This window comes from Cinclus cinclus, chromosome 6, assembly GCF_963662255.1.
Source record: "Cinclus cinclus chromosome 6, bCinCin1.1, whole genome shotgun sequence".
Taxonomy (NCBI): domain Eukaryota; kingdom Metazoa; phylum Chordata; class Aves; order Passeriformes; family Cinclidae; genus Cinclus; species Cinclus cinclus.
In genome coordinates, this window is record NC_085051.1 from 16,407,861 (window position 1) to 16,468,119 (window position 60,259).

The window sequence follows — 60,259 nt, forward strand, 5'->3', positions numbered from 1 at the left end:
TGGGCGTCTTCCACCACCCTGACCCATCACACTTGCCAATGCCTGGATGGGGCCAGCAGGAGCTTGGTCACCACCTTGGGCGAGAGGGAATTAGCTGAGTCAAGGGTGGTGGGGACAGGCCCACGTGAGCCACTGCAGTGTGTGGGGTGCTGAGGCAGAGGGAAAGTGCCACATGCCTTCGTCCAGCACTGTCAGCACAGCGGGGGATGACAGGGCAAAACGTGCCCAAAATAGGAAAAACGGAAGGAAACTTGGGGCTTGTGGGGTTGCATCATATAGGGTCATACAGCTGCTTTAGGCCGTAGTTCAATCTTGTAGCATCAAAACTGCCCTCATTGCCCTGGTCCAATGATATGCCCCCCTCTGTCAAGGACTGCCGCAGCTTCATGCCCTGCTGCAAGGACAAACTTGCTATTTCTGTCTTGGAGGCATCAGTAATAAGTTAATTTCTGCTAGGGATGCTCCTCAGGTTTTGGCTTTCTGAGGCATCTTAAGCTCCCTCCTTCAAGGCATTGCTGATGCCCCAGGGTCTTGTGCCACTGTTGCAAACTGAAGAGGGTTTTGCTGCTGGGACAGGTCACGGCATGCTTCTCTGATAACCATTTCAGGTTTTGCTGGCGAGGGCAAGGCAGGAACAGACCACACTACGGTGTCACCACCACAGATAGGCTCCCCTTGAGCCCTGCTGGGTTTTGTGCCTTTCCACTCCAGGAAAAGAAGTGCAAAGGGGGCTCTGAGGACCTGCACTTGATCCTGACCATTGCTTTCCAACAACCACCCATGCTGCCTGGTGTCTGGATTCCCCTCTGAGACACCCTTCTGGTCAAGAAAAGGAAGTGGGCCCCTACTCTTCTCAGCCACAGGCAGGCTAGCTGCCTCCTCTGCAGGGCCCAGTTCTGCCAGCGATGCCAAACAAGTGGCCCTTGTTTCAGGGTGGGGCGCGTGACCCCAGGGATCAGAGGCTGCAGCTGGTTGGCCCCGAGGAGTTGTGGGAGACCTTTGCCCAGGACCATGCCCTTAATCCCTCGCTCACTGCACCACACAATTTAGGGTTGCAATGCTAAAAACAAAACAACTCGGTGCTAAGCAAGAGCAAGGTTTTTATGAAATGGTGGTACTGCAGGGAGGGAAGATTGGTGGGTATTTATCTGCTAATAGAGATCTGCAGTGGCAGTGTCCGAGCTGTTCAGCTTCATTGACTCCTGGCTGCAGAGGGAGCGGATGCTGGAGGCTGCAGGACCTGGGCGCAGCTGCAGTGTCTGCCAAGGATTCTCCCACTCCTCCCTAACCTACAAGCACCTTGGGTCATGAGCACTGAGAAAGGCATCTTTACATTTTTTACCATAACCCTAACCCTAAGTCACCCTGGTGGCAGTGTACCTTGAGAAACACTCAGGATTTCTCAGCCAGAGAGGACGAGATGCCACGTCCCACACTGCAAAAAATTATTGCAGGCTGTTCTGCATGTAGAAGGTCAGAGAGAGGGTATGCAAAGCCACAGACTGTGCAAACACAGACTGTGTTTGCCGATGTGCTTAAAACTGGTTTCAAGATCTTAACCAGGCAGTCACACATAAAATAGTGGCTGTGGTGGCAAGTAAAGATGGAGCTTAGCAAAAAGGTGCCAGTAAATTAGAATTCAGAGCCTTTGTGGAAATATTGACACAGCAGAAACTTCCCCAGGAGGTCCAGACTGACTCACCAAATCACCAGTGAGAGCTGGTTGCTCCCATTCCAAGAAAACACATTGCAACTTTTAAGTTGATCCTTGGGTGTTGACCCTCATATTTCTGAGGCCACACTCCTCTCAGGATCAGAAGTGTCAATTGCTTCAGTGTTTTGTTATGTGAAAGAAACATGATTGTATAAATGATGGTCGTCTTAAGGCAGTTTCTGCTGGAAACTAAAGGAAATAATTAAATGACATCTAGTGCTGGCAAAGGAAATTAAATGTGTGCTTGGACGTGGGTGGACGCACTTGTCTGCACCATGATGGAAACCCCACCAGCATGCCAATACCCCCATCCCAAGCCAGGCTCACATGGGGGGCAGTAGCAGGAATTGCTTAAGGTGGTGACAAGGTGAATTGGGTCCCTGTGTTCCCCATCACATCCTGGCGTGGGTGGGGATGAATCAATACCATCATTGCCACTTACCACCCCATCCCGTCAGCCGCAGGTCATGCTGCCTTGCTGCCAGCTTCTGCCAGGATTGTTGTTGCCTGTCCCTGGCAATTTCAGCCTGCTGCAAAATAACTCGGGTGAGGCAAACAACACGAGATCCCTGCCCTGAGGAGCAGACAGGGCCAGCAGCCAGGGAGAGGCAGGACCCCTCCTCCCCAAGGTGGGTGCCAGGTGTGTCGCTAGCCATGGGGGAGGATGGGCCAGATGATGACGAAGAACATCCAACACTGAGCAGGGTCAGGAACGGTCAGGTGGTGTGGGGGCGGCAAGGATTTGGGCAGGGCCACGAAATGCGTGGGACACAGGGACAGGCGATGTCAAGCTTGGCAGCAGCCCACTGAGGCAAGGTAGTGTGTAAGCAAATCCTAATGAAGAGCAGCTTCCAGAGCAGCTCAGAATCTTAAAAGACCATAAGTATATTTCACTTATGAAATCCTTTCTGGGTTTTGTTTTCAAATAGCTACGGAAAAGATGGAAGAGCAAGATGTGATGAAAACACTCTGTTTGAAGGCTGCTGCAAATGGCCTTCATGAGGACAGAGACATGCTCAGGGCTCCTGCCTGTTATGACATCCAGTTGTGTCACACGGCCACCAGTGAGACACCTTCACCCGCTGGCAGGATCACAGTTTGCAGCATGAAGGACACCAAGGGGAAAAATATCACCCAGCACTGGCTTTTTGCAGCTCCACTTGGCATTTCCCCAAGGTCACTGCAGTCCGTGGTGGCAGCCAGAACATGTTTAAGCAGGCTGCTGGCCAGCTGTGCCTCCACACCAGCCCCAGCCAGCCACCCAGGCATGAATGGACTGGAGATTGCCATCACTCATGATACCAAGGACATCTTCCCCAGTGCCCACAGTGCTGGGAAACAATGGCCAAGGGCCTGCATGAGTCACTTTGTTGTGCTTAGTGCAACCCCTCCTCTGCTCCCAGGTTTCCCACCACCCAGAGCTGCTAATAAACCACCTTTTAGTCTTGCTTTTGTGGGTGTTGCCCTGAAAAAGGGTGTAGTTTGGGATGTGCCAGTGTCACTGCAAAACGCACCCTCACCTTGTGAATTGTACATCAGTTTAGGAAACGGTGTAGGGAGTGGGCGAATTCCTGGCACTGTTCCGGGAAAAAGTTAGCACTGCTTCACTCAGGATCTCAGGCATGGTGAATCAGGCTGTGCTAATGAGCTGCATCCAGCACCTTCACACCAGCACCAGCACCAGTGGAGGCAGGGTGTTTGAAACCAGACTTGCCCAGGCTTGCGCACCTGTAGGCTCTGCTCAGCTCAGATGGGAGAATAATTTTCTTTTAGCAACAAGCTTCAAAATCAGAAATGCATTTTCTTGAATTTGTAGATGCCCTCTAAAATTCCCACCCATAGTTGAGGAAAAAAAATAATAAGCTGCATTTCTGAACTGAAGTTTTCCTTGCCCTGTAGGTCATTGTAGTTCACGACATTGGTACTATTGTGATAAATAAATTTAGGAAAAAAAACTGAGGAAAAGATGAAGGCAAACACACAGCCATGTGTAAGGACAAAGAGGCCACTGTAGCAACCCTGGAAGAGGTCTGCCAAACTGCAAATGGGAGACCTGCTACAGCCCCCCAAAAATAATGAATTTGAAACTGAACATGAGCCAGTGTGCCCTGTTGGCCAAGGAAACCAGTGGCATCTTGGCCTGTATCAAAAATAGTGTTGCCAGCAGGGCTAGGGCAGTGATTGTCCCTCTGTACTGGATGCTGGTGAGGCTGCACCTCAAGTCCTGTGCCCAATTCTGGGCCCCTCACTACAAGAAGGTCACTGAGGTGCTAGAGCATGTCCAAAGAAGGGCAACAGAGCTGGGGAAGGGTCTGGAGCACAAGTCCTATGAGGAGAGGCTGAGGGAGCTGGGGGTGTTTACCTGGAGAAAAGGAGGCTCAGGAGAGTGGAAATCATCGCTCTCTACAACTGTCTGAAAGGGGGCTGCAGTGAGGTGGGAGCTTGTTTTCCCAGGTAACAGGTGACAGGATGAGAGAAAATGGCCTCAAGTTGTCCCTGGGGAGCTTTAGACTGGATATTGGAAAAATTTATTCCCTGAAAAGGTGGTCAGACATTGGAACAGATTGGCCAGGAAAATGGCTGAAATCATCATTGCCAAAGTCATTTAAAAGCCATGCAAATGTGGCACTTAGGGACATGGTTTAGTGGTGGACTTGGCAGTGCTGGGCTAATGGTTGGACTCAATGATCTTGCAGGTCTTTTCCAACCTAAAGTATTCTGTACTTGTAAACTAAGCTGCATCAGGTCCCTACCTGTGTGGCAAAGGCAGATGGGACAGCCAAGTGTCACTTGCAGAGGAGACCCCAATCTCTCAGAGCTGGGGTACTCTTCTGAACTGGAGCTATTGGAGCTGAGTCATTTGACCCCACCTTGGGAATCCTCTCAAGGAGGGACCCAGGTTGCGAAAGCATGGCTGGGCCCCAGGGGCGTGTCACCCCACACCCACAGTTGTGGCTGCAGGGGACCATGTGCTGGTTCACCCCTTGGAGCCACAGGGGATGCAGGGGGCTAGGGAGACAGAGCAGCAAGGAGAGAGGTTCATGCACTGACAAAAATAGGACTGAGGAGGGACAGATCCCTCCATTGTGTCTCACGTTCTCTAGATGCCTCAGCCATGGCACTCCCTGTTTGCTCCACAAACAAGGAAAAATGTGTAAAAAACCCTAAGCCTGGGCTTGTGCCACTCAATCTTTTTAAGATAAGGACCATGCAAATCTCACAGTCCCAGCCTATAAATACCCAGACATGCTCCCAGCTCCTGGTTAAACATACCCACTGTACCTCTCAAGGCTTTAACATGAGGGCAAACATTCCACAGAGGTGCTGAGGGAACCTGAATGCAGAAATCCTGTCTCCTTGCTGAAGCCACTGGCCCCCCAGCATGCAGTGTCAGCTCCAAAACTACTGGTGCCAAGGGACAGAGGCATTCAAAACTTGGGGTCTAAGACCCCCAGTCCCTTCCCATCCTGCAAGCACGCAGGAGAAGATCACTATTGTAACGTTCTCTAACACAACCCCATTCTCCCTTTTTCCCAATAAACCATTGGAAACATGGGACATGTGAACCACTTAGAATAGCTCTAAAAGCAGTGACCCTGTTGCACTGGTATGAGAGCAGTCTCAGAAGAGGACTCAAGCCTTGATACCATGAAGCTCAAGCAAATGCTCATTCATAAGAGCAACGCATGCCTTTAATCCTTTGGAATAAAAAAAATACCAGACACAGCCTGGGTCCAGAGTCCTTTACTCTGCTGAAGCACTTTGCTGGGCACTGTGTGATGGTACATGACTAGTACGGCATGTTGTACTCACCGGCCCATCCCTGCACATGAGACCCCACTCCATAGCCACGGGATTCTAACAGAGACTGGACAGACTGGAAATGCTCGAGGAGGAACCACCATAGGCACCCCAGCCTGGGGGCCAAGGTGCAGGTTTGCCTGGCCAGCTACAGTTTCCCAGCCACTTCAAAGACAAGGGAGGAGGGCTGGTACTTCACTTGCTCTGCAACAGGCTCCAGAAAAGCCTGCAAGGGATGTAAGGGAGGCCGGGGCCTGGCATCAGTACTGCCCTTTTTGTCTGCAAAGCACATTTATAAAGGGATTTAGAGCTCTTCGGGAGGGCGGGTTTGCTTGGATGGACCACGGTCAGGCTGGTTTATGTCTGACCCACTCCTGCCTGTGAGCATCCAGGGGGATGAGAGGAGGAGACCCATGAACTGGAGCCCACAGCAGCAGCAGCAGCAGTAGCAGCAGTAGCAGCAGCAGCAGCAGAAGCAGTGATGCCTCTGGGGTCAGGCTACCGGTGCTTCGGACCTACTATGCCTTGGCCCTTTGCCCAAATGAGCCACACGGGATTTTGCTGAGTCACACAGTGCCGCGGGGCCGGGAGGGCAACGGGTTTTGCTGACTCATGGCCAGTGGCACTCAGCTTGACCACACACCCGCAGGGGCAGGAGGGAAGCAGGTGCTGGCCGAAATAACGGGACCCACCAGGTTCAACCAATGCCTCCGGCGATCGCTCCGGAAAACCTCATGCCAATGGCAGCTGGGTCCCACACTGAGGCAGCAGGTTTACTGAAGCCCATCAGCTTGACCAACATGTGGCGATTTGGAGAGCTCATGGGACAAGACACAACCCAGGGCAGAAATGCCCTCTGAAAATACTTGGGATGAATTCAGAGTTGGATGGGTAACATGCATGGACCCAGGGCAGCAGGACGCTTTGTGAGGGCATGGGAGGATGGAAGAGGCTTAGGGATGGAGTGTGGGAAGGAGATGGTGCAAGTGAGGTGCCAGTGACATGACCCAGCAATTTTACAGAAGTTGAATTAACACGAATGTGACAGGAGAGGGACAGGAACACCATTGCAAAGCTAGGGGTCCCCCAGTCCAGCAGTGCCCAGCTCATCCCACAGGCTGCTGCTTTCCCATCCCCAGGACTGGGCAAAAGCAGGAGCAGAAAACAATGCCCCCCAGCCCTCAGGACTTGGAAGGGAAAATGTCTGTAAATCCGATTTAATTTTTACTGGTTTTCCTGCAAATCTCGTGGCTTTGTAGGAGCTCTGTTGGGGCAAACTGGGCAGAGATTAGCTGTGGCTTCCTGAGTTGGTGGGGTGACACCCCTGAACCCTGTTATTCCGGTGGTGGTGAAGAGCCCATACCAGTACTCCTCGATGCTCAGTCTGCATTTTGAGGAAGGGGCAGACCTCAGGGACTACTGGTGGCCGATGGCCCCCGGGGCTCTGCCCAGCACCAGCATCATTCTCGATGGCTGCAGGTGACCCAGTACCACCACAGTGCCTTCTGAGGGGTGGCAGATACGGCTTGGCATCCCCCCCAGCCCCACACAACGCCTCCTAAAAAAGCTGTCGCCTAAGATATGCCCATCTTCCCCCGAAACACCCAGGGATGAGCTCCCAAACGGGAGATATCCTGGGAGAAACACGAGGCCGGGGTGCACCATGTCACCCCATGGGGACAGCGGGTGGATGGCCGAGGTCCGTGAGCAGACGGGCCCTGCCGGGAACTCGGGCTCTGCTGCCTGGGGCTGGGCGTGCGTGTCTTGTGTCCCCCCAGATAACTCCGCTCCCCAGATAACCTGGAAAGAACAACAACAACAACAACAACAAAAAACAACAACAAAAAAAAACCACCAGGCGAGCAGAAGGAAGTTAAAGGCGGTCCAGAGGGAGCACGCGCGGCCGGACAGGCATCTCGTGACTGATTTCAGGGTGTTTATTCCCCTTTCCCGGGAGCTGAGTCACGACCCGAGGCGCCGGGGGTCAGTCCGGAGGGGGGGGGCCGTGAGGCGGCGCCCCCGGCCCGGGGCCGCTCCCCGCCCCGGCCCGCCCTCACGTGACGCCGCCGGTTGCAATTTTAGACCGTCAGCTGACTCCAGAAATCCGCGGAGAGGGGCCGCTCTGCCTACAAAAACAGCGACGGCAAGCGGGAGCGGCGTCTCGGCCTCCTCAGCGTCGGGACCTCCAGCCTCTGACCCTTCGCCGCCACCGCCAGCAGCGCCATCGCCGCCATGGGGCCCCGCGGCCTCCTCCTGCTGCTCGCCCTGGCCGGGTCCTGCGCCTCCCTCATCAGGTGAGGGGGGGGTTCCTCAGGGTTGCTGAGCCGCCCGGGTTGGGGGACGTAGGAAAAGCACCCCCGGGGCTGCTGCAGCGGTGGCCTCTGAGCTCATCTCACAGCCCTCCATAGGGGGTGGATCCCCCTCCATCAAAGCAAGGAGGGGAAGGTTCGGAGCACCCCCCGCATCCTGTGCATGGAGAGGCCTCGCCCCGGCTTCCCCCACACCTGGTGACCTCTGGCAGCCCCCCGGCCTTTCCCCCTATCCTCTAGCTTTGGGAAAAATACTGAGTGCAGCACGGCGAGGGGGGGGGGGGGGGGTCTAGGGTGCTGGCAGAAGCCCAGACTTCACCCTCCTCGTGGTGGCGCGTCCCCTGTTCTGAGTGGAGCCCTACTGCCCCCCTTCCCTAGGTACCCCTCCCCTACACACACCCTTTAACAGGTGTGTATTTGCCGTCCCCACACAGGATCCCCCTGACCAAGTTCCCTTCCATGCGGCGCATCTTGAGAGAGGCGGGCAGTGAGATCCCAGATATGAATTCCATCACCGAGGCCATCAAGTACAAGCTGGGCTTTGCCGGGGAGGGCAAGCCCACTCCAGAGATTTTGAAGAACTACATGGATGTGAGTAACAACCCCCCTGCAAACCACCCCCTGCGCTGCAGCGGATGCACCCAGCACAGTGTTGGGCAAGTGGCTGTCACTTGTAGGGGTACCCATCCCAGGGAGTAGGTCAGACATGCCAGCCTCCCACCAGTCAGGCAGGCAAAGGAGAGAAAGATGTTGATCCCATAGGACAGATTCATGCACCCCCATGGCTTAGTGAGTGGGTGCCAAAAGGTGCTTCCTATCATTACTAAACTAAAAATATTAATACTAGTAATTATAACAACAAACAACCCACTGCCACCCAAGCAGGAGCTTTTCAGTTTGTGACCTATTTCCTTTCCCCTTTGTTGCTAATTAACAATCATAAATAGGGGCCTGCTCATTTACAATCCTTCCTAGCATCTTCTGGCCCTTTGGACTCTACTTCTGGCAAAACAGGGTTATAAAAATCATGCTCCACTCCTTGAGGGGTTGGGGCATAAAAGAGTGAGCGCACAATATTGGAAGACTCAGATTGGGTAGTAGCTTACCATGGGACTGGGAATGCAGGACCTTTCACTACCCTTCATCTTCTGCACTGCTTTGGGAAAAGCCACCCTGTACCTCCACTTCCTTCTCAGCAACTTAGGGAGCAAAGGGACCTGTGTGGTGGCAGGAAGAGAAGCCAGATAAAGGACATGAAGTTTGCCCTTGCCCTGCTGCCAGACACGTGTGGGGTTTACTATTTCAAAGTTCCTTACCGGGCGGTGTAGGATATGAGCATTAGCTGGCAGAATAAAGCCAGGCCCAGATATTTAGGCATTAATTCAGGATATATTCCCCCTGTTGTCCCTCCCCAGGGGCTCTTGTCACCCAACCAGCGCTTTCCAGTCCTGGGAAGGGCCACCGGTGTTTCAGTTGGCAGTGTTGAAAGCCAGGGCAAGCGGTTGTGTCACAGTGTTCTCTCTTGCAGCCACAGCTCAGACTGCTGCTCAGGGCAGCACTGTTTTCCCTTGTCACAGGGGCACCAACCCAACCTGTGGTGGCAGATAAGGGACCACTGGGTTCCTCCTAGTCTGGCTGAAAACACTTTTGCTGCCAAAGAAATTCTTGGTACGAGCCTCCACTAGCCTGTCTTGTATGCTACCTGCCAGCCCCTGGGACCCTTCATGGGTCTATGCATGTGACAAACAGAGCCCCTGGGCTGGGGGTTAATTCTCAAGCCCCAGCAATAATTACAGAACCCCTGGAAGCAAGTGCTGCCTCCCCATTATGGCTAATTGAAGTGTCGCAATGGATTGTTAATTACTTAGTGAGCAAGCCTTGCAAAGTAAGAAAAGCTTTGATAATCCTGTTTTCTTCCTCCCCCCCCCCGCCCCCCTCAGTTAAGTTCATGGGGGGTTTGGAAAGACTACTGGCTCACTTCCCTTGCTAGCAGCCTTCTCTCCAGAACCCTGAACCAGCTGCTCACCAGGCAGGACGCAGCTCCCTGCCTTTTTGGGAGGACTGGGGAAAAATGAGTCTATGTAGCACTTGCCTAGCATTCTCCATTCATCCTCTCCTCTGAGGAGAGAGGGATACGTTGCCAGCAACTTAGAGGTTCGGGTTTCTCCCAGTCCCTGCAGAAATGTCATCTCAGAGCAAAGCGGTATCCATCAGATACCTGTGCTATAGGGACTTCTCCCAGTCTTTCACCCTGGAGGCCTAAATCCATCTCTGGTGCTGCTGCTTATGCTCTTTGCTCCCACCACTCCTCCAGTCTTCCAGCTCTTGAGACTGAGCATTTGTTTATTCCCCTCCCATTCCCAGAGCTCACCAGCAAGCGCCAAAACCCCCAGCAGCTGTACCTCCACCTACAGTGGGCAGTGCTGCTGCTCGCTGCAACCCACGGTTTCTCTGTGAACCCACGAGCAAAGCAGCTTCCCAGCCAGTTTCAGCTTTTCAGTAATGCAGGTGTTTTGCTTGGCTTCCTTCCATCGCTTTTTCTCATCCCTATAGTGAGCTGCATGCTACCTTGCAGACCTTACCCCTGCTTTTCTTCCCTGTCTCCCTGCCCCAAATGTCCTCCCCGCAAACACCCATCCCACTTGTCCTTGATTTATCCTTTTCACACCCACTGTAATGAGTTGTGAACACTGAAGGGGAACCTCCCTTCCAGAGGACAAAGGCTGGGAATCCATCAGTGCCAAAAACAAGAGGAGGTCAGTGTCTAGATAAGATCCTCTATTCAGCCCTAAGAGATTTTTTGATCTTTAATCCCTGCTTTTAGCCAGATGCCTCTTCTCATGGCTCCCTTCTTTTGCTCTGCAGGCCCAGTATTTTGGGGTGATCGGTATTGGAACACCGCCCCAGAATTTCACCGTGATCTTTGACACTGGCTCCTCCAACCTCTGGGTGCCATCTGTGCACTGTTCCATGTTGGACATTGCCTGCAGTAAGTATCATGGGTGCCAGAAACTGCTAAACAGCTTCTCCTTCCCTGCAAAACGCAGAGTCTTGCATTGCAAGAGGAGAAACTCAAGCAGCAGCGTGAAAGGACTTCCCAGGGGCTGTTGGCCCTTTTAGGGTCAGAGCTGGAAATTCAATCCCAGCTTCCTGCATCCATCCATCATTAGTCCTTTCCTTGTTTTTTTTCTTTTCCACGTAACCCACATACAAGGCCAAATCTACTCCAACAGCTTCAGCCCTGTAGCAGGAGAGCAGCATCATCAGGTTGTGATGTTTCTCCCCATATTATAGATTAATGCTGCTGTTATCCCATTGCGCAAGGCTGACTTTTTTTAAGTCAGCCTCTTGCCAGATCTGATACAAACTGTCCTAGTTTCTGGTTTATTGCTGCACCAAGCATGTGTGTGCGTGTTTATGGAGTTATAATTAACCAGGGCCAGGTAGGCACAATGAAATGAGAATGTCTTAGGGAATACAGGTATTTTTTTTTAATTCTGTGGTGTTCCTGTGCAATAAACTTCCACAGCTAAAGATGTCAAAACTGGCTATGGCAAAATGCCATTTAAAAGCCACTGGTTGTGCTTCTTAAGCAAAGTGCAGAAACCTGTGGAGTCAACAAATGCAACCATGAAAGGCATTCCACAGTGCTCATTGTGAGTAGGGTGGAAATTTGGACTTTCTTTTTGCATATGTGAAAGGAGATTTAGGACACTGACAGGGTGGTGAGACCAGACCTCTTATGCCTAGGGGGTTCCTGATTTGTAGCAGGGAGATGGTTTCCCAAGGCAGTGCCTCGGGAGGTGCTGGGACCAAAGGGCTCATTTTGTGAATATACAAGGATCTTAAACTCCTGCCAAACTGGAATCCAAACTGGGACCCAGACAGCCTAGCCGGGAAGCTCCTTGTGTAGCACTGTCACTTTGTGTAGAGCTCGGCTGGTTCATCCTCAGCTGCTGTCTGCACCACTCAGCAAGCAGCCATGGGACTGTGCTGGCCAGCTCGTGACTTGGGAGGAGTCCTGGGGAGGAGGAATCTGCCTGCCCATAAAACCAGGGATATCCTACAGCTCCCAACCCAGCCAAGGGGAAAAGCAGATTAGACTAGGGGAAAGCCTTTCTCCTCTGCAAATAAAGGAATATTTTAAATTCTTTCTCTACTAAAAAAAAATATGAAAAATTTCCAGCTACTCCTATTTAAAGAAACATTATAAGTCCATGAGGTGTAAACATTCATGCCTAGAGCAGACTATATTTAAAGCCACCCTGGTTCTTGATGGCGTGCGGAGGGATACATTTTGCTCAGCTGACTAACACACCACACCAGCCACATAACCTCTAGGCTTTTAATACCCAGTGGCCAAATCGGATTTAACAGCCTGAATTGGATCTGCCCACCTAATTCCCCAGACACTGGAAATGCTTTGTTAAGTAGCGTGGGCTTGGCAAACCCTAGGTTCAGGCCCACCTTCACATCATTGAGTGTCCATTTGTCCAGATAAGCTGGATGGTGTGGGGTTAGGTATTGGGGAATGGTAGGTATAAAGGAGCGCTAATGCTGTGTGTCCCCTTGTGTCCCCCTTCCCGACTGCAGTGGTGCACCACAAGTATGACTCTGCTAAATCCAGCACCTACGTGAAGAACGGCACCAAGTTTGCCATCCGCTATGGGACAGGGAGCCTTTCTGGGTTCCTCAGCCAAGATGTAGTCACGGTGAGTTACAACTGGCCCTGCCCTGTGCTGCCCTAGACTGCTTCCAGTAGAGTGCTTGGAGCTGTTGGATTTCAATGGGTCTCCTTTCTTGAGTGTCCTACTGTTACAGAATATCCTTCAGTGCTGTGTTTCCAAGTCCTTTGAAATGACACGGTAATGATGACTGTTAAGGTAACAATAACCATGGCAGGCTGTGAAGGGAAGAGGTATTAATCTGCAGGTCAGCAGGCTGGAAATGGGGACTGCTCACATGGTGCCCCTGCAAACATGGTCTCTTCTCTGGCTATCCCTCCAGCACTTTCCCCGCTGACCCCAAAAACTTAACAGCCCAAGCACATGCCAACATCACTGCATAGGCTGTTGATGGTGCCCAGCTTGTTCTTGGCCAATATCCACTCAAGAACTGGTACTTATGCTTGTAAAGGCTGGGTAACACCCTGGTGGGAGGTTCCCCAGTAGTGTTCAGGTGCAGCTGGAGTTAGCTGGGTGATGGTTGCTTCACAGTTTGCTTTTCAGCAAGCAAAGGTTGAGCTTTTTGTCCTGTGAAGGACAAGTGCCTTTCATGACTTCCTCCCAGGTACAGATGCTTGGGAGAGTTTGCCAGCTGCCAAACGTCAGGGGTGCATGTGTTCTCAGATTACTCGCTCTCCTGGCAGGGATATGAGCATATGTTTGCTTTGCAGGGGGGGAGAAACAAAGCAGAAGGTTTGAAAAAGCACGTTAAGTCTGGGTATTTGGAGGTTTCTGTTTTGGTTAAGCTGAAAAGTATTGGCTTACCAACTTGATCAGAATCAAAAAGTATCCAGGAGAAGCTTAAAGTGCGTGACTGTTCCAAGATAGGTATTCTTTAGCCCATCCTTGTAACATGAAGATTTTAGGCTAGCCTGGAAGCATCAGCTGTTTGCCTTTATGCTGCATCCAAAGATGCAGCAAGGCAAACAGCAAACTTCATTGTCCTTAGAAAATGTGGGCTTAATGCAAGGGCTGAAATGAGTCGGAAAGAAAATTGCCATTTTTTCTCTTTTTATTTGATTTGTAATTGTCACCCTAGTGCCTGTTTGCTAATTAGCTCTCCACTTCGTGGCGGCTCAGAGAAAGGACTTTGTGCCTCAGTTTGTTTGGGAAGTGGGGATGGTTCTTGTGAGACCAGCACAGCTTGTAGCATTTGGTTTCTGTCTGCACAGAAGCAAGAGAAACCTCTTGCGTGTGGAGCTGAGCAGTGTCCCACTTGGAGTAGGCAGGAGCAGGGGTGACTGAGGGTCAGGGACCTTTAGCTTGGACACCAGGATGCATCCTCTGATGCACAACATGTTGTAGGCAAGCTCCCAGTCAGGTAGTCTTGAAAGAAAGACATTGAAATGACCTTCAGGGTGACCCTCTTGGCTCCAGCCATTCTGGTGGGTGGAAACAGCCACATCAACCTCTGATAGCACTGACATCTGACCAAAAGATGCTTGTTGGCAGGTACTCCAGCGTCCCTCAGCCCTATATTTTTTTTTTGAGAGCGTGATGAGCTCATGTCAAATATCCTCTCTCATTCTGTGGAGGAGCAATGCCCTGTAGCGCCACACTCCGCAGTGCTGCTTGCTCTGCAAAGAGCAGCGGGTTCAGCCAGCCCTCTGCTGCTCAGACACCTTATTTCTTTATCACAGCCCAACCTTGGGATGTCCTTCAAGGACAGCAGAGGAAACTTAGCTGGCCATGGGGCACAAAGTCTCTCCCATGACTGCAGTACAGATACACTCCACAGGAAATTGTTTCCCTTGCCTCTGCCTTTTGCCTCTGCACCCCAAGCCCTAGTGCCAAGCTGTGCCACAGAGGCCCTCACCTCTTGGTCTGCCTTTGCCATCCAGTACTTAACTGCTGGCTGAGGCCACTAATAAGGAGGCCAGGTGAGCTGTGGAGTGCTGATGCCCATCTGCAGAGTGCTGGAGGCTGGCCACCACACGGCCATCCATTGGTTGTGATTTTTGGTTGTTCAGTGTCAGGGCAAGAGCCAGCCAAGAAACAGAGACAAAGGATCTGTCACGTGGCAGGAGCACTCTGCTAAAGATGGTTTTGGGTTTCAGCCCTGCTGAGGACCAAGTGCGGGCAGGATCTGCTGAGAATACATGACTGGGCAGAAATCTGCCTCCCTCTTGGGGTGTGCAAGCAGAGCAATATTCAAACAAACCTGTCACTCATTGTTATCAGTCCATTGCATTTTGCTTTTTTTTTAAGTAGAACTTCATTGAACTTTGAGAGCTGCTGAGGACCAGCGGTGCCAAGGGGTGGCTTTTGTAAACCTGGAGTGTACAACTGGGGCAGGCACTGGGGAGCGGATGTGTTGCCGTGTGCTCTTTCCCCCCACATCCTGCCCTGTGGCTTTTAGCTTTTGCAAGTCTCGATTGCCCTTTCCTAGTGCAATCCTCCAATACCATTAAAGGCAGCGCTGCTGTCCCAGCCTTGCACTGTCTAACCCTGGGGGGATATTAGTAATTTACAGGGATCGTTATCTGCCATCAGGTAGGAGAAGCCAGCTTGTCAGTCCAGCCTGGTTCACTACAGGCCTGCTAGCTGCAGGCTGAGAGGCTGAAATTGTCCTAGCCTGGATGCTAAAATTGCCTGTGGTTAGCCAGAAGCTCACAAGCCTCCTGAACTGCTAGAGCCAGAAGCCTGCAGATGCATCCTGCTCCCCATAAGCAGAGTATCCTCCATTCTCTGATCATCTTCTTTCTGGGGATCTGCCCTTGGAAGGTGTTTCAGCTTTCCATTGGGGAATGCTAGTCCTTTTCATGGCTGGCAAGGGAGGTGACCTTTGAATTCTCAGTACTCTGCTTGCTATATTTGTGCTTCAGGCTCAACCTCACTTTCTTGGCTGGATCTTCTCCCCTTTCATGGGAGGTCTCTGGAGGCTGGTGGTTCTTCCAAGAGATACAGCACTATCCCAGGGATGTTTCTTACGTAGGGAAGATCGTAGGGGTTGTTGGCAGAGATGAGAGGGATTTGTGCTACCAACCGAGGATGGGTACAGCACCCAAGGAGGTAGGATACACAGATGACTTAGAAGATGTCCAGAGTGGGGAAGAGGATTAAAGGCACAGCAGAAGAGCTTTTCAGACTCGGAGGAAATGATGAAGTTGGTGTTACAGGAGCTGATGTAGGAGGGACAAATGAATAGAGGAGGGGCTGCAGAACAGCAAGGCCAGTGCTGGGACACTGCAAAAGGCTAAAGGGATTCTCCTGCCCTTAGAAGTATGCTGGGCTTTGCAGGGATTCGAGAGGTTCCACTGAGCCGGAGTTGCTGGAGTTCCCTGACAAGAGTGGCACCAGGGTATCTGGTTTCTGCAGCTGCCTGCAAATACAGTGGTGAAAGCAGGCAGGAGTGTGGCAGCAGACTGGGGGACATGCTACAGCCTGTATTCAGCAAGGTTCCTTTACTACCCAGGTCCCCTGAGTCAGTTTTCCTTACAATCTGCTTTTCCCTTCCCTCCCTATCTCCCCACAGCTTGGTGACTTGAAAATCCAGGATCAGATCTTTGGGGAGGCCACGAAGCAGCCAGGCATGACATTCATCGCTGCCAAGTTTGATGGCATCCTGGGCCTGGCATTCCCACGGATCTCTGTGGAGGGTGCTGAGCCTTTCTTCGATAACGTCATGAAGCAGAAGCTGGTCGACAAAAATATGTTCTCTTTCTACCTAAACAGGTAGTGTTGGATTTGGTGGCACACCTCTGGTTGTGAGGGCAAGCCCAGTGGGCTTTTTCTTTCCCAGTAGCACCTCTTGTCATCCACTGTTCTACACTCTGGACAGCACTTCCCAGTTGGAGAAGTCACAGCAAATTCCTCTTGCAGGAGCAATCAGGCCAAAGTCTCTTATGTTTGCTGCTCTGAAGTAAGGAGAAGGGAAGTAGAAATGCAGTTCTTTTGCTGATAAAAAGCCAGGTGGAACTGTGACCAGATTTCTTAACTGATGAATAGACAGAGGATGTTTCCAGAGGAAAGAGAAATAAAAATAAACAGTGCTGTGATCATGAGCTTGCTGCTAGTGCAGTCCCCTTTAGAGAACTAAACATCCCCAGTCTGCTGCCAAAATCCTTAAGCCATGTGGCCACCACCATGTTGCCTCCTAGGCAAGGTTGCCACCCATCAGTCATCACCCATCATAATGAGAGGGCTAATGCTGTCATTCCACCCTGGGAAATCCTCCTCTGCAGGTGTCAGCACCTTCCCACCCACTGCTGCTCTCTGCAGGATACCCCATCACTTTTCAGGCATTGCAGCAGCAGCTCTGAATTACTTCAACCCAAAAAGTAGCATGCCAAGAGCAGAGAGGGCAGTTGCTGGCCATTCTAGCACCAGCCCTCCCCCATCACCATATTTCTTCCCATCTGCTCAGCAGTGAGTTCTTACCTGTTGGCAACCTTGAGGATTCACTCCAAGGCTGCTGGTTGACAGAGTTGAGTGCAGATAACCTAACCCTGCATCAGCTGTGTCCTGCCCGGCACAGACACTTTTTACAAGCTGGTTTGGGAAGTCCCTGTGTCAGTGCTCAGCTTCCCTTTGCCATCCCTCTTTCCTGCCACGAGTTTCTTCAGGTTTCTCTGAGAAGGTACCAGGTGGAAACCTGCAGGATGCTTTGGCTGAGCCAAAATATTCTCATTTCCCTATCCCAGCCTATATCACAGTATCTGTCCTTATATTGACATAACATAGCATAATATAAATTATCTGTCTCAAATACTGTTAATGTTATGCTTCACCTCCAAACACCCCAGCAGGTATTTTGGGGGGCACTTGAAGCACGTTGTTCTTGCCCTGCCCTTGATGTTCACAGGTTTGGGTATTGTTTTTCAGAGATCCATCTGGTGTCCCTGGCGGTGAGATGGTCCTGGGAGGAACTGACCCCAAGTATTACAAGGGCGAGTTCAGCTGGTTTAACGTCACACGCAAGGCCTACTGGCAGATCCACATGGACTCGTAAGTTCCCCATCCTTGACTACATGTGTGGGGTCACATGTGCAGACAGCACATGCCTGAGACCCTCCTCAGAAAGGAATCATCCCTCCAAGACATCCACACCAAAAAAAGTAGATTAAATCCCACCCTAGGGCTGAGCTGTTTGTTGCTGGCAGGAGACAAAAGGCAGAAGCCATGAGGAGATGTTCTGCAAAATCCTTTCCTCTATGGCTTGACCCTTGAAAGGATGCCTGCTGCATCCTTGTGAGGCAGAGAAAAATGCCAGCGTGTCCTCTTTGCAGTCAGGGTGAGCCCCATAGAATAAACCCCATTTTTGCTCAGCTCCCAGCAAGGCCTGAGGTACATGGCTGTTGTGCACACAGCTCTGGAGGAGCAGGAAGAGGCCTCAGGAAGCCAGCCCTTGACTGAAGGGCATGGCGCAGCAATCAGTGCGCATTGTTGGAGGCAGAGGGAGGAGAGAAGGCTGAGCTGACAGCCGCCAGCCCCACGGTCTATTCTGAGCTCTCCCACGTGATGGGAACTTAAAAGTGGCCTGTGATCAGAGTGTGTCCTTTTCTTGGGAATTGCATCCCTCCCCAGCGCGGTGTTTTAGTTCTCACTTTCCCCCAGAGCTGCAGCATTGGCAAAGTGTGGCAGACCCTTGTCTAGAAGGCTTTGTCTTTCTGCACTGCTGTGAAATGCGATGCGGGTGAGGAAGCCAGTCTGCTCCTTGCTTGCCTTTTTTCTGTACAGGAACCCTTCCCTTGCCCATGACTGTCACACCACCCCTTTAACCCTTTGTTTTTCTGCTGTAGCATAGGCCATAGAAGTCCATAATTCATTGTCCTTAGCTCTCTCCCATGTTTATTAGCTGTGGCACTAGCTCTGGAGTGCAGGCAGCAGGCAGGGTATGCAGGCAGCATCCAGGCTCTCTGCAGAAATGCAGTTACACTTCAAGGCACCTGCTCAGTCATGAGCAGACAACAGGGAGCCAAAGGGTCTGTGCATTGAGTTGGTGCTGCATCAGTGTTTCTGAGCATCTGTTCTTCCTGGTTGTCTGTCTCAGCCCACCCTTGCCTGCCTGTGTACTGCTTCCTGCAGCCTTCACTGGGAACTCTTTAAGGCTTGTGTAATGTCTGGGTATCTCTCCCCAGGGTGGACGTTGCCAACGGGCCGACCCTGTGTGAGGGGGGCTGTGAGGCCATTGTAGACACGGGAACCTCACTCATCACTGGCCCCACCAAAGAAGTGAAGAAGATACAACAGGCCATTGGTGCTAAACCACTCATAAAAGGCGAGGTGAGGCTGGGCTGGAAATGTGGGGGTCTATAGCCATCCCAGCACCTATGCTTACACCTTACTTTGTACCCAGATGCTTGTTGAGACCCTAATCTTCTGGTCCCTCAGATCTTTGTTCCCAGCCTGTGCTCCTGGAAAAGCCACTGGCACAGCAAGGACCCCTTCATCCTTTTGACCCTGGGTAGTATTCACTACCCTGCTCATTCTCATGGTAGAAGGCTCAGGTCCCATGAACTTTGGGAAGCTTTGAGTCACCTCTGCCACCCATCTCTGGGAGGTGGAAGAGAAGGGATCTCAGTTGCAGCTGAGACGAAGGATTCACATTAATGTGAGTCCAGAGACGCTTTAATAAAAGTATATTTCATGCAAATGGCAACCCTTTGCATGAAAGTTTTCAACCATCAATGCTAATCGCACAAGACTCTCTCCCCTCCCTAAAATTGTGGAAGAATATGGATTATAAAGACCCTGTAGAAAAAAATGGCCTGCTCTGAAAGCCCTCCCAAATCAGAGCCATGGGCATTTGCCAGGCATTTCTGCAGTGTCAGAGACCCCATGCTGCAGCAGCAGTTGGCTTAGATTTGCCATTATCCCCAAGACTTGTTAATGAAACTGTCTTTGTCTGTGTACTGAGCCACAGCTGCCTCTCCCCTGGTAAAAGCCCCCAACTGTGCCACATCAGCTGTGGCACCCTGAGACTCAGCAGAGCCAAAAGCTGAATCCAGCATCCTTTGTGTCCATGCCTATCCATAAAGCCCTCTTGCCCCTCACTTTGGAGCCCTAGGCAGGGAGCAGCCTACTTACCCCAGCTTGAGCTCCTGCACCCTGAGGTGAGCTGGTTTTAGGGAAAACCAGCAGCAAACCTGTGACTGTGCTTGAGGAAGACTGAGTGTGGGAGGTCCAATCTAAAGCCTTTACTGTTGCAATTGCAGTACATGGTCCCCTGTGAAAAAGTGCCAACACTGCCTAACATCACAATGACAATAGGAGGGAAGCCCTTCGTCCTCACAGGAGAGCAGTATATCCTCAAGGTAAGTCCAGGCAGATTTTCCAGCCTTATGCTTCTTCCCCAAGGCCTGGCTTCTGCTGCACCGAAACACAAGAGCAGCCAAAGCAGTGCTGGAGCTGGTGCTCAGGAAGAAGTCAGAAAGGTTGGGTTGTCAGGGTGGTGGCAATGTAGATGGATCCACTTAACCTCAAATCAAAATCAGAACCTCACAGGAATAAGACCCCCTGCATAATGCGCATGAGGGATATCAGGATGGTTAAGGAAGGGGAGGCAAGCTGCTGCATCACTTTTTACAAGCATTTAGCTATTTTCTGCTGCATTCTGGTGCAATGAGGCCAGCCTTATTATAGCAGAGGCCACCAGCCTGTCATTTAAGCCATCAGAATCAACTTGCAAGGACCGTCTTGTGCAGACGTTCATCAATGGCTCTAATTCAGAGCTGTGTGGGCTGGGAGGTTTATGGTCATGTGCAGCTTTGCTTGATGCTTTAGTGCTTAAGGGAGGGGGAGCTGGGTTTGGAGTGGTAGAAGTGGTGGATTGGGACTCGTTTTTGCAACCTGTGGATCTCAGTCTGGGAGAGGCTGAAGCAAAGGCAGCCTTGCAGGTGTTCTTGCCAAGCGTGCAAGGTTGAGGGAAGGGAACGACCTGCTTAAATTGAACCTCTCTTCTTTCTAGATTGGTGCATCAGGAGAGACTATATGCATGAGTGGCTTTTCAGGCCTGGACATCCCACCCCCTGGGGGCCCACTCTGGATCCTGGGAGATGTCTTTATTGGACCCTACTACTCCGCCTTTGACCGTGATAACAACCGTGTTGGCTTTGCCATAAGTGCCTAAACACCTGACCCCCACTGCCTCTGCCACACACACACTGAAACACACACACACACGGGAGCCATAGAGAAAGGTTACCAGTATTAGAAACCCAGTGAGTGGAAAGGAGAAAAAAAAAAAGAAAAAGAAATTGAACTAGATTTAAAATTACATGGAAAATAGTCATTAGTGCCCTGCTAGCTACTTTTTCCACTCTGTTGAGTAAGTGGTGCTGGGAGGTCTCTAGCTGACAACTCCAGCTGGAGTAGTCCCTTGCTTTACTGCTCGGTCTTCCAGTAGTTCTTTTTGAGAATGATTCTCAGAGCTGAACAAGGCCCTCTCACATCTCCCAGTGCTGGTGTCCTTCCTGGGGGTGGGAGGGGCAGCTGGCTGAAGCCAGCCCCTGATACATCTGTTCATGCAGAGAGGCTGTGCTACTGCTCTTGGGTTTGGTTTTCTGTGCTGGGGAAGAAGGACAAGGGAAGGTTGTCTTGCACATTAGTTCTTACCACTTTTTCACTTGTGAAGTGGGGGAGTGGATGGCCTGGGAGAATCTGTCATTATGACCCCTCCTTGGCAGGTTGAGGCAGTGACCAGTAGGTCATTTCTCAAGGAGTTTCTGCTGGCTTGGTCCTAGGAGAGCATGTGCTGGGCTGCAGCAATGGGGAAGCACAGTAGTGTGCCCAAGGGATGTTTCAGAGCCTGAGGGCTGTGGTGGTATTCTGTTTAGTGATGGCACTAGTGAGAGAACTGGGAGGTATGATGTCCACATGCCTGACATAATGGGACAAGGGTTTGTGGGGGTGCTCTAGCCAGTCCAGGGGGACTTTCAATCAGTATGAATATTAAGGGAGTCAAGATAGGTTATAATAGAGGTTACTTGAATGAAGGGCCATGAAGGTCCAGCCTTCTTGCTGAGCAAAGTCATGTGGCACGAGTTCTCTCTTTAGTCTAGTGACCTTCTCCCAGGTTCCCCAAACAGCAAATCTTCCCAGTTTCAATCACACCCAGTGAGTTGAGAATAATGTTTCCTGAAGCAACTAAGTGATCTACAAGCTGAAATCATACTGGTAAAATCCATGTTTGTCAGACTAATAAGAGCTTTTGGAAACATGATTCACGGCATTTTGAACTGCCCAAAACTCAAGAGACAAGTTGGCAGAGCCAGCAAACCTGGGCATGAGGATACCATGGCAGTTGCTGGACTTGCATGCACTTTCCCTGCTGCCCTGTCCCAAAATCCAACTGCCTTTAACACCCTCTACACCTGCTTTCCACTTTACTAACACTGGTGAACTCTGTTCATGCCAGCTGTGTTACAGAGAGTGAGGCACAGTCCTGCTTCGGATTTAGCTGTGCACACAGATGTTCCCAGAGAGCCAGGATCTGCACATGTGGAGCCACTTGCTGGGCTGGCACTGGTAGGCAAACACTGGTGGAGCTGGGAGGATAATAAAATGAGTTTTAAGCAGTACTGGAAAGCAGAAGAGAGCTTGCCAAGAATCCCAGCCTCTGTGCTGGGAGTAAAAGACTCTCTTCGTTTTCCCAGTGTGCTGGACCAAGTCCTGAAGTTAAGGGAGTGGCAGCAGATAAGGAGCAAAGCTGCAAGTGGCAAAAGGATAAGATTAGTGGAGGCCATGACCCCGGACCAGGCTAAACAGATGGCAAAATCCTGGCTACCCAAATTTCACTGATAATCCTGCCAGCAGTAGTAGTGGGGCCAAGAAATTTTTTGAGGAAGGTCTTTGGGCAGTGAGTGAATAAACAGTTTTGCCCAGTGAAATCAGTTTGGCATTATAACCACATTTCACCTTGGAGGGGTCTGGCATAGACAGTGGGAACAGGTGTAGGCACATGTGGGACACGTGCATTATCCTCTACAACCCTAGATGTGACAAACGCTGCTCCCCAAAGCTTGCTTCTGCCTCCTTGTAATCTTCACCTAGAACTCTGCATCTGGACACCAAAGTACAACTCTTTTAGACTGGCCAGAGAACAGTAACATGTTACCAAAAAAAAAAAAAAATCTTCAGTAGCTGCTCCAAAATTAGCAAATATTCAGCACCTCTCGAGAGATCTTCAGTTTCACAGCAGTTAAGTGCCCAGGGCTCCTCCAAGTTCTGCTACGTCATTTCCCAGCTGCAGGATTTCTTCAGCATGGGGAGACAGATTTGGCCTCTTGGGTACCTGCTGAACAGACCTGACGTGAGGGGGAAGCTTGACATGGACCTGGCAGCGGCTTTTGAACATCTTCAGCATCAGATTTAAGTGGGATGTGCAGCACAGCCCCAGATGGAGCCCTTAGGCCATGGCTGTGCTGGACGTGCGCTGCCTCCTGCTGCCTGCGTGGTCCTGGCACAGAAACTCCAGGTGGGCTGATGCCTGCCAGCAGGCAGGAGGCAGCTGCCTGAGGAAAGCATGGCCCAGAGTGATGCCCTGAGTGACACACTGTAGCATAGGCTGGAGGACCAGTTCTCTGCAGTCTTCCGTGAATGGGTCTCCTCCCCTTGTTCTCTTATTTGCATTTTTAAACCCATCTCTAATCGTGACTGGTTTTAAAATTATTTTGCTGTCAGAATTAATTGTCTCTTCATAGAAAATTGAAAAGAAAATACAGTATTTTCCCCTTTAACTCTGAGTGATCTTTTCATTTAGAGATGCCAAACTCTTTGTGGGTGTGCAGAGACTGTGTGTCCCTGACCTATTGTCCCTGGATATCTGATCACCCACTTGTGTGGATTCATGTGTGTTTCAGAAGGGCTCTTCCCCTTCTCTCTGATAAGGAAACATGCTAGGACCCTGTTGGATTTATCTTTTTCAATGGATTAAAACATAACTCAGCCTCTGCAAGGTGTATGACAGCGCCACCTGCCTGACCCAGCACCACTGGGGCAGTGGGCACTCCCAGCATCCCTGCTAGCCTACAGCCTTCTACAACTCCCCAGCTGAGTATTGGCAAGGGTAGTCCATTAACAGGGAACTCAGGTTGTCCCCTGGTCATCTGGACCAGTTAGAATAAATTCCTGCTTGGGATTAGAACAAGCTCCTGGATGTGGAGTGGTCCTGTAGCAGCCAAAGTGGAACTTCAGTTTCTAAGTTTGGCCTAAAATCAACTAAGGTGTGAAGTCTGGGGAAGTCCTGGAGCCCAGTGATAAACATGGTGTAGGGGTTATTCAACAATGTAGGAAAAATCCATCCTTCTTGCCTAGCTGTGAAATTTTTAGTCCTAGCACTGCTGTATGGGAGCTGGAGACTGAAGCGGAATGAAGGCCCCATGTGCCAGGTGGAAGATAAGAGCTAATCCCTACTTTGAAAATAGCATCATCTACATAAGCAAGATGGATGCAGCCAAGTCCCATCCCATCTTCTGAGAGCAGATCTAAGCACACAGCTTAGCTGATTTCCCTACTGGCATGTCCTGAGCCCCTGTTCCCCCAGGATGCCTAAATTCCCCAATCAGCTGTTCTCCTGTGTTAAAGAGATGGATTTAACCCAAAAAGGCTGGCTGGATCCTGAAAACCAATCATGCAGCCCACCGTTCCTCAACAGCCCAAGGGGAGAAAAGTCATCTGCTGCCAAATATTTATTGTCAGGAATGTGAGGCCCCTGCTTCTGCTTGGGGGATTCTGCCTAAGTCTTCAATTGCGCCTTGTGTGTTACATCCCAGTGCAGACAATCATAGCCTTGATCTTGGCCAAGAGCAGGAATAGCCAAGAGCCAGAATTGCCCACCCATGCTTTTCCAGCAGGGAGCAAAGCACACCCTGCCCCAGGAGCAGTCTGAATGCAGCCGCACACCATCTTGCCCAGAAAGTCCTCAGGTTTACTTCAGCCCCCTGGTTTACTGCACCATCTCTGCAGAACCCCATGCACATGACAATATGGCATTTCACTCTTCATTAAATGTCTCCATTGATACAAAGAACATCAAATTGTTCATTACACATCCCCTTAAGTAATAGGGTGCTGGGCACTGACCCCCAGGGCTGTATTCATGGACCTGATCCTTCTCCAAGTAATTCTGCTTAGGCTTTACCAAAAGCCCATTAACACAAGGACCTGCCTAAGTAGAAGGAAGATGAGACCCCTCATTTATGGAGATGACTTGCTCATCTGGTTGGCTCAGCAATTTGTTCATTTGGGAACCTATTTTTACCATGAATGACTAAGCACATCGTTTTGGGGGCTGATGGCTTTTCCTTTTTCCGCTCTTTCTTGGATTTATTTATTTTTAGGTTTCTTTGGGAGCGAAGGGAAGCAGAATGCAGGATGAAAGCTCAGAGAACAGAAGACAGAGATCAAGGGAGAGTGGGAAGATTTGATTTACCCCTCCAAGTCTCATGCTGCCTTACTGCTTATGGAACTTAGCAATCCACTGAGGAATTTTATAGGGTTAATAAGAAAGGAACGTTCAGGAGGCTGTGGAATTTTTCCTTCAGAAAAAAAAAGAGAGAAAAAGAAAGCAGGGTCAGGTTCTGCTAAGGGTTTTCTGAAGAGCTCGAGTAGGATTTGAGATGGAAGATTTTCTCACAGGTCTTACAGCACTTGATTATGCTATAGCCCACGTGTCTCTAACATGATTACAGGAGAATTGCTTTGGGGCAGGAAGCATCCTTCTGTTCTGTTTGTCCCGTGCTTAGCACAAGGGGAAGCCAGCCCTGATGCCACAGTAATGCAGGTGATTATTCATACTCACCCCACCTTTTATTTGAAAGGAAAGTAGTCCTGGGCCATATGGTTGAGGGCATGCATGCAAGACCTTTGAAGATGCCTAGAAAAGTGGAGGAGGGTTAAAATAATGCAGAATATTGAGGGGTTTTATTCCCTCCATTTTTTATGTCAGTTCCCTGGGGGAAGGGTCACATAAATGGTTTTGGAACCGGTGATGCTGCATATATGCCACTGTGGTCCACATAATAAACCTCTCACCACTCACACTTAATATCAAGGAAGATGATAAACCAAAGACAAAAAATTGCTCTGCAAACTATAGGGATGACCTGGTACCTGGAGAAGAGGAAAAGCAGCTATTCAAACCTCCCTGACCTTTCAGTCCTATTCATACCAGGGAATGTGACTTGTCTGTGTCGATCTCACGTTCCCCTACATCACTCTGCTGCCTCCTCTTGTCTGCTCCAAACCTCCTCTGACCTTTTTCTCTGCTCACCCTCTATCCCTGCCTGACATTAAGAAGAGGAGTAGCCTTACCCACTCAACTTTTCCCAGACAAATGAACAGCCAGCTCATCATAGCACCAGTCTGCATCCATGGGGTTTCATTTTTTCTCCTGAGCCTGCAGGGAGGATGCTCTGCACAGCTGAGTTTGTCCAAGCCCTCCAGAAAAGCTGATGACAGCTGGCCATGGTTCTGCCTCTCCTGCAAACCTCTTAATCCCACAGGAGCATCACTCTCACCCTAGCACTGCCTCTGTTTCTTGGCAGCTTCTTGCAGAAAGACCTGGGTCTCATCACAGGCAGCTGTAGCACTAATAAAACCTTCTTTACTTTGGCAGGACCCAACGCCACTCCAGCAGCAATAAATCCTGAACCAGAGGGCAATTTGTCCTTTTTTAACCAATGCAGGCACCTTCAGAAGGATTAACTGGTCTCATGGAAACTGGAGCTCCTCCAGCCTCAGAGACCTGTGAATGTGCAAGAAGTTTCCCCACATCACACCAACCCACAGGGATGAAGATAGGGTGGGTGCCCCAACACTGGAGCCAAACCTGCCTGTGAAGAGCTGAGTGAATTACCATCCTTATTTCTTAGCTCAGCACTTTGTGGGTAGGCTTAAGGCTTTTCCAGAGGATTTCCCTTCCCTTGCAGTTTTTGCTCACACGAACTTTTGTTCTACCCACCCTGTTTCTAGTACTCTGGGAATTTCTCTGCTACCCTTCCCCAGCTCCACAGCTGAACTGCCTGCTGCCACAAGGCCACCTGCACCAGGCTGTGTCACTGTGGGGTGACACAGCGTGTCTTTGTGTCCTCACCCTCCCTTTCCCACGGCTGCATCCTCCTGAATGACCTGCAAGCTGTCCCTGCACAGCACAGCTGCTCTCCCTGTCCCTGGGGGGACACTACCGCGGCACCCTAAGATCTGGGATTCTGTGCAGCTTCCAGAGTGTCAGCAATGGGAGGCAGCAAGCACATCCTTGATCCTGTGCTAAGCCTGGGCACAGCCAAGCCCTCCCGGGCTTGACCAGCCTTGGTAACACCCCCGGCCCCCTCCCCTAAAGCAGCCACATCCTGCTACCAGGGTGCTCCCACCCCTGCCTGCATTGGGATTTGCTCCATGCCAGCAGGATCTATTAACTCACACACAGGATTTATTCCCTTTCCATTCATCCCCTCACGACCAGAGCCCATTTTTCCCCACGGCACTGCATCACCACTACCTCCCCTTGTCAATTCCGGTTGTCTCCACGCACTCGTGCCACACTTGTTTTAGTTTTTCACCCAGGTCCACAGTGGTGAACCCGCAAACAAGGCTGCAGCGAGACCCCGCTACCAAGCGCTCTGTGGGTGACACTGGGGAGAACAGGGCCGAGCATCCCCTTCTGATGCTCGGGGAAGCCGCTCGGCCGGGGCCCAGGAGATGCCCTTCTCCAGCGGGGCGCTACCAGGATGCTCCAAGCAGGAGGTGACGTCCCAGTGGGGGGGACACGAGGAGAAGGGCTGAGACACGGAGGAGCTCTCCTTGGTGAAGCATGTTCGGGGGGAGAGAGGGGGCTGCAGGTTGACCTTCCCATCCCCTAACTCCCTCCCTGCCTATCCCTAGTCCATGGGTGGCCCCCTCCCCGCCCTCCCCTCCTCCTTCAACTCCAGCGCCGAGGAAGCCGAGCCGGAGGCAGTGCTGAGCCGGATATGCAGCGACTCCCCGCATCCCTCCTTGTGAGTATCCCTCGCTCCTCCTGATACCTTCGGAGGAGAGCGATGGACGGACTGACGGGCAGCCAGAGGTGGACTAGTGTCTCCGATTTGCAAAGATAGGGTGGAGGGGAACTTCTTCTAATATCCCCTTCCCCATCCTCTGTCTTCATCTCCTCTTCCCCTCCTCCTCTTCCTCCACCTCCCCAGCTACGATATCCTAAAGAAAAAAAAAAAAAAAAAGGTTGGGGGAGGGGGTATGGGAAACCTGCTGGCAGGTGGAAGGAACCGGGAAATGGAATCACATCTGGAATCCCGCAAAGACTAGGACTCGGGGAAAAAAAATCCCCCCAAAATAACCACCCCCCTAAGGAAGGAGGGAGGGACGGCGGAGGGGCGGGCTGCTCTGCCGCACCGGGAGACCCGCTCCGCCCGCAGCCGAGCCACCAGCTCCCATCCCGGCATGGGACAGAACGGAGAAGGCCCCGACAGACCGACAGACAGACAGGCGGGCGGGGACGGCTGCGGGGGCTGCAGCGCGCCCGGCTGGCAACTCCCTCGCAGCCCCCCGGCGCCTTCCAAGTGTTTCTTTCTGCTCTTATTTGTCTCCTTATTAAAAAAAATATATATATATTATTTCCCCGGGGATGTCTGGAAGGCAGGTCACGCAGGCCAGCGGGCAGCGGCGGGGGGAGACCGTGGCAGAGGGGGAGGGATGGAGGGATGCTGCCCGCCCTGCCCGCGCCTCTGCCCCCGCCGCGGGGCCGGGGCCGACGGCAGATCCGCGCCGAGGCGGCGGCGTCGTGGTCCCCGGGTGTAGCGGTGCTCCCTCCTCCCTCTCCTGCCTGCCCTACTCTCCTCCCTCTCTCCTCTGCCCACTCCCTCACTCCTCTCCCTGCTCCCTCCTCGGTCTCCCGGTCCCTCTCTGTCTCTCCTGCCTTCCCCCCACGTCTCCCTTTCTCTGCTCCTTCCCCCTCTTTCTCTTCTCCCCCGACCCCTGCCTTTCCATCCCCTCACCCCCCTTTTTCACGGGGGGGCTTTCCACTTTGCCAGGTCAGAGCGCGGTGACGCCGCGGCAGCCACCACGGAGAGGACACAGGACCCTCCCTTGGGCCCGCCATGCCCTTTTGAGGGGGTGGCCTGGACCCCGAGACCCCCGCAGGGCCCCCCGCAGGGCTGCTTCGCCTGCATCGCCAAGCCCCCAGCTCTCCGGCAAGCTTCGCCTGTCCTGTCTCCTTCTTCTGCCGTTTATCTCATGGAGAGCAAGAGCTGCAAAGGGGACAGCCTGCGCCCAGCGGTCCCGTGCAAGCACTCGGTGGAGAAGAAGACCATGACCAACCCCACCACCGTCATCGAAATCTACCCTGACACCACCGAGGTGAACGATTACTATCTCTGGTCCATCTTCAACTTTGTATACCTCAACTTCTGCTGCCTCGGCTTCATCGCCTTGGCCTATTCATTGAAAGTGAGTACTGAGCGTGAGGCTCGGGGTAGGGGGTGACCGCGCGGGGGGAAGCGTTTGGGGGTTGTGCCTGATGTGAAACACATCTTTGCCACCCACATGAGAGGCTGCAGGGGATGGAGATGGGGATGGGAATAGCTGAGGAACGTGGGATGTTACTTCAGGTGGGGAAAAGGCGCTTTCACTTGCTCCAGGTACCCTCAGAGGCTCTTCTGTACCGCGGCAGCAGGGTGACAGGCAGGCAACACAGGGCTGGTTTGGCTCATGCTGCACCTGCAGGTACACCAGCACTAAGTCCCTTATTTGGGATCCTGGCTGTTAGGGATCATCAGGATAGGACACAGCAGCATTGGATGGTCAGGCAGGAGCAGTAAGAAGCAGCCAGCCAGAATCAACCATCAGCTGGCAAGTTGCAGGGGGTAAGAAGCTTACAAAGTGCAGGGCAATCCTGCCTGTTTCTTTCTTGCCCTCTCCGTAATTAAAACACCAGAGCTCGTGGCCAGCTTCCCCCACCCCAAGCCCTATAAATCCCAAAAGATACCCTGGGGACCTGCCAGGATTATGGGAATGGTGAGAAGGTAGCAGAGAGTGCAGGGGGCTGGAGTGTTGGAGAGGCTGATGGTGTGGAGCACAGCCCATGATGGGAACGGGACCAGGTTATTTTTTCTCATAGCTGCAGGGGAGAGCAGCCCGGCAGGAATGGTGCCTGGCAAATAAGCAGCCCCTTGGCAGCTGCCAGGAGAGAGGGGCCTGGGCTGCCCTCCCCTTCCCTGCCTGCCAGATGCAAAACTAACTGAATGGATGTGCAGAGAGCCCGGGGCGGCTGGGTGGCCCGGAGAGGAACTAGCTGATTTGTTTTGGCAGGCAGCATTTAGAGGGAGGCCAGGGTGCAGACAGGCTTCGTCACAGAAGCAGATCAATTAATCCCATACAGCTCCTGTGAGCTGGACTGTGAGCACTCAGCACTGCAAGGAGTCTGCTCCCAACACTGTCAGGGTCTCCATCAGAAAGGCTGAGGAACAAGTCTGCAGCCCTGTGTCCTGGGCTAACCCAGCACTGGCCTTGTGGTGTCTGCCTCAGTTTCTCATTCCCCAAGATGGGAGGTGAGCTCTCATCCATTGCCTGTGCAGGAGGCTCTGCTGCTGCCTGGGTGAGGTACTTAATAACTTAAATCACCCTGGGACAAAGCATCACTGCAAGCAAAGGGCAAATCCAGGCAGCAGCAGGCTAGTATGAGTGGGGGGACACACCCCAACCTTGATCCAGCAAGAGAAGAAAAAACTGGCTTCCTCCTTATTTTTTTAAGCCTTTCCTTGTCTGTCTTTGCCTTTAACAATTGACATCTTTCCCGTGGAAGAGGCTACCATGAGCATCTGGGTCCATGTGGTTCCTTTCTTCTGCAGCAGTGAGAACAGGACAGCCTGAAAACAGGACTGACCCATCCCCTGGTGACAGGATAGAGTAGTGTCTGCCACCTGCAAAGTTTTAGAGGCTTCACTATCCTTAACATGGGGTGGAAGGAAGGCCAAAGCCCAGAAGTAACCCAGAGCCTTGCATCAGAACAGAGGCATGGGCTCAGCATCTGTCTGCAAAGATCTAGAGGACACAAACTCAAGCATGAAAAAAAGAGGCAGTGGTGAGGGAAGGCAAATGGGAAATTTGCTCCAAATCAGAGAAAGGAGACTAGAAGATGGTTGTCAAACACCAGCCTTGGCTTTTGGACTGAGAAGGCGGCAGCTGATGGGATGTAACCACGGTACCCAAACAGAGGTAATGCTGAGCAGGTAGAAATAACTCTGCTCTGGTTTTGGAGCTCCCCAGTGGCTGTGACTCTGTGGCAGAGGGAAAATAGAAACAAAATGTCCCTCAGAGGCAGAGGACAGAGCTAGCAAGTGGCTGAAGGGATGCCAAGTGTTCTCATGAGCTGTTGGGGTAGGTGGTGAGAGGAAATACAGATGCTGGGGCAGTAGCAGGTCTGTCCTGGGGAAGACTGGGATGTTCAGAAAGTTTCTTACCCACAGCTACTGCAGGGATCTTCACAACACCCTAGCCAGGCTGGGTGTTGTGGTTATTTCTCCAGAAGCATGTTTTCTTCTCTTTTACCGTCAATAATGTTTTTCCCAGAAGTTCAGAGAAAACAGGAGCAAGAAATGCCCTGAGGACAGATATGCCTTTAAACAGACTTCTCTTGTTCCTCTGCAATTACATGTAAGAACATTTAAGCAGTAGGCACTTTAAGTCCAGCCTTTCCAGGACTGTGCTCTGAAGGGACTGACTAAGGTGCTGTAGGAAGAACAGTGAAACTGTACCTTCCTCTCCCTGGGCCTCTTCTGGGACCCCTGACAGCAGAGCCCTGAGCCAGTGGAATACAGGTTTCCTCAAGGGCCATCAGTGCACTGATGCCATTAAGTGGTACCTGGGTTACAGCTTTTACACTTTCCTTAAATAACTGAAACATCTAGCAGCAACTTCAGGAATTATCGTTTTCATTATCAGAAATAGCATTTTCAATTCTCTGTCATAAAGGTCACCTGCTTCTGACAGATTCATACTGTTAATAAAGCAGTATCTCCTTTGTAACCCAAGTGCATGAGCTCTTTCAGTATATATCATAGTACACCCTAGCATTTCCTCTGGTTTCAACAGCTTAATGCCCACAGTGGAAGACAGATATATCCTTGGTACACTTGAATATTACGGTGAGGCTGTCTCCTTCCTCATGCCCTATTTTATTGGGAAAACAGGCATGTCTGCCTGGCCTTTTGCATGCCAGCTACAGACTTCTATATTTTTTTTCTGCAGGGAAATGCTATTTCATGGTGACAACCATTTACTAAAAAATGTCAAAAACCCCCACTCCAGCACCAAAGAATTTGTGAAGAAACACAGGAAGTCAGGTGAGGGCAGAAACTGTGACATACAAGGCAGGTTCTGTGTGACAGATGTCACAGCCAACCACTCTGAACAGGAGTGTGGCAGCATGCCTCATCTTTATTTACCCCATAGCAGGCCAGATCCTCAGCAAACACAGCTTGCTTGGCTGCAACGGGGTCACACAACTCATGGATCCCTCCAGGGGTCATTTCTAGCATCTCAGGCTTCTCAAGGTCAGCCTCCCAGAGTGCAGGCAAGGCGCTCACATCTAATCATGTGTGCTGGATGTTGGGGGAAAAGAAATCAACAGCAGGCTCAGGGAAGTTAGAAACTATAAAGTAATCCCAGCAGAGATAAAAGTATCTCTTCAATAGCAATGCTTAGGATTCAGTTGGTTTTGATCAGAAGCAAATGCTGTGGTCTGATATTCAGCAGCTCCCTCCCTTCCCCTTTCCCAGCTCCAAGTGGTAATGAATGATGCGTCAGTGCCTGGTGGCAGGAGATCTCACTTCAGTTTTTCAGAGGTTTGTCTCTGGAGACTGTCGGGGTGAGCCAAGTCCTTCTCTGTACCCATTGTGCCATGAGGCTGTGGATCAGAGAGATCAGAGGAGCTGGGATCTGAAATGAGCTGCAGTGTGGATGCCTCGCTGTGGCTCTGTAGAGATAAAGATGCCAAGGAGCCTTGCTGGCTTTTTAAGCCTCACCAGGAGCCCACAGCATTGCTTGCAGAGTTTCCTTGCCCCTTAAGGTCATGGAAATATGCCAAGCTCTCTTGCCCATTCTCTGCCCAGCCCTTAGCACACAGCTGTGGGCACGACTGTTTGCCTTCCCCTCTTGCCACTTGTTGATCTTCCTTGTTTCGAGTGGAAGCAGACCAGCACAAATCCACAGCTATTTATTAACCCTGAGAAGCTGCCGCACCCAACCTCTCAGGCAGGCTCTCATCCTGCTTTTCAAAAGGAGCAATGGTTTATGGATGTGGGTGAAATGCAGGGGTGACAGTCCAGTGATGCCAGTGGCAGTGTGGTGGAGGCACGTGGGCTGGAGAGCTCTTGAGAAATTCACAGAGCAAATAAATCCGAGGATTGCCTCCAGAGCTCCTTCTGTGCAGGGACATGGAGCCCTGCATAGAAATGGGTTTGCTGACAACCAGCTGTGGACTTCCAGGCTGCCTTAAAAACAGCCTCATTAGACTCATTATCAACAAACCATTTGTCTCCTTCTGCAAGCTGAGGCAGCACTTTTTACTAGAGCAGCAAGTTTGCTGCTCCCAAAAATGAGAGGGGCCGAGCCTCAGGGCAGAGAGAGGGGAGGTGGTTGCTGGGAGAGGGAGTGGGGTGGTAGGAGCCAAGGGGAGCACTTGGAGAGGAAGCAGAAGGTTAAACCCCAAGGAAACAAAGGGCAGAGGATGGCGGTGAGAGGGAAGAGAGAAAGAACCCTTGGGGACTGGCACGCTGGAGCTGTGGGAGGACACAGTGAGATGGAGATACTGGAAGACAAGCTGAGCAGCAGGGAGGTGACAAACAAGAAGGGATGGATAGAAAGGCCGCACCGCCTTTTGCTGGTGGGAAAGGAGAGGAGAAAGGTTTGCATATTAGAGCACAAAAGCTGGCTGTGTTTCATGTAAGGACAGGCGTGGAAGAAGAAAGAAACTGTGTAAGTTGCCAGGCTGGATCAGAGCTGAGCTCTGCCTTGTCCAGGGGAGATCTCCAAAGATGCCACCACGGAGTGCTTGGAGGTGCCCAGGGAAGCCCCAGTCAGCAGATGTAATTATCCTCACACTCCAGTCATCTCAGTGCAAAGCAGGGCCAAAAATCCCTATCTAGTTTTAGGCAAGGTGAGAAGGGTCAAAGGGATGATGAGAAGAACCTGTGACTAAGAAAACACCACACCTGGGTCTGGGGTGAGGGTTCAGCCTTGTGACCTTGGGGACCTGTCCCTCACCGTGTTTCATCTCTCTGGTTATGGAAGGAATCAGCTTCCAGGACTCCCAGAAACTTATGCACCAGCTGCCAGCACATTATGATGATAGTGGCCGCAGGAGCATGAAAATAGGAAAAGCTGAAGTTGGGCTATAAGGAAGGCACCAGCATCTCCTTAAGGACAAAGTGGGAAAGGAGCTGAAACACTTATCTGCTCTCCAGGAGAGCTCCTCCAGAGCCTGGCTCAGCTGCCACAGCAGGACACTAAAGGGAGACATCTGGAAGCATCTGGGGGTGCAAGCCATGCAGGAGGAGATGAGGCTGCCCTGGAGAGATGTGGGAAGCTGTGTGAGTGATGTGTAAGGAGAAATTCCATTACATTGCACTTTTAGTCCACAAGGGCCCTTGCACTCGTCTGGTGCTTAGAGGCTCCATTTCAGTATAAATGATTATAGGCAATCAGGGATGATTTTCATGAGGGTGACCACTGAAGCCCTAGGGGTTGGCAGGAGTATGTGGGTAGAAGCAGCTGGAGGTGCTGGGAGAGGAGGCAGCTGGGTGCCCTTTGGTAGGAGTCAAAGGCAGCCATCATTTGGACCCAAACAGGAAAGAAAAGAGATGGAAGGGACAAAAAAAAAAAGAGAAATAAAGGAACTGTGGGAAAATGGTGTCACTGGGGAGAGGGCAGCCTTAGACACCCCTCAACACAGATGCTCAGCAGCAGCAGCATGACAGGAGCAGGGCCAAAGGAGAGCCATGGGAAAGTCAAGGAGAGACAAGTGTGAACTGGTGTCAGGTTGGAGATGCTACTGGGAGAGGCTGCTGGGAACACTGGAGAAGGCTGAGCATGGAAATTAGGGTTGTAGGGCCCTCCAGGGACAGGAGGAACAGGAGGTGAGGAGTAGGAGAGAGCTCCTGGTGCCAAGAGGAACTGTCCCCACAAAGGTAAAGCGGCTTGGCTGCGGGAGGGTTGCAGAGCTCGGTGTGCTGGCCATGCCGCTCTCCTGGAGAAACCTTGTCTGCCTGGCAAACACTGTCAGCAAACGCCAGCTTGCCTGCGGCAGAGAGCTCTGGGTGACGGTGCAGGAAGGGGCAAAAAGCGTTTGCTCCGTGTCGGTTTTGCCTGAGGCAGCCCCACCTCTGGGAAGAGGAAAGTGTGTGAGAGCTTCAAAGAGTCTGCTGGGAGCAGCAAGCGGGATTTCTGGCCTGAATCCAGCACCTCTGGGGCTTCTCACCAGTGCGTGGGGAGGTGCCAAATGCCTGGTGCTGCTGAGCCCAGGGGTTTTTGGGAGGATGTTAAACTTACTGAATAATTTCAAATGTGAGTCATCCTGGACATTCAGCTGACACAGAAAAGCATGTGGGCTCCCAAGCTGCCGGCTTGATGCCTTCCCAGAGATCTTCTCCTCTGCAGAGAGCTCCAGCCAAGTGTGCCCCAAAGACAGGTGCAGTTTGTGACTCTCCCCTCTTTGTGATCCCAGAAGAATGCTCAGCTGAGCACTCCACAGCGGGGCAATGAGTAGGTGGCTCCAACTCCAGGCTCCAATGAGCAGGGCACATCAGAGGCCAAGGACATGGCACAGTTTGATTTAATACAAGTATGAAAAATAGGCTCCTTCTTGCCTCTGCACCTGCCAGCACCAGATCCTGTGAGTCTCATGCCAACAGCAGCTTCTCTATCCACGTTTAAGATGATCAGGGTTTGCTTGTGCAGAGAGGACCTTGTTGTTGTGATGGAGAGGAGGAATGTTGCTTGAGGGTTTGAAATGCAGTTTTGAAGGACCCATGAACCAGCACAACTCAATAGGAACAAGGGGTGCAGCAACCCTTCCCCACGTTCAGCAGAAGGCTTTCAGGACAGCCCTGTGGGTAAGCACTGCAGGAGGAAGAGAGAAAAGTCTGTAAGATGTGGTTTGAGTCTGTTGCAGTGTCTTTTTGGAAAGCTCCTGATCGATAAAAGCCTTTTAATATTCCTCGGTCTGACTCTGGTGCTGGTTTTTGCAGCTTTCCACCCACATCCAGTGTCCAGCCAGCAGTGCCCTGTGGGGTTCTCACTGCTGGCAGCATGGCAGGCAAAGGGCCCACAGCCCCACTCCCCCCCATCCAAGAGCAAGCAGTGACACACCCTGGGTACCCCGCTTGGATATGGGAAATGGATGAGGGATCAAGTGTCCTGGTCATTATCTTCATCCTTGCGGCTCCAGCTGCCTGAGTCTGCTGAGTGCTGGCTGAAGGGGCAACCTGGGGACAGGGACATATCCCTGCTAGGAAGCAGTGGAGTCTGACCCCTCCTCTGCTGGGATCCAAGTGCAGAGCTGCTGCTGGTGGACAGTGCCATCAGCTGCCTGGCTGGCTGGGCTGTCACTGCCTGGCTGTGCCATCCACTGCCTCATAATGCCACCTCTGCCTGCTCCTAGTATCATTGTCTGGCTGTGCCATCTACTGCCTTGCAATGCCATCGTTGCCTTTCAGTGCCTTCTGCTGCCTGGCAGTGCCGTCCACTGCCTGGTAATGCCACATGCCGCCTGGCAGTCATCTGCTGCCTTGCAGTGCCATCTGCTGCCTGGTAATGCTGTCGCTTGTACATCGGTAATGCCCGCTGCTGGCATTGCTGCCTGGCTGTGCCATGCACTGCCTGGCAGCCTGGAAGAGGTGGGGACAGACCAGTGACATGGACATGCACAATCATCGCCCACTGCAGAGCAGTCCCAAGGAAAGCCCATAAAATCCCAGCCTGCAGGATAATGAAGGGAGCAGACCGTGCTGTCAGAATAGAAAACTGCCTGTGGCAGAGATGCTACACAATCCGCATAAGACCTGCAAAAGGAAAGGAACTCATTAACCCGGGACTACTTAATATGCTGGAGGCTGGTGCGCAGCCCTGGAGCTGCAGTAGGATGCCGTGCCAGGTTTCACCTGCTCGGCCCCTCAGTGCAGATGGAGGCACGGGATGCACACCAAAACTGCAGCCAGCCTTCTCCCCTGTGCCTGGGTGAGCTGAAGCCTGCCACTGCAGGGCCAGGGCTGTGTGACATGGTGGGAAGTGTGCTTTAGTACCTGTGTGCCTGGGGTGTACAATGGCATCTCAGTTCCTTTGTGCAGGCTCCAAATGACACTGCTGCACTCCGGGGACCATGGGCCCTGGTTTGCGTGGTTGGTAACGGCAACGGGTCACTCTTTCAGGTCTTCTCTGCTTCCAAGGATTTCCAGCCCACAGGTATTACAGTGCTTGGCTTCACAAGCTCAACCCATAGCAGAGAAGGGGTGCAAACCTCATCTCAGGGTGTTTTACAGCACCCCAAGTGCTCAAATACAAAGAGGCCCAGCCCAGCCCTCATGTGCTGTACAGGTAACCACGTACAGGTCACTGGGATTTCTGGCTGTTCCTTGAAATGAGTTACGTCTTTCATACATGTTGCAATTACTTTATTTAATTATCTTTTTCTCTCAGGTCCGGGATAAGAAACTCCTCAATGACTTAAATGGAGCAGTTGAAGATGCCAAGACAGCCCGGCTTTTTAACATCACCAGCTCAGCCCTTGCCACCTTCTGTATCATTCTTATCTTCATCTTCCTGCGATACCCTCTCACTGACTACTGAGTGAGGCCAACAGCAGCTGCTGCCGCCAAAATGCCTCTATGCCAGAAGTGTCTGCAGTTTCTTGTAGCAAGGACACACAAAACAAACCAACCACTACACCTGATTGCCAAAAAAAAAAAAGTCAATTAAATACATAAATAAAAGTTAAATTAGTTTATCAGCCCAGCTGAGCATACCCTTCTTGCCCTGAAATGGTATGTGAACAGCTGAAGGAAAGGGTTGCACTCTTACACATGTACAGGAAGAAAAACAGACCAAGAAATATTTGTTTTATGATGAACAAGCTGTGTGAAAAGAGCATGCAAACCCAGAGCTATGCCCACTTAGTGTCAGACAGCTGATCTCTTTGGAACAGTGGGGTCCTGTGGAGCTGGAGACACATACAGTGTTCAATGGGGATCATGGCAGGGCTGGCTCACAACATATCAGGTGTGTTCAGACCACCCCACCACCCCCAGCTTGTGGGGGTTTCTTTTCCTTTTTTCTCTTGAATTTCATTCACTGGTTCAAACAACTCCCAACCCCTGAAGAGCTGAAGGTGTTAGGAAGTTCATGCTGGAGAGCCCCAAAGCCTCCAGAGAAACCCCAAAGTGTTAAAGGGCAGGTTTCTCCTTGGGATCTCCCAGCAGTGCTGAGAAGGAAAGCACCTTCTGGAGAACTCACCTAAGCCACCTAAGTGGAGTGCTACTGTATTTCTGTAAACAGTCAATAAAAAAATACCTCTGATCTGTGATGCTCCCGGGGTAATTCCTTCATTAGCAGGGCTGGGCTCCTGGTCTCTATGGGCGGGCAAGAGAAAATGCTAATGTCACCAGCGGCTGCTGGGGAGAGATTTAAAACAGGAGTGAGGGATGCTGCTGCAGGTCGGGGCCGCATGCAGCCGTGAAGGAGAGCACAGACCCAGATTTAAGAGCAGAGACCTCAGTGACTCCTTGATGGAAGATCTATGGCAAGCAGGCAAAGGCAGCGAAGCAGGCAGGGCCCCCCTCCCCTACTAGGACCAATGCTGAAGAGGGAAATAAATCGCTGCAGTGTGAACCTGCTGCTACTGCAGCACTTCCCAGGGTCATTATGAAGAGCCAGATTTCAGAGACGACGTGCGTTTGCCACTGAAACAGGCAGGAGCTCAGAGTCCTGCCCGATAGCTGCCTGCAGCTGCCTGTCATGCTGCAAATCAACACACCCTGACTTGAAAGCACCCATAAATTAATGACAAGACCAGCACTAAAATACAGCCTATCATCCCCTCTGACCCTTCATCTCATCTCCTATGCCACAGCTGCCTCATCTTTTCCCAGCTGTAAGATGACCTCATGCCAAGGGGCACCAATAACTGCAGACCAGCCAAAGAGCTGGGAGAAGGCATCAGGATCCACCTTTGCACCCACCCTGAAAGCAGAGGTGAAGCAAGAGATGGGGAATGCAGACAGGCTGTCATGAGACACATTATCATCTGCTGAGTGCATGGTTAAATCAGCTGGCTGTCCCTGGGCTGTGCTCAGTGAGGGATGTGACATAGTGAGATGTGGGGACAGATCATGAAGATGCTTCCCTGAAAGCGTCATGAGATGTCACCTCCTTCCTGCTCAGGTCTCCACACCTTCATCTTGTCCTGAACTTAATTTGTCAGGGGAACTATGGGCAGAAAGACCTGCAGTCCTCCCTGCTCCCCACTCACTGGAGAGCATTTCCACACCAGACCAGATCAGGGGTCCGTTTACAGCGAAGTTTTGATTGGCAGTGCAATGTATGATGCCCCGAAAGTATCTCAGCCATTAACAGCTCTGTGATGACTCATTCAGAGGTCAATACTCTTCCTCTCTTGGTTACTTCTTTCTCCCTTCCCTGAAGCAAGACCTGAGGGGTCCTGGCCATCGGTGTTTCCGTCCTAACATATGTAGGGGCTATAGCCAGTCCTCGTCCTAGGCTGAGGGAAGAAGGTGTCCTGTCACGATGGCTGTGCCCCCAAAGAGGGTACAGCCACAATGACTCACATTGCAGCCACCCCGAACTGGCAAATTATATCCCACTGGGACAGTGCTGCCTTAGGCAAGACCCAGCACAGTCATCCCGGGATCCTCTGAGGTTAGGAGAGGCACAGAGATGAAGTTGTATCCCCTTTTCCCTCCCCCTCTACCTGCACCAAGCTCATGTTGTGTGTGACTGAGGCTTTGGCTTGGTATCCTTCTCCATCACACCTCCCAAGCTTTACAGCTCAAACACAAGCACAGCTGGAGGGGCTCAGGGGATAACTCAGACAGGATCACCCTGTGTGTAATGCCAGGGGCTCCAAGCTGCAGGTTTAGATCCCTGTGGGACCAATGGCATCTCTTGCAATAATGAGTGCATTCCTTTCTGTGAGCTGTGACTCATGTCAGCCACATAGCAAGTGCTTTTGCATTCAGAGACCACCCCCAACTCTAGAAAATCTTGCAGGGACAATGCATCTCCACCATCCCCATCTCCTAAGCTACACAGGAGAGAGTGCCAGGCATGGGGCTGCTCAGATAAAGGCAGACCTGACACAAAACTGGAAGTGACCCAAAGCCAGCCTTTTCTACATTTAACAAGTGTGACAAATGAGTTATCATCATCCCTTCCCCTGACAGACCATCTTATCTGCAGGAAAATGAATGCTAGTTTAATGAACCAGGGGGAATATTGAACTGACTCGGCAGCATTTTTTGCATGTAAAACACATTGGGGATGCAGAGGGAGGGTTGTTATTAGTAGCCATCATATTTATTGTTTGTTCCCCACGTTGTAGGAGGTGAAATCTCTGCAGCAGGTTGGAGGTCCACCCAGACCCACCATGGACAAGAACAGGGTAGCAAGAAGGATGCAGTAACCCTGTGCCTGGAGGATGGGATGATCTACCCCAGCACATGCTCAGCTCCAGCTCAGCCCTCACCTCAGCTCCACCTGCAGCTCTGGACTGTGGGGCAGCAAAACTCCTGTGCTTTCCCTTCCTCTCTCTAAGTGTTTTCCCCTTAACAGAGTCCCTCCCAACCCACAATAGAAGAAAATCACCCCCAAAATGGGGGAAATAAGGGGGACATGGAGATTTCCAACATTTTTCAGGAGAAAGAAAATAATGTATTCATGCATAGGTCTTCCAAGTGAAGTGAAGCAGCATCAAGGTGTTCAGCATTCATTTTTCATCTTGTCAGTGTCAGGAAATCCCAAATTGACACAGCAAAAATACATCCCCATATACTGTCAGGCAAGTACATCTCAGATTGCACCAATTGTGCTGTTAAACAGAAGAAAGAACTTTTTTCATTTTGAGGGAACAAGGGAAAGAAAAGCAGCAGCCAAATCCGACAGGTCCTCTAACTGCTCGTCTTTTTTATTATTATTTTTTTTAATTTTGCAAGAAAATTCTGGAAGCTCAGGTTTTGCCAAGGCTGACACCCTCCGCGGCAGAAGGCAGGCTTTCAAGAGCCGCTTCTCTTCCTTTTCACTCCTGCCACTCACAACGTCGCGCCGCGCTCTCCAAATCGCACTTTTTTTTTGGCTGCGAAGCCGCAGCCTCTGTTGCGCTCCGCGCCGGAAAGGAAAACTGTGAGGAGGGGGTGGAAGAGAGGGACAGCCGAAAGCAGCTTGAGAAGCATCCTTTGAGATGGGGAAGAACTGACGGTCACGTTGCCATTTAAAGATTTCATTGTATTCCTTCGGGAAACCGAGCCTGACGGCTTGATGAGGATTGCTTTTTGGCTTTTGTTTAGCTCGGGGGGAGCGATTGTTCCGTGTTAGGCGACATCGTGCAATTATGCCTAAAACACCTGCGCTGATTTTGTGTCCCTGGTAGCTGAAAGGCGTTTGGGGCGAGCCTGAGGAAAGGCGACCGAGGATGGTGAGGGTCACCCTGGTCCGGAGAGGAGATGCTTCGGGACGGGGCTCGTTCAGCCCCGCGATGAAATGGCTGCGGGGCAGACCCCGAGGACCCCCCCCCCCCCCCCCCCCCCGAGCAGCCAGGAGGAGGTGACGGAGCCGGGAGCGGGGTGCCGGGGCCGAGCAGGAGCTGCCAGGCTGCGGGAGGCAGGCAGAGGGCCCTCTCTCCCCGCGGCACGCAGCCGGCAGCGCACCGCCCGTCCCGCCGGGCGAGCCGGGAGCCGCGGGAGCTTTGCCCTGGCGAGGAGCGCAGGTCCATCCACGCTTCTCAGGGACTCCCCGCCCCAAACCCCAGCACCGGCGAGCTGCCAGCCCCTGCACACAGCAAACGCTGGCTGGAGGAAGGAGCGGTTGTGAAGTGAGGGTGGCTCCTAGAACTAGCCAGGAGCGGGTCCCCAGCCCTCCGCAGGGATGTGCCCCGCCGTGCCAGCCGGGATGGGTGCGGCAGACACATGTACACATTTACCCTCCACGCTGGCAGGGAAAGGTGGCTGGGAGCCAGGCAGAGCGTGAGCAAACTTTGCCGTGCTTACGCAAGTCTCAGTGCTCACCTGAGCCCTTGTCCCCGCTGCCACGCGGGGCTAGGGATGCCTCCTTTGCACAAATGCCACCAAGACAGTTTGCAGACAGCAGTGCATCGAGTCCTGGCTGGGGTGAAATGGTTTGGGTTTGGCTGGTAAACACGACTCCACAATCCTCCTTTATCTATGGGCTGGCAGTAATTAAAATGAGATGGAGCTTATTCAGGTAAGGACCTCCCGCCCATGTCGACATCCACCGATTCCCCTGCCTGGGATGAGCTGCCAGGTGTGCAGGCAGAGCATGGTGAGTCAGGCCTGGAGCAGCCATCAGCCTGGATACCCAAATTAATAGTCAGAGAGAAATGCAAATGGCAACCTCTATCCTGCTGTAGGGTGTGTAATCCTCCAGCAAAAGCCAGCTACGCTGTAGCATCACAGCCATGCTTCCCAGGCACTCAGGAGGCAGAGTCATGATGCCAGCAAGTAGCAACTCTCACCCCCCTTTCCAGCCATGTGCTGACGTCCTGGGTGACCTTACCAAAGCCCATTTATCTCTGTTTTCCCCTCCAACACTGTCTCATAGGTTGATGGCTTCTCAGAGGCAGAACTGCAGCCTTGCTTAGGGCCACCAAGTTCTTGGACCTTGGCACTGTGGGTGTCTTGTGACAGGTATAATTGCAGCAGTGCCCAGATATGGTCAGCAAACACTGGGGAAGAGCAGAGCACTGATGGAGCTGTCTCCTCCCTCCTGTCCATCCCCTCCTCTGCGTGCAGGTTGGACAGTGAAGAGCGCCTGGCTCTGCAGGCAGACCACAGTGGTGTGCAGCCCTGCTGGGGGGAGGAGGGGGAGGCACAGATGGCAGCAGATGCTCTCAACAGTGAAAATGATCGAAGCAAAACAAAACAAACAAAAAAAAAACCCCTAGCAACTAGTAAGCAGCCTAACAAAAACCACCACAAGGGTACAGAGAAAGGGTCTGGACCTGACAGACCCTTGCATGGAGCCTAGCTCCATACTGCCTTCTGGCCCAGGGTAATGTTTTTCTCATCTCCAAATCACATACAAAAAAGGAAGACCATGTCTTGTCCCAGAGCACTGGGCAGTGATTATTGTTTTAAGACTTGGATATATTAAAATGAAACTGTTTGATTTCTCTCATATTCCCCTGCCTCTCTCCTCTGTCTTGTCCTTTTCCCTCTGCCTTCAGAGAAGTGAATATGACCCCAAACAGATTCTAGGCACATCTAAGCCCCTCACCTACCCTCACTACCCATGGCAAGTCTTACTGTGGGCCAACATGGCACTCCATTTCAGCACTGGGGGCAAAGGGGCAGGAATGCTCCCTGCACCTGAGGGGTGTTACTGTAAAGCCTCTGTGCAACTTGGCTGCTGCCAGCTTTGGCTCCTCTGTCGTGACAGCCTCATGCCAGTGCAAAGGTCTTGCTCCTCCCCCCTCCCATCCCCTGACTTTGACCCATTGTGCCAGCACGCAGCAGCCATGCCCCACGTTTGGCACATCTCCATGCTTCTGTCCAGCTTTCCTCCAATATGTCCAGGACAGAGGGAATCAGAATTTATTCAATGTGTGATGGTTTACTTTTCCTTTTCCTCTTTGGCAGGAGCTCCTCATGGCACAGTCAGAGCTACAGAATGAATGCTTCTGAAGCATGTGCTGAGCTGAATGGCACAGCACGCAGCCCTCCAGTCTGCTCCTTCTGCGATTAATTGAACAGTAGCTGCTCCTGCAACGTGCATGCACAGCTCTGCATGCTGCGAGGGCTGAGCCACACTGCACACAGGCAGGTACTCCTATTGGGAAAATGGAGACAGATCCAGGGCAGCCCCCGTGTGAGAAACACACCTGCCTGGTGATGCTGCAAGTGTCTTCTGCCTGCTCAAGCATGTCAGCTCTCTTCACTGAGTGACACCATTTTGGGCTTTGCAGGAAGGTGGCGTGCTCAGGGATCTGTGCATCCATCCCAGCCATGAGGTGGGAGAGCTGGGGAGAGCATGGGCAGGTGCCAAAGAAGAGAGTGATGCCTTTCTTAAAGTTAATGCAGAGTTCACCACAGTCAGTACATTTCTTTATGGAACACAACAAGGCGATACAAAGCCTGACAAGACCCTTCCTCCAGCACCACATTGTGCCCCACTCCTGGACATCACAGCAAGGGTGGCAGGCCAACACACGGTGGAACCAACCAAGCCTGGAAGCAGCAGAGCCATGCCAGCCCAAGGGTTGACCCTGGCCTCAGCTATCAGCACAGTTTTGAGGTGCCAACCCCCCTGCAGTGGGAACAGTGTTCTGTGCCACAGCCAGCCCCGCTGAGCGAGGGTGATGGGATGCTGGCTCAGACAGTGGTGTGGGGAAATGCATCTAAATAACTAGGATAGGTTAAAAAATACATTATTTGGCCACTCAAAGACATTGCAAATTGACAACAGTCTCTTCTTTTTGATGGTTAAGAAAGTTGGTTTGGCAGCAATTCCTTTTTCCTAGTTTTAGTTTCCTTCATGATCAGGTTCCAATTTTAACCCCTGCAGGATGCATGCACAAGGCTCTGCTGCACTCTTCTGCACTAGGCCTGCCATGGCAATTAGGCAGCCTGGAAAACGTTTCAGCAAGAACTATTACGTGTACAAGCGTAAATTGCATTTGAAACACATAGCTGGGATGCAATCCATCTTTGGATGTGCCTGAAGTCTGGGAAAGAGGAAAAACCAGAGTGGGGTGAATTATTTTTTAAGTGCTTCACCTGAAAAGAAGTGCTTTCCTTTAGCCATAAGCAACTTGCTGTGTAATTTTTGCTCAGCTCGTGATGGCTGTGATGGAGAGGGGGGTGTGATGGCCCTGAGGCTGAGACAATAGATTCACATCTGGTAGATGGAGCTTAGAGACGAGGCTGCTTTGTTCTGCCTGCCTGACCATTACAGCATTGCCCTGGCTCTCCCAGATTAATTTCCCCTGGGGAAAATAGGGGTAATAGGGTTGACCTGAGCCATCCAGAGCTGACCAGGTGCGCTCAGGCTGGCTGCCCACTTCCATGTATCTGTGAGTCCGCACCCAAGTGCCAGAATATCAGGTTGAGCAGGACTGGGATCTAAACAGGGTTAGCTCCCAGCTTTGGGAGACAGGTGAGGTTTTGCAAGCCTCAGTTAACGCCTGCTCCCAGCCCCTGTGATCCCGGGAACAGTTTAGCAGCAGCAGTGAATCATTTGTTTTGGTTTCTCCCCACCAGGCGTTTGGCTGCAGCGCCTCACGCAGAAGCAGTGGGCGTGGGAGAGGGAGATGCAGGGCTCGTGGGCTGGAGCCACTCCCATGGCCGTGAGAACCTGTGTCCCACTGGTCCCCAGACCCGCTGGAGCTGCTCCTCCTGTTCGCTGCCAGTGGGGATTTCGTGTGGGTCAAATCTCCTGTGTGCTCATCATCCAGGGATGCAGCAGGGGCATCTATGGATTAGCTGAGGAGAGGTTGCCAGGGATGAAGGCTCAAGAGGGAGCTCAGCTTGGTCTCTTGCTGGAATGTACAGTTCAAGGGTGTCCCTCAGGACACTCCATCCTCTGCCTCATCCTTATCACCTCCCCATCCCTTGCCTGCTGCAAGCTTGACATACTTCTCGCATCTGCTTCCCACTCTCCTCCCTTGTGCCATGCCACTGGACAGATAGGGAACAATCCTCCCGACAGCTCATCTGGGATGCTCATCTGGGATGTGTCAAGACCAGTATTGGAAACACTGATTTTAACTGGGGTTTGGAAAAAAACTGTTTAAATCCTCTTCCTTCAGCAGGCTTTGTGAGCTCATGGCTCTCTGCCTAGATAACAGCTTTTATGAGGAAGCTTTGGGATTTTCAGACTCATTCCTTTCCCCCTCTTTTTTCCTATTTTACTCCAGAAAAGGGATGTTGGGTAGAGGAGGAGGCAGTCCAAAGCTGAGGCAAGATAAGTCTTCCTCAGGTTTTCCCTTGGGTCCGGGTGCTTTGCACAGCCGCAATGAGGGAGTTGGGCAGGAAAACCAACAGGAAAGGTTTTGTTCCAGCCATGCTGCTGCTCCAGCTCCCACCAGGACCAAGTGTTCCCATGCCACTAAAGAAGTGAGTGCCCGTGCTACCCCAGCATCTTGTCTCTGATTATGGTAACTGGGCTGAAACCCATGAGTTTAGGTAGAAAATCCCTAATTTTGTAAAAGTTTCCCTGCTGACAGCTTTGGGTGAGCTGATTTTCTATGCTAGGAGAAGGGCATGAACTCAGCATTGCTTATGCAATGGGGACAGTGAGACTTTTGCATCCCAGGGTTTTATACTTCTGGTGCTTTATGAGAAATGACATTTCTGGGAAAGATTTTGCCGCCAGTTACTGTGGGACCTCGACGTTCCTCTCGAGCAAGCTGCCGGCCGCATGTCTGGAGACATGAGAGTTAATTTTAAAACATCCGGCATCCGCATCGGCAGGGAGGAAGGTTCCCTTCATTTCCTAAGCACCAGCAAAACCTAAGCTTCTAAACCCTAATCCCTCTCTAAGCTGGAGCTGCCAAGCCAGGGCCAAGGACAGAGAAAAACCCCTGCCATGTAACCAGGCCAAGTTGCCCAGATATTTGGTGAACGTGCAGCAGGATGGGGGTGAGCCCACTCACTACTACATCCATCCATCCATCCATCCATCCATCCATCCATCCAGCAGCCGACCCGTGGGTCAGGCTCTTCCTGCGCCCCCAGCTTTTTGGTTACACTTTGCCATGCCACCCACCAAGACCGCGCTGCCTCTATGCCTGTCCTTCTGCAGCTTGGGCACCCAAGAGATAATGAGTTTCCCCGCAGGTCCCCGCTGCTCCAGGCTCAGAAGGCAGGGCGCTGACAGACCCCAGCTGCGGGAGAGCTCTCGGCTCAGCCCCGCAACACCGGGCAGCCCGCGAACCATCCGAGAACCAAACACCACACGGCAGCGCGTTCTCTGCCCGGGGCAGCGCGGCTCCGGGGGTGTTCCAGGGGGGGTGTTCCGGGCTGGAGGGTGGTCCCGGGGAGCGCCTCGCCTCTCGGGCCGCTCTCCCCGCGGTCAGCCCGGCACCCCGAACCCGATCCCGATCCCGCTCCGCGGGGCTGACGTCACCCTGCCCTGCGCCGCCCGCGCTGATTGGCTGCGGGTGACGTCAACGCTGTATCCTTTTTTTTCCCTTTTTTTTTTTCTTTTTCTTTTTCTTTTTTCTCTATTTTTTTTTTCCTTTCCCCCATTCCCTCCCCCCCCCCCCCCCCCCCGCCCTCTCCCGAGGCATGACCTCATCGCCGGCGCATTCCCGGAGGCGCGCGGAGCAGCGCGGAGCAGCGCGGAGCGGCCCCCCCCGCCCTCCCGGCATGCGGGCCCTGCGGCGCCGGCAGCGGCCGCGCCAGCGGACAGCCCGCGGAGCGGGGCGGCCGCCCGCGCCCGCCGCGCCCGGTCAGTGCTCGTCCCGCCGCGTCCGCGCCTCGTCCGTGCGGGACGGGGCCGTGCGCCCCGGGGGAGGCGGGGAGGGGGGCGCGGGGGGCGGTGCGGGGCACCCGCGTGTGCGGAGCGGAGCCGGCATCGCGCCCTGAGGCGGCGGGCAGCCGCGACGGCGTGCGCCGGTGGATGTGCGTGTCTGTGTGCGCACCTAGGTACGGCGCTTCGGGGCTGGAACGGCAACGCTGAGAGGGGCAATAATGTGCGTGAAGTGCTGGGGAGGGAGCAGCCCCACGGCGGGGACTGAGGAAAGAAGGGGGGGGCTGGGGGGGAGTGGGGGGCTGGCGCTCCGCGGCCGCGCATGTCGGGGATGCTGCGCTTGTTTTCGGGGCGGGGGGGGGGGGGGGGGGGGGATGGATATCCCACCCTGCTTTCGCGGTGTGCGCTTGCCGGGCGGCCGTGGTGCAGGTGAGGAGAGGGCTTGGGAAGCTCCGGGGAATGCCCGCTGTCCTGCCGGGCCGGGGGTCGCGGGTGGAGGGGTTTTCTGGCGGGGCTGAGGGCTGGTGTTTGAGGAAGCGGTGTTAACAGCGCTGTGGTTTTTCTGATGATGAAAGAGGTTGGAGTGTCGCCCTGTGTCCTTGGCGTTTAAACGAAGCCGGCATGTGTTCAGCAGCGGAGGTTTTCATGCAACGCTTCATTGCTGCGGCTCCAAAGGCGCTGCTCGCGATTAATGAGTTAAGCTGCTCGTTTAAAAAAATCCTCTCCACCTCCCCTAATGTGGCTGGACCGATTGATCACCCCCTACGTACCCTCAATCATTATATAGTGGTAAATGTTGCTTTCTGTGCTGAGCGATGTTTGTTTTTAAAGATTCCTGGTTATTTCCCTTATTGATAAATAAGTTCCTTCTCCTTCCTGCTCCCCCCTCCCTTTTCTCCTCCCCCAGAATTAAATTCCTGAGCAACAGCAAAAGCTGATGTCAGTGCTTCAGCTTGCATTGGGGGAGCTCTGTGCACAGGTCAGTAATTTGCGGTTTCGTTCGAAGGAAGAATGCGGTGCAGTGCTGTTCTGATAGGGATATTTGGATTTTTCCAGGCATGGATGCGTTTATCCCTCGTATTGCGGTAGTTATCGACAGCTCCCTGGTGGGAGCTGGGTGCTGCATAAGCATATGTAGGAGAGACCATCCCTGTCCCAAGCAGCTGGCGATGACGAATGCATTGGGAATGGTTGCCGGAGGTTCCATCTCCCTCTGATTTGGGGTTAATAAAGCAGACCCCTCTCCCGCAGGAAAGGGTGAGGATATCCAAGCAGCCCAAACAGGTAGTGCTGAGGATTGCGCCTGGCAGTGCAGGGGCCATGATAACCTTGAGAGCAGCTTGCCCGTGGAGCAGTGTTTGACATTGGCTTGCATTGTCTCATCCTCCTGCGCCGAGGCAAAGGCTCGGCACAGCTGCGGAGAGCTTTGTTTTCGGAAGGACTCCATGCACTGGAATTGGTGCTTTTGGGTTTGGCCTTGCCTCTGAGTGCCTCTGCTCGTGCTGTTGGAGTGCGGCTGTGCCAGGAGGACTGTCTTTGCAGAAGAGGTTTGTTGGGCTTTGGGTCTGCATGGGGCTTTCTGCACTTGCTTTGATTTAGCTTGTAACAGCTCCCAAAATGAAATAAGCTGTTGCACCAAGAAAATCCTCCTGGCCATAGTGTATTTGGGATTTTAAAACACCCTCAAGGACTTTGCAGGTGTCTTGTCCCCAATTTTGCATGACACAACCACAGTGGCAGAGCCTGGATGTGCAGGATTGTCTAAATGGCTGGGACAAGAGTAGACAGAAGAGAGTGTTAGCAGCACAGGGGTGCCCAGATGCCTCTTTGCAGTGGCAGTAGGCAGAAATTCCTGCCCATGGCCTGTTGGCAACTGTTGGCAATTGAGAGGCTCAAATCTGAGGCTGGAAGGTTTCCAAGCTGAGATGACAGAAGCTCACACCAAAAGTCTTCTAACCCAACAGATTGTCCTTCCATGGTTTTTTGTTGTCTCTGCTTAGACATAAGGTAAGGAAAACCTGCATCTAGCATTACTCTTTAGAATCTAGCCTCAGCTAAGCTTGGGAGAGCTGAGCAAAGTGGCCAGAGTCCTTAGGAGCATTCACTGGGGAATCTGCATGGAGATTATTCTTGCAAATACTGCACCGTATTTCTCTGCGGTGCCAGGCACCTCAGTGAAAAAGCCACTGAGCCTTTGGAGAGCTTATATTCACCTAAAATTAAATGCAACATCACTTTTACTACGAAAACACCCCTGAGGGCTGGGTAGGACCAGGCAGTAGTGTCTGCCCCATGCTGCCAAATTAGATCTTAAGAGATGGGAGAAAACTTGCTTCTCTCCTGTGCAACCCTTTGCTCCCTTAGAAAATCTCCAAAGGCTGGAAACCCACTGTGCCTCTGGATTTCTGAAGTGACTTCTCTTGGCATGAGTATGAGTGAATCCCCATCCCATCCCTACCCCTCACCTCTGCATCAGCTGCTGTAATCTGCATGAGGGATGGGGGTTTTCCTCTTTGGATTTGCTCCCTTGCCTTTAAACGAGGCTTTTCTTAGGGATCAGAGGTTGATTTCTCTGGTGCACAGCTCAGCTCCCAAAGCCTTGGGCACAGTCAGGTGCAGAGCATGTTCACACTATGAGGAATGGAAGGAGGAAAAGGAGATGCTCCAGCATTTGGCAGCCCTGATTTATGGTGCAGGCTCATAGGACACTGCCATCATACTGAAACAGTGCCAGCAAACTGAATTTGGTAGAGAAGGAGGTGATGAAGAGAAGGAGCTTGTGGATGCTGACCTCTGTCTCCCAGTAGGACAGCCAGGATGCTGCACTGGGAGAGCCCGTAAACCATTTTACCCTCTGCCATGTGTTTAATGGCAGTCTTAAGGGGGAGATGGTTGCAGAAGTTCCTAGGTGCTTATGGTCTCTGGGTCACACTGCACTCTTCGCCTTGCTGCTATGCAGAGAAACTCCTGCAGCCAGAGCGGCAGTGCAGTCATCTTATGGGGAAAGCTTCCACACTCCTCTGCATCCCCATGCCCTCCGGGTTTTAAAACCTGTTTTTCAAGCTTTACATTTCTTGTCTGAAGATACACCTGTCCCGCCTGATGCCAGTGGCAAGGAGGCACCTGACGTAATTGTAGCAGGCTTGGGGAAGGGAGGTGAGTGGCCTGGGAGCATTCATCAGATAAGAAGCTGAACAACCTCTGTGCTCAAGATTTTCTTAAGCTTGCTCAGGAGACCAGGGTGTACTTCGGTGTTTCAGGTTTATAACACAGCCAGGGGAGTGTGAGGGAGGGTAAAAACTGACCATGCCAAGATGCTGTGCACTACTGGCATCAGGGGCTGCTGTCAGTCAAAGCCAGGCAGAACTTGGGGTGTGATTAGTGGTAGTGCAGGTTCCTACAGGGACTGTGAGTGGTGTAGTGTACCCCAGCAATGGCTTTGCCTGCTCATCTGATGGACGGGGAGACCATGACAGTGTCTCATCCCCGTGGGAAAGCTCTTTTGCCAGAAGTGGGCCAGCAGCTGAGACCATGGTGGAACATACCAAGCTCTGGTCATGGTCGGTGCCTTGGCCATCCTGTCTCCTCTTTAGCATGAGTTAATGGAGAGGAAAACATCTCTCTCTTCCAAGAGATGTTTCCAGAGTTTCTACCCCAAACGTTGGGTCCATGCTGTCTAAGAGACTCCTTTGGTTCTCCACTTCAAGAAAGGAGTGTAAGAATGAAGGTGGTACTGTGGGGGGACTGTGCACAGCACAGAGCCCTGCTCAGAGTATGCTGCTGACTGCCATGGCTCCTGTAGGATGGCTGGCTCCACTTCTCTGCTATTTGGCTCTTCCTCTGAGGTCTTCTAGACCCAGCTGAACAAGACAGTCTAGGGTGGTGTGCAGGGGACTTCTTCCTTTGCTTTGCCCAGAGCTTCTGTGGGGCTGGTTTTGCTGGTTTAGATCTTAGGTTTCCCAAAGTGACAGGTATTGTTTGCATGGTGTCTTGGAAGGATCAGCATTTCAGAAGATAGGTGAAGTGCTAGCCCAGACTGGGTTCAGAGGAGAACCTGGAGGTACTCACTGGAAGCTGGTCCAGTACATAGAGCCTCCTGTGTGCATTAATATGGAACTTAATTAAGAGACTCCTGGGAACCTCTCTAGGGCTGGAAATTCTTCTTTGATTTCCTCTTTTCTTCACACTCCTCTTATGCCTTTTTTCCATGTTGTTTTTTTGTGTGTGGAAGGCACTCATGGTTCCCCGATGTTTGCATGTATGTCTTGTCTTCCTTCTCTGTGTTTTCTTTAAATAAAGCCTTCTCTTGGGACAGAGACCTTGTGTTCTTCAGGAATTTCTTCAGAGTCCTTCAAGGTCCTCTAGCAATTTGCCAAAGAGCCTCTCTGTAGGGCTTCTGTATGTTGAGTTATGGGGAGCATTATTTCTGGGTCCACTGATGACTCGGAACAAGTCGTCTGCCAGCCAGAAGGGCAAGACAACCTGTTCTGGTGTTGATGCTCATTCTCCTTTAAGGGAGAGAGGGGTAGAGCAGCTGAACTGCTGAGGTCCCTTTAAACCTAAATTACTGCATGACTAGTCCTTAAATACCTACCGTCCTGCTTCTCCCAGGCTTTTGTAAGATACCTGTTATTAGGCAGTGCTGGTGAGGGGACATGAATGAGGTGGACCACTGCTTTGATCCTGTACAGAGGTTCCAGTGACAGTGTGACCCTGGCATCATGTCCCCCACCACATCCTCCAGCCCTGTTAATGATGCAGTGTGTCTTTCCGGTCCGTCTCTGCCAACCCACATTACTCATCGGGCATGGAGGTGTGCTGTGTGACCGCATCCCAGATTTCCAGCTCGCCTCTTTTCGGCTTTTTAATAGGAGATTTATTTCTCTGAGGAGCTCTGCTGTCTGCAGCTAACACATGGTAATTCAGCTGATGCAGCAGAAGCTCAGGGAGAAATTTCACTCTATTAGGGCATGGCAGGTTTTTTGCATTGAGCAAGTCAGACCCTTTCCATATGCTAAACCTGTGCCTGCGTAAATCCTGCATCTCCCATTGAAATCCAGACCCTCTGGACAAAGAGGGTCCCTCCGTCTCTGAGGCATGGTGCTGAAAAGAAGCAACCAAGGAAGTGTCTACAACATCTGATTGTTTTAGCGTTGCCTCTAACAACCCTCACTTCCAAGCTTGTGATGGCAGCCTGGTCCTCCTTGAGCCATGGCTTGAGTGGAGTTATTCATGCCATCTTCATCTGCCTTGGCCAGCAGCCCTGCGTGGGGAGCGGGCGGGCGCAGCCGGAGCCTCCCTTGGCACTCGAGGCTGTTGAGTGGAGGGCTGGTGCAGAGAGGGTGCCAGCCCTGCTGACTGGAGCTAGCCCATGAAACGCCACGTTAACCACTGCGCTGCTGTCGGGGACCTCGCAGAGATGTCCCCAGCAGCTGTGCTGGCTCAGCAGGGCTGACACCCAGAAGCCAAGCAAGCCTGGAGCTGTCCTTTACACCTTGCCTGCTGCTCATGTCAGGTTCAGCTCTTCTGGTGGAAAGTCAGAAGGATGCAGCAGGGCAGGAAGGCGACCCAAAGGGATGAGACTCCAGCCAAAACTGAGCCAGCGCCCTCTGAATTGCTCTGTGGGGCGATGAAGAGACAAAATGCCTCCCACACATCAAGGGAAGTTGACTGCTGCAAAAAAACCCAAATGCAAATCTCTGACTGGGCAGAATCTCCCCAGACACATCCTTTTGTAAAGCACTCTCATTGTACCATTAAAAATAGATCGGCGCATTCTCTGCTTGCTTGCTGAATGCTGATGCCTGTTAATTCTGTGTCATCCTCACAATCCCTTCTGCTTTGAGCTTGGCTGCCTCTTTGTCTGGCACCTGAGCAAGGTTCATTCAGCAGTACCTGATGCAAAGATAAGAGTGAGCTCTGTTGGGAGTCCACAAGGACAGGTGGAAAGGTGAGGGTGACTGAACTGGTCTTAGCTGGGGGTCAGCCAGCCCAAAAGGAGCAAGGTTTGGTGTGATCACTCCAGCTTTCACTTGCAGGGTCAGAAGCAGGGCCGAGTGAGACCTGCTGGCATGGGGATGAGTGGGAGGATGTTTAAGCTCTGGGTGGATGTCATGATACATCTCTGGGTTTGTTATTTCTGTTTAAACTGGGGTTAAAGTACACATGTATGTCATGCTTAACACCTGCCTGGAGTTGGTGAGGGGAATATTGCTACCTGTTTCTTCCAGCAAATGACTCCATGTAGTTTGCTACCCACAGTAGCAGAGATAATATGGATTCAGAGAGAATACCCATGTTACAAAATGCTGCAATACCCAACTCTCAGTCAGGAGGAAAGGCTGCAGGATTTCATACATGAAGAGCTGTGGCATCTGACCAGCAAGCCGTGGCTTGACAGGATAGTGAGGATGGAGGAAGACCTGCAAACCACGTTGTTTGACCGCTGTGTCACCTCAGATTAAGAAAAAAACAGCTGGTAATGAATCATGGCCCCAAAGGGAAAAGGAGAAGAGTGGGGCAGGAGCATCAGCTTGGGCTTTACCTGCCTTGTGTGTTTTTTCTAGAGAAAGCTAATCCTCTGAAACTCAGAGCTGGTGCCTCCTTCTTGGGGCTGTGCTAGGAAGTAGAGCCTGAGTTGACACGTGCTAATTGATCCCAAACCCGTGAGAAATTTGGCTATTGTGTGCATATAGAAAATTCAGCAAGCCATGAACCAGGTCAGAAAAGTCTTGTAAAATGTATTTGTTGGCCCGGGGAATGTCTCATCCCATGGAAAACCAGCACAGCCCCTTGCATTTGCATTGAATTCTGGATCTCCTAGGTAGATTCACAGTTTTGTGGGCATAGGGTGGCATAACTGTTTTTGCCATAACTGGCATTGTTTTTTCTGGCTGCAAGCCTGTGCTGTGATCTGCACCTCAATTTGCACTGGTACTCGCTAGAAGCTGTAGACTACCTGCAGACTACCTACTACTAGAGAGAGGGAACATCATTATTCTTCAGGGAGGCAGGGGTCCTATTTATAATTTGAATATGGGGTCTAATGACACTGCGCTGGGCATTAGCCACTGCCATTAGTCACTGCACTGTGCAGTGACTGCCCCTGTGTGTGCTGGGTGCTCGCTTTGTCCTCACCTGTGATTGTCCCCAGCACTCTGCTGAGATGGACAAGTTCCTGTCACTGGGGATTGTGCTTAAGTGAAATGCTATATTTATCTGCAGCTTTGAAGAACCACAGCTTAATCCTCTGCTTTCTTTCACTTGGTGTGTAGGTGTTGTGGGAAAATAGGACACAGGTCCTGGAGGCCCTTTCTCCAGGAGACTGCAGATGCACTCAGCAGGTATTTATGGTGTTTGTTGTCTTAGGACAAGAGAGGCAGACCAGCTCTGCAGAATTATCTGCCTGCATACCTTTCTGGGCTGCCTCTGTCTGCTCTTGCTGTAAAAAGGCAAGAAGCTCCTTATCCCCAGGATAGACCTGCTGGAGACATGAGGTCATGCAGCAAATGATGGGATACCAGGCAGTGGGCAACAAGGGCTTTGAAGATCAACAAAACTATGTTTCTCTTCTCCATCATGACATGTCCTTTGTGATGTGTGCCAAGCTGCTCAAAGAAGAAGGTACTTTTAGCTCTGGAATGAGAATGTGTCCAGCTCTCGGCTTGGCAGGATGAGAATGGAAATGGGATAGCTTTGGTATTAGAAAGCAGCATGCTTGGGAGCAATATCCTCAGTGTGGGCAAAGGCGATGATTAAATGGCTGGATGGTCATGGATAACCTTTGGTCTTGGCTTTTGTAGGCTTTAAAATGAAAGCCTGTGTTTATACGAAAGGGGAAACCATATAAATCGGGTTGAAAGCACAAGTCTAAGAGGAGGAGATACTGCCCTTGTCATCTAGACTCCAGCTAAATTCCTTTCCCTGCTGTCCCTGTTGGCTTTTCCTGACTGGATCTCCAGATAGACTACCATGACTGCAGTCAGAAATTTTTCTGGGAGTGGTCAGTCTATAAATCCTTAACAGCACTTTTTTTTGGTGGAAACAGGCTGAGAGGCAATTGCATTTGTAGTCGTAACCCATCTAAAGCTGCTGGCACAGCATCCAGTGGTGGGACAGGACCAACCTTTGTTTGGTTTAACTGCAGCCAGGAGAGCTGGTCTGCCTCGAGGGGTGAGGGTGCATGGGAAAGACTCCCTGGCAGCTGGGTACAACTTGTCCCTTTTCCTTCCATCCCTGAGCTGTCTCATGCTACCAGCCACATAGCCAAGGCTGAGTACCCCCATGCCAGCACTGCCACGTGGCTCCACGCTACATCCTTCACCTGGTGTGAATGCACCATCTGGCACTTTGCGGAAGGTCATCCTGGCCCTTCAGCCACGTCCTCTAGTGGAAAACACCTTCTGGGCCACAGGATGCAGGTGGAGAGGCAATGGGAGATGTCAGAGGCGAGTGGGTGTTGTTTGGTTGCATGCAGCTCCTTGCAGGGCTCTCTGGCATGCTTCTTCCAGCCTACAGGAATTGAAAGGAGACTGCGGCATAGAAAGGAGGAGAAAAAAAATTAAAGGAATCATGAGATCAGCAAGCTTGAAACCCTGGCAAAAGTGCAGTGGCTGCCTCTGGGTGATGTGCTGTGGGAAAAAGAGAATGCTGCCCTTTCCCTCCTTCCTGAATTGCTCCCTGCATGGAGAGGCATGCCCAGGAGCTCTTGTCCTGGGAGGAATGTGCCTTGAGTGTTCAGGGAGACAAGATGGGGTGGTAAGATCAGTGTGGATGAAGCTGTGGGGGGCTCCTCTCTCTGCCATGTGGATCACAGGGGTTAGGAAAGAACAGTTGATCTCCAATTGGCTTAACTGACACCAGGAAAGTCATTGCCGTCTCCCCTAGATCTTCATACTGCTGGGGCTTGGGCAATGTCCTTCCTCCCCATCTTTGAGATCCACTAGGGAAAGGTGGACAAGCAGATATTGTCTGAGTTAGTGGATGTGGTTAGTGGTGTTTCCCAGCCTCCTTTTAAGGAGCAAAAGGAAGAAAAAAAACAAAAACAAAAAAAACCACCACTCCATTTTCCCATCCTCAAGCAAAGAAGTCCTTTGTGCTGCCTCTTAAAGGGACCTTGAGTAACTGCTGAGAAATCGTCATCAGTTACATCACCTCCAAAACGGCTGCTGCAGGCACCTGACAGCTTTGTCCCACTGTTACTCTGGGGAATCATTATGCTCCAAATTCCTCGCCCTTGGAGAAAGCCTGCATGGCTCGCTGGGAGGGAGGAGCCACCGCGCAGTTTGTGATGCTGTGAGTGGCAGAACAGGATCGGAAGAAGGTCTGAGGTTCCCAGTAGATGGGGTAGAGCAGGGGAGACATTCTGGAGTTTCCTAATCTCATCCCATTGGCGAGGCTGGGCTCATCACCCCGTGCAGGACCCGAGCATCTTTCTGGGAATGAGCTGAAGGCGCTGCAGTAGCATCGCCTCGGGCCGGAGCGCTGCCGTTGCCTGGCAGCTGCGGGTTTCCAGGGAAACCAGAGGTGCTAACTTGTTAATGAGCCCCGCGTCCCTGATTGCTGCTGCAAAATAATAATAATAATGGTCCTGTGATTTCGGAATCCCTCAAACAGCATGAGCCAGCCAGGGGGAGTTCGCTAAGTGCTGAAGCACTTGAAAGAAATGAGGGGATGAGAGAGGAAAAAGGGTGTGGGGCTTGGAAAAACTGCTGTGTTTTGCATCTTAGGAAGTGTCTGGAGAGCTGGGGTCCGGTGAGGTCCTGCCAGCGTCCCAGCAGTGAGCCTGGGGCTGGTTGCAGGGTTGACCTGGATGGATGGGGGAGCATCCAGGCAGCATCTCAGTGCAGGGCTCACAAGGCACAGATATTTCCCCCAGCCCCCAGGGCTGCAAGGGGAAAAACGAAATTACTTAGGTCAGTGCCACTGAGTCCCTGGTGGAGATGGCAGTTCTTCAGGAGTGGCTGCTTTCAGATTACTGGGGACAAATAAACAAATGTTTGGCTGTGGTGCTCTTATCCCTTGGTAAACTCAAGGAGGAGATGCCATGAGAAGAGTGTGCTCCTGGGATGAGCATCACATGGAGCTGTTCTGTAGCTGCAGTCTCACATGAAAATGTATTCTGCAGCAAGGCTGGCTTGCCTGTGACAGTGGGGGGAGCATCTCCTTTCTGGGGCTGCCTGTGGAGGGTAGAGCCCTGCAAGACACAATGCTAGCTTGGTGCAAGGGGTGCTGGTTAGTGAGGTTAGGGGCTGCTGTAGAGACCTGCTGCCATTCCAGCTGCCATCTCTAGTAAAAGAGAAACCAGATCTGTGCCCTTCCCATATCACACCTCTCAGCTGCAGGCCTTGTGTAAGGTGAGCAGTTGAGGGAAGTGGCATCACTGCATGTGAGTGATCTGTGTTGGGCCAGCACAGGGATGAGTTCCTGTGGTCTCTCATGCCACACAGACTCAGGCTGAGGTGTATTCTGAGTTTTCTTGCTCTCTTGTCTGGCCTGCCCAGAAGAAGGTCACAGCCAGGCTGAGCACTTGCCCCTAGCTTGGCAAGCTATGTGCATCTCTGCCATGCTTGTGACTTGTGTGGCCAGCTCCCTTCACCTACACACACGCATCTGTGGAGGTGACACTGGGGACAGAGTCCTGTTGAGTTGGGCCAGCCCCGTGCTAATCTCTGCCCATCTTTCTGTCCCTTGGCTGTGGTGTGGCCTCTCCTGCTGGCTGTCCCCATTCAGCTAAGCCATGTGCCCATCTCCTCATTACAGGCACTCCAGGGAGAGGTGGGATTAAAGGATTATGATAATGTTCTTCAGGAACACTCAAGAAGATTAAGATGGCTTTAATAAACTGATAAGAGAGGAACACAGCTATGTTTCTGAAACCCTAATTTAGGTTCTAAGTTAACCTTTTCCCCTGGTCTCCTCTCACCAGGGTAAGATCATCTCTTACTTTAGCACTCTTCCATGGCTAAGCCTCTTCCCTCAATTTTCCTTCTGACCCACCTGAGTAGAAGCAGAAAGACATCCTCCCTCCTGCTCGGGTCTTCCCAGGTATGGAGACATTACAGCTTGTTCTTCTCAGAGACCATCTCATACACAGCCTGCAAGGTACTGTGAAGGTGCTATCAGAGAAATTGCTTGTCTGCCTTTGACTTGGCTGAACCTATGCAGAGAAGTCCCTGTGTCTTGGTTCTAATATCCCGATGACAGCCCCCCGTGACCACACTGAGCTGGCCAACTCCATCCCCTGTGAAGGAAAGAGGGACAGAACAGCCTGACCTTGCCCTGCCTTCCCCCACATCTTTTGGGTGGAGCTGGGAGTGGAACCTGTTTGATGTGTCACATGTGTCTGCAGAGGTTCATCTGGTTGTTCTGCAGGAGAGGGGTTATCAGCTGACTTGGGAAACCTCATACTGTCTTCTCCAATCTTTCACCTAAGCTTCTGGTCATCTGCTGAACTTTGTGAAGGCCCCTTGTGCCTTGGTTTCTCTTAGAGAGATAAGGTCATCAGGATCTGTTATCTTTCCCAGATCCCTCTGTGTTTGACACCCGGAAAGTTCACCCCTTGCTCACTATCTGGAGATTGGATACCATGATATAACTAGAGGAGCTCTGCAGTGTTGGATCACTCTTTCCTCCCACTGCACTTATCCCTGTGCTGAAGTACTATTCCAGGGTTTTTTGTCTGTCAACTCTTTCTACTCCCTTTTCCTTTCTTCGATGTAATTGGAAGAGCCAAAAAACATTGGCTGCTGTCCTGATGGGTAAGGGAGGCAGAAAGTGATTTGGGGAATGGGGTGTGAAAGGAAGACTAAGGGGAAAAGCTGGCTAATTTGCATCCTTTCTGAGTGCCCTGGCTCTATAGCCAAGGGACAGCAGGGGGGCTTCTGGCAAGGCGGTAGCAACGTAATGAGGTGTGTCATATCCCAGCAGGAGCCAGCCTCGCTCCCCCTCAGACCCCCTAATTAGAACTGTTTCAATTTTTAAGCCCCTCTGAGGAGAGCTGCGGGGAGTGGGGTTCCTGCGGCGGGGGGACCGCCCGCCGAGGGGGCTGCTGTAATTGGAATTGGGGCGAGGAGCCGCGGAGCGCTCCCTGGGGCCGGGCACTGCCATGCCAGAGTGCCACGGGGCTGCCAAAACGCTCGGTGCCAGGAGGGGCTGTCACTATAGCAGCTTCTAGGGGATTTTTTTTTCCCTCCTGTAATTTGTATTAACACATTGGCAGAGGCAGCAGGGGTGTGATACAAGGGCAGAAAAGTGCTGCACCTCCTAATGTGGCCTCCTACTGGGAGCTTGGATCCTGAACCTGAAGCCTGAGACATCTACTCCTGCTTTGGGAGGCAGGTCTGGTAGCCAAGGGAAGTTCGGGCTCTTAGTGCTGGCGTCATGAGCCAGAGCAAGTGCTGGAACCCCCATCCTCACATTCTGTGGCTTTCCATTCTTTTCCTACAAGCTGGCAGTGTCCTCCAAGGTTTGGTGGATGGTCACTGAGGTCCCTGTCATGTCACCCAGTATCATGTCTGACTCAAGCATGTTATTTGTATCTTGAGCTACCACTGCAGTAGGTGCCTGCAGGTGTAAGAGCTTATTGGAACTGCTGGCTTACTCGGATCAGTGTGACTTGTAAGGCTCCTCTGGTCCATGGACCAAATCCTGATCCTGCAGAGGTCAATGAAAATCTTTACACTGGTCTTTTCAGGCACATTATTCATAGTCCTCCTAATTCAGATGCATTAAAGTTTCCATGAAGCAGCTTGTGGGTTCTCTCTAAAACACTGTCTGGCAGGAACAAGAGGAGCCTGGTAGTAGCCCAGGCTTATTTTCTGAATGACTGCAGTAGCATTAAAACCTAATGCCATTCAAACATACTTGCAGTGACGTGTTCCATTAAAACTTAAGAGGACACCCTGAGCTGAATGCTCCATATCCTGCCTACTTGCTCTTGCAGACCTCGTGGGCTGGACATGGAAGAAACTTGTTCTTCATCTCAGAGAGAGCCGGACTCCACCCCCCTCAGCACCTAAGATGGAAACACAGGGTACTTGTATACTGGGTACTCCTGTATATGAAGTCCC

At 51.9% G+C, this 60,259-nt stretch overlaps 2 protein-coding genes across 5 annotated transcripts; both read left to right on the plus strand.

The window, feature by feature from the left end:
* The first annotated feature begins 7,407 nt into the window (after window positions 1–7,407).
* Window positions 7,408–23,227, plus strand: CTSD (cathepsin D). The gene is made up of 9 exons (XM_062495511.1): window positions 7,408–7,809; window positions 8,259–8,415; window positions 10,690–10,813; window positions 12,418–12,536; window positions 16,024–16,223; window positions 17,373–17,495; window positions 18,629–18,773; window positions 19,706–19,804; window positions 20,458–23,227. The coding sequence occupies exons 1-9, from the start codon at window positions 7,748–7,750 to the stop codon at window positions 20,617–20,619; spliced, it is 1,191 nt and encodes a 396-aa protein (XP_062351495.1). The 5' UTR covers window positions 7,408–7,747; the 3' UTR covers window positions 20,620–23,227.
* A 172-nt stretch (window positions 23,228–23,399) lies between these two features.
* On the plus strand, window positions 23,400–38,014 carry IFITM10 (interferon induced transmembrane protein 10). Of its 4 annotated transcripts, none has more exons than XM_062495512.1 (4): window positions 23,400–26,292; window positions 27,042–27,233; window positions 28,514–28,928; window positions 37,173–38,014. In XM_062495512.1, the coding sequence occupies exons 1-4, from the start codon at window positions 26,171–26,173 to the stop codon at window positions 37,320–37,322; spliced, it is 879 nt and encodes a 292-aa protein (XP_062351496.1). In that variant the 5' UTR covers window positions 23,400–26,170; the 3' UTR covers window positions 37,323–38,014. The 4 variants fall into 4 exon arrangements, with proteins under 4 accessions (XP_062351496.1, XP_062351497.1, XP_062351500.1 ...); XM_062495513.1 differs by having other exon boundaries at window positions 27,054–27,233; XM_062495516.1 differs by lacking the exon at window positions 23,400–26,292 and adding an exon at window positions 27,372–27,484 and having other exon boundaries at window positions 27,127–27,293.
* Window positions 38,015–60,259: the final 22,245 nt, after the last annotated feature.

Excerpts from the sequence above, each read along its gene's own strand:
- CTSD (XM_062495511.1), top strand. The coding sequence starts at position 7,748 with ATGGGGCCCCGCGGCCTCCTCCTGCTGCTCGCCCTGGCCGGGTCCTGC. Across the intron at positions 10,814-12,417 it reads CATGTTGGACATTGCCTGCA|TGGTGCACCACAAGTATGAC; the intron begins GTAAGTATCATG and ends TCCCGACTGCAG. Across the intron at positions 19,805-20,457 it reads GAGAGCAGTATATCCTCAAG|ATTGGTGCATCAGGAGAGAC; the intron begins GTAAGTCCAGGC and ends TCTTCTTTCTAG.
- IFITM10 (XM_062495512.1), top strand. The coding sequence starts at position 26,171 with ATGCAGGCACCTTCAGAAGGATTAACTGGTCTCATGGAAACTGGAGCT. Across the intron at positions 26,293-27,041 it reads CCCACAGGGATGAAGATAGG|TTTTTCACCCAGGTCCACAG; the intron begins GTGGGTGCCCCA and ends CACTTGTTTTAG. Across the intron at positions 27,234-28,513 it reads CAGGATGCTCCAAGCAGGAG|GTCAGAGCGCGGTGACGCCG; the intron begins GTGACGTCCCAG and ends CCACTTTGCCAG.